The sequence below is a fragment of the Brachycentrus maculatus genome, unplaced genomic scaffold, assembly GCF_059751285.1.
Source record: "Brachycentrus maculatus isolate JH-2025_06_01 unplaced genomic scaffold, ASM5975128v1 h1tg000715l, whole genome shotgun sequence".
NCBI classification, from domain to species: domain Eukaryota; kingdom Metazoa; phylum Arthropoda; class Insecta; order Trichoptera; family Brachycentridae; genus Brachycentrus; species Brachycentrus maculatus.
This window is the reverse complement of record NW_028281446.1, coordinates 46,057-118,145: the sequence shown is the minus strand read 5'-3', so window position 1 is coordinate 118,145 and position 72,089 is coordinate 46,057. Positions and strand designations below refer to the sequence as shown.

General features: G+C 30.7%; 1 protein-coding gene across 1 annotated transcript; it reads right to left on the bottom strand.

Annotated features, from left to right (window-relative positions):
* Nucleotides 1-16,984: 16,984 nt before the first annotated feature.
* Nucleotides 16,985-71,279, bottom strand: LOC148300442 (lachesin-like). Its single transcript, XM_088274803.1, has 6 exons — nt 71,007-71,279; nt 51,532-51,637; nt 38,336-38,457; nt 33,514-33,699; nt 32,191-32,389; nt 16,985-17,139 (listed from the first exon to the last, which is right to left on the bottom strand). The coding sequence occupies exons 2-6, from the start codon at nt 51,587-51,589 to the stop codon at nt 16,985-16,987; spliced, it is 720 nt and encodes a 239-aa protein (XP_088130929.1). The 5' UTR covers nt 51,590-51,637; nt 71,007-71,279.
* Between the last annotated feature and the right edge of the window lie 810 nt (nt 71,280-72,089).

Here is a 72,089-nt window from a genome sequence, read left to right as displayed (position 1 = left end):
GTCAATAATGGGTAGAATTGGTGAATGTTACGCGTGTGTAAAGTGATCACTCAAACCAGCCTATGACGGTCGTAAGCCCCGTAAATGCCCAGACTTCCATTTTCTTCTTCATCTTTGATGAGATGTCAAAAAATAATATGAAAATAACTCCTGTAATTGGAGATAATCCAGATTTTGTAAAAATAATATTGTGACAATTGTTTCACCGAGTTATGGCTTTTCAAACGAATGTGAAGATCAAATGGACTGACGGTCCTTATATAGCTTTACAATTCTAGGTATGTTTAATAAATGTTAAAACTATTACTTAAGTATCTGGAATTGTATAGCTTTATAAGGACCGTCAGTCCATTCAATCTTCATATTCGTTTAAAAATGCCATAACTAGGCGAAACCACTGTCACAATATTAATGTTTATGTGGTTTTTTTAACAATATAATAAAAGTTAGTAAGACTCAAAGAAACTGTGTTTGATTTAACATTTAATACATATAATACTAATATAAGAGTTTCTGCTTAATAAAAAGCTTCTTTACATCTCACCAATAGATGTCTCTAGTGAAGTTCTAGTGATTCAAGAACTAGGTTTCTAAATTGGTTCATATATATATATAGAACTTCCAAGAATTTGAGTAGTATGGTTGTCAATAATGGGTAGAATTGGTGAATGTTACACGTGTGTAAAGTGATCACTTAAACCAGCCTATGACGGTCGTCAGCCCCGTAAATGCCCAGACTTCCATATTCTTCTTCATCTTTGATGAGATGCTAAAAAATAACATATAATGTCTTCTTTGATCCTTCGTTTTCCAACTAGAGTTGAAAGTTGGTACCAGCACTGGTATTTTTTTTTAAACTTTTTTTAAGTATTTTTTTGTTAGTAAATTGAGTTAATCCGTCCAGCCTCTGAGCCCAGAATTAAGTTAATACATTAATGAAATATGTGCGCGTATTTGTAATACAAAAGTCTCCATTTATTCCGAGTAAGTTATGAACTTAATGTACAAGAGCGTTAAGGAATTAATCGTGTGTTACTTTCAGATAACACGCATAATCCCAGTACTCTAATAATACCATACACCCCGAGATACAGTCGTCCTTCTTAACATGTTTCATTCAGTCGCTGTTCTTGACACTAATCATACAAACGCAATGCTTCCTTTTCATTCAACACAAAACTTATGTAAAAACTGTGTTTAGAGAAAATTATTTGAATATGTTTTTTGCAACACTCTCCTTATCATTCATCGTTCACTTTGTGTAATACCACTTTAAAAACAATGATAATGTAATATTGAACAAATATTCGAGTGAAATAATCTTTCAAATATTATTTTTATTTTTGTTTATATATCAGACCGTAACAATTTAATTTTAATAACCTGATGATGGAATAACCATTCCGAACCGGTAGTGACGAATTAGTGTTTTTTTTAAGAATAAGTGTTTTTTTTAACCCCTATCACAAATATTACTGATCTATATTCGCACCTAATGGTGCATAGGGCACTGTATCAATAAAATGCAATGTAAATTTAATGGTTTATTATATGAAATGCAGAATTGTCCGCCTCTGTAGTGTAATGGTCAGCACGCTCGGCTACCGTGCTGGAGGCCTCGGGTTCGTTTCCCAGGGGGGTTCAAATAAATATAAGTGATTTTCTCACTCTAAAATTTATTCAATATTAACCTGAGACCCTTTTCTTCATGTGTTAACGATCAAGATAAAGCTGTGTTTGTATGGAAAATTATGGAAGTCTGGGCATTTTAAATGCCCAGACTTCCAAATTCTTCTTCATCTATGTTGAGTTGTCAAAAAATTATTCAAAATAGCTCCTAAAATTTCTAGATAATCCAGATTTGTAATTGGACACACTCAAAGTGTTGTTTAAATGAATAAATTTATTTTGTAATTACGATGTAACTTTGCTTAAAATCACTATAAAACAAAGTTACATACATTTATATTATAAAGTGGAAAATCACAAAGTTAGCGCTTCCAATATAAATTAAAATTTATTTTGATTTATTTTAATTTATTTTAATTTATTCGGAGGGATGAGACCCCCCAGGAAGACCACCTGAATGATGGAGAGAAAGCTGGTCTTCCACCTCCATGGAGCAGACCGGAGAATGACAACACATAGTCCTAAATAAAGATGAAGAAGAAGAAGAAGAATTTATTTAGTCGCGATGGTGATGTTCGTTTCAATATTTTCGTCTGATATATTTTTTTAAAACATTATACATACATTAGTCATATATACATATATTGTAATATTCCCAATGAGCAATTTCTATTTCTCATTTTGGGACATGGGATTAAGGTTAACAAGACTGGAACACAAATAATAAAGTAACAAAAAAGTTTTTTTTTAATTATCTAATACTAATACACGGCTAAATATAAAAAAAAAAATAAACAGGTATAATAAATAGGCATAAGAAACATATTTAAAATAAATAAATGAGAAAAACATAAGGTAAGAAGCAAATTTAAAATAAACAAATGACAAAATTTAAAAAACATAAGGTAAAAACAAAATTAGAAAATATGACTAATCACTACATTTTTATTATTTTTTGACATCTCATCAAAGACGAAGAAGAATATGGAAGTTTGGGCATTTACGGGGCAGACGACCGTCATAGGCTGGTTTAAGTGATCACTTTACACACGTGTAACATTCACCAATTCTACCCTTTATTGACAACCACACAACTCAAATTCTTGGAAGTTCTATATATATGAACCAATTTAGAAACCTTGTTCTTGAATCACTAGAATTTCACTAGAGACATCTATTGGTGAGATGTAAAGAAGCTTCTTACTAAGCAGAAACTCTTATATTAGTATACACTACATATATATATTTCCATAAAGTACCTTCTCAGATCATTTTTTTGGATCCCCGAATGGGTTTTATTTTATATATGTCAGGCAGCTGGTTAATTTGGGTATTGGCAATGTATTTAAAAAACCTTACTCCAAATTTAGTAGTGTTTATCGGCTCCACATGTATTTTGTTTCCTCGAGTATTATGATTACGAATTTCTTTGTAAAAAATCGGTATGGTGTTGCTGTGAGTCATATATTTATAGATTTACACACAACGAAGGTTTGATAGTCCCAAGAATTAACAATAAATGTGGGAGTCGAACTCTGCAATACATCGTTCCGAACATTTTTAATTTGTTGTCGACGGATGTCAGAGGTCAAAATAAAATATGGAATAAAGGCAAAATAAAGTAACGGGTAAATGATCGAGAGTTCATTTTATGAAAATCGTAAAATATTTATATTCTTAATTTTTTTTCTCTTTTTTGTGTCTATATTAGGTTAAAATCGTTAAAAACGATAGAAAAAGTAAAAAAAAGAACTCCACCGACAAGACACACAAGGTAGCTTGGTGGGTCTCTGCAAAAAAAAGTTCTAAATATGTATGAATTATGATTTAAATAAATGTATTCAAATAAAAAATTAAAAAATATATAAACATATATTGGTTCTTTTATAACATAGAAAAAATAACGCAGACCATTTTCAGACATATTGGTACATAGCAAAGCAAACAATTCCATTTCTTACCGGGATAAAAGTGTCAGGGGAGGAAGAGAAATCGAACCGAGAATTATTGTGAGAACAATGAAGAGAACAGATAACGAGAGAACGAATCGTGGAAACGAGAACGGCGTTACGGAGAGTGAGAGAGGAGAAGGACCGAGGGAGATGGAACACGAACGAGATAAAGAACTGGGAGACCAAATAATGCAGCTTTATTTGAATGTCAGACGTAAATGGTTTGCCTAACAAAGTGGAAAAATTAAGACAAATGTTCCCAGATTGCAGGATCGAGTTTCGCAAAAACGAACCGTATTGCCGTTCGATCTGAATTTTCAGGAGATATTTTTAGGATTGTACAAATGTTGTTACATTTTTACTTATATCTTTATTGACTTAGTATTTTAAATACAAGATTTAAAAAATTTATCAATTAATAAATAATATAAAATAATAAAACCCTTATCCGCACCCAATGGTGCATAGGGCACTGCTTCATATGAACACAGTGTTATCTTGATCGTTTACACACGAAGGAAAGGTGATCAGCCCTCCGCTTCAGGTACCAGTCCAGGATAATATTGAATAAATATTACAGTGCATGAATCACTTATATTTATTTGACCCCCCCTGGGAATTAAACCCGGGACCTCCAGAACGGTAGCCGAGCGTGCTGACCATTACACTACGGAGGCGGAGCTGATAAATTGAGCAATAAATAAAATACCCTCATATTATTTTATCACTCCAGCGCTTCAGAGAAGTTATATAAAATTTCATCAAAAACTAATAATAAAAATTTAATAAATAAATAAAAATAAGATAAACTTCGTACCCCCTCTTCAACCTTCAGCGTCCTAAGGACCCAATCTAAAATTTAGAATGAGTTTCACATACGTGTTTGAAAATGATGCGGAATGCATCAAAACACGTATCACTGTAGATTTTAAGAAATAGTGAGTCTTACTAAAACTTGAAAAAAAATATTAGAGTGTAAAATCACCATTTTCACCCACTACTGGAAATCGAACCCCCAACCTCATGCAAGCATGCTTACCATTACACCACGTTCAGTGTTATATTTAATAAATATTTTTGTGAAAAGGACGATATTTTCTATTATTATTGGTATAAAAAAATCCGCCTCCATAATTTTTCAGTAATTGTGATAAATTGTAAAAAAAGAAAATGGTATTAAAGTATAATATTAAAGTATGGAGGAGATGCATGAACATGGAAGAGGCGAAGAATGTTTGCAAAGACAGAGTGGTGTGGCGTTCTATTCTCTCTGCTTACCCCTGCGGTGAAGCGGTGCGATGGATAGTTAGTTAAGTATAATATTTGGCAAGCCAATCACATTAGTTATTGTAAAAACCTACCCTAAGACTCGAATCCCCGATCTTACGGTGAGGGTTGAGCCAAAACACCCGTCCAAGGAGCACGGAGAGCAGGAACCGTAGGAGGTGATCTAAGAATCCCCTCATGTTCCACGGATCTCTTTCAGCAAACACCAGGGGGGCCGGATATCCACACAGCGTCATACATCCAATCTCCAATGAAGTGGGAAACGTGACTTTTGTGAGCGTAACAAGGACTCGCGCCAACAAAGGCGACGCCGGGATTTTCGCAAGAAAGCCTTCATTCCCCACCCCAAGTCCACTTGTTGCGGTTTTGAATTATGGGATTATTCCGTTTTTTTGTGCTCAAGTTTTCCCATTATAAAGAACGCCCAATTTCTCAAGTTTTGGGATATGAATATTCCGATTATAAGAAGGGTGCGAGTCAAATGGTATGCGCTAACGGAATGTGACGTTTATAATGATTAATCGGTCAAGAAATAAAACACAATAAAGGTGCGTATATATATATATATATATATATATATATATATATATATATATATATATATATATATATATATATATATATATATATATATATATATATATATATATATATATATATATATATATATATATATATATATATATATATATATATATATATATATATATATATATATATATATATATATATATATATATATATATATATATATATATATATATATATATATATATATATATATATATATATATATATATAAATATATTGAATATGGATTGTTAACTGTCTCATTAAATGGAAAAGAAAGAATTAAGAAAACAGGTATTAAAAGTTATTTAATTTACGATGCCTGTGGGTAAACAATATTTTAGCAGCTGTCAAGAAAAGTGCTGTCTGATTTGAGAAATTCTACGATTGTAACAATTTTAATGATTATTTATTCAACATCTTGAATCCCTTAAAGCTTTTTTTGCCGATCTAATTTTATATGAGAGGTGATTTTACAGGTGTGACACAGGTATGATAGTGCCATCTGTTGAAAGTTCCAGCAACATAGGCATATCTAAAAAATTGTCACATTATTCATGTTTTCGAGTATACTTTTTTTATAATGTATTAATATTTTCAGTGATTCACTAGCATTGACATCAATGAACTTAAATTTTGCTTTTCTTTTGCATTTAACAAGACTGAGCCACGGTAGATAATCAATCGATCGGAAGATAATCAATGCTTTTCGTAAACTAAATAAATCAAATAAAACCCTTATCTGCACCCCAATGGTGCATAGGGCACTGCGTCATACAAACGCAGTATTATCTTGATCGTTTACACATGAAGGAAAGGTGATCAGCCCTCCACTTTAGGTACCAGTCCAGGGTAATATTCAATAAATATGACAGTGAAAAAATCACTTATATTTATTTTACCCCCCTTGGGAATCGAACCCGGGACCTCCAGAACGGTAGCCGAGCATGCTGACCATTACACTACGGAGGCGGACAAACTAAACGTGTATATAATAAGAATTTATACTGCTGTCACTCTTGTTTCATAGATTTTTTAAGTTTTCATTCCATTAAAAGCATTCTGAAATTTTATATATGTGAAATGTATTTTCTATTTATTATTCAAAGAACAAGACTGAATGACAGCAACTAGTGGCATGGTAAAGATAGTAAATAAATAAAATAATTACATGTAAAATGGCGGTCAATTCATGTTTTACCAAAATCTTCCATACGACCCATCAAATGATCGAATGGTGAATTAGCAGTCGGAGGTGAATATTGGCAAAGGGGAGACCAGTTAATTATCGGGCATCGAAAAAGCTATTCATCAGAGATCCAAAATGGCTGCCCATGTTACATACAACAAATAAACAGGCAAATAACCAACAGCCCGTATGGAGATATATTACAAACACGGAATATTTAACCAGACCATTGTAATATAACGTATATTGGAAATTTAAAAAGAAACGTTGTTATCGCATTTCAGAATTTTATATATAAATATACAATATATTAATATATAAATATATATATATACATATATATATATATATATATATGTATATATATATATATATATATATATAAATATATATATATATATATATATATATATATATATATATATATATATATATATATATATATATATATATATATATATATATATAAATATGTATAATATGTATATATATATATATATATATATATATATATATATATATATATATATATATATATATATATATATATATATATATATATAGATATATATATATATATATATATTTATATATATATATATATATATATATATATATATATATATATATATATATATATATATATATATATATATATATATATATATAAACACATATATTATTAATCAGTCTGCAACTGGGTTAAACACATATCTATATGTTTTGTTAGAAATGAGCAGAGAAACATCAGACCATTGTAATATAACGTATATTGGAAATTTAAAAAGAATCGTTAAGTTATCGCATTTTAGAATTTTATACATAAATATATATTAATATATAATTATATAAATATATAAATATATATATATATATATATATATATATATATATATATATATATATATATATATATATATATATATATATTTATATATATATATATATAAATATATATATATATATATATATATATATATATATATATATATATATATATATATATATATATATATATATATATATATATATATATATATATATATATATATATATATATATATATATATATATATATATATATATATATATATATATATATATATATATATATATATATATATATATATATATATATATATATATATATATATATATATATATATATATATATATATATATATATATATATATAAACACATATATTATTAATCAGTCTGCAACTGGGTGAAACACATATCTATATGTTTTGTTAGAAATGAGCAGAGAAACATCTTTTCAAATCGGCTGTTCGGAATGGCAACGATAATGAAAAGAGCGCTCCACATACTCGCATTTACTCACGGTGCATACACTGGAGCAATATGAGAGAGCGGTCTGCGGTGGACGTGTCCGACTTACCCCACCGTGTCCGTATTTACCCGGACCTCCCCTTGTAACATGAAAAAGTTGCCGTTACGTATTACAATACGAAAAAGCTATCTCTTACATATTTTTTTTTCAATTATGTATATGATATATGGAAGGGAGATAAATTAAGTTATTAGTGTGACTGAAAAAAAGAACTGTATCAAGTTAGGATTTATTATAAAGTCGATATTTTCATGTTTTAGACATCCCGACAAAGATGAAGAAAAAAGGCTTATGACCTATAAAGGGTTGCAGTATTTACCATTCTACCCATGATTGACAACTACACTACACACATTATTGAACTCCATATATGATCAATCTCATTTTGCAATGCATGTGAGTTCACAAACGCTATTTTCGATGGATTGAGAATTTTTTCATTGACAGACCCTTTTATTTAGATGTGTGCAAGATCTAAACCCTGGATTATTTTTACATACTAGGTGCGTGTGTGTGTATACATATAAACTCATGAAACGCCTGAAAACATGATTTTTTTATAAAGATTATAATTTGACTAGTTATTTTTGTCCTAACATTTTAAGTATTTGATAATATTTTTTTATATTTTTTTTATAAAACATAGATAAATATTTGTGTTTTTATAATTTACAAAAACATTTTAATTTCATACTTTTTATGTAAGCCTTAGCGGCTCATTATTAGAAATAGGTATCAAATTGTGGTAGAGTAAGTTCGAACCGAGAAACTCTGACTTAAGAGTCCGCGACACTAGCCACGGGACCACAACCCGACAAATACCTTTCCCATTTTACGTTTCAAATACTTATATGACAATAAGTATTTAGACACATTCAAAACGTTATTAAGCTGATATTTATTGCTTTTACTTGAAATTTATTTATATTGTTTATAAAATAATATTTTATAAAAAAAATCTAGTATTTCTCTATTTTGAGATATAAGTATACATAAAATACATAAAAATCTAATTTTATAAAATTGGATGAAGCTTATTTTGACTGATCTTTAAAACACATTTATTTTATAATGCAGACTACGTCATTCCACCCCAAGCAAATCGCAATTTACAGCCGAAGTGTAATTAATATCTCGGTAAACCTGCGGTATAAATCGAGTCTTGTAAGAACGGGGCTATTTCAAATTGACACTAACTGCGCCCCTGCACGTCGAAAAGGCTATATTAAAATATTGGGGATGAATTTAAATTTAAGGCATTTACATTAAGTTTCAAACTCAAATCTCAGGGGAGAAAATGAGTTAGCTTTTCATCACTAGTCATAATTTTTTAACCGTCAAATGTACATTTTGAAAATTGGTAAAAAAATACAACTTTTGTATCGAATACCCGAATTGCTTTAAGAGCAGTAAAAGCAAGAGTATAATTGAATTATAATACTACACAGACTAAGCTACTGCTGTTGCAGGGCTTACTTGTTTAGAATGCCATGTGTGAATGCCGTCTTGAAGAGTAGGATCTAGATCACATGTTCTTTGGGTGCCCGTTGAATGACGGCTACCCGAGCTTCCTTTCAGACCTCTCCAGCATAAACGTTCCATTTCCCACCAACATCTTAACCTTACTAACCTCCCCCAACAAACTTGTTTTTAAATTAATTTGTAATCTTAAAATTAATTGTATAAATTTGTAAAGGTGTATGATAACTTACTAAAATAACTCACTAAACAAACTAACATTACTAATAAAACTAACCCCACTAACAGGAATACTAACACTTATAAGTCAAATGTAAAAAGTGTAAATAAAAAATAACTCGACACTGGCGATAACACCCAAGATTGGTGAAAAGCCATCAAAAAGAAGAAGAAGAAGAATAATAATACTACACAAAATTAAATACTTTAATTTAATAATTTAATTAAAACAAAAAATATTTTATTTTATTTTATCGATTGATTAGGCAATAACTTGTTGTCAATAAGTATCCATTTTTAATTTAAGTTTTATGAAATAAAATATTTAAAAAAACACCTTCTATCGCATCATTCAATATTTGAAGGACACAACTCTTAAATTTATACTTTGCTTTATATAAATGTGTTTGAAATGATGCGGAATGCATCGAAACACGAGTCGTAATAGATTTTAATAAACTAGTGGTATTTAATAAGAAAATTTAAAAAAAAATTACCCCTCCTAAACTCTACAAATATTTAATCTACTAACTATTCCAATTATGATCAAGTTTTAAAACATTCACTTGGGATTTATTGGTGAGTATAAAATAAGAAATTGTATGAATCTTTTATTAAAATTAAAAGACAGGTAAATTATTGAGCGATTAACTTAAATCTCTGAATAGCACAAATTATATTGTATTTTATATATTCAATTTGTCCGCCTCGCAGTGTAATGGTCAGCACGCTCGGCTACCGTTCTGGAGGTCCCGGATTCGATTCCCAAGGGGGGGTAAATAAATATAAGTGATTTTTTCACTGTAATATCTATTCAATATTACCCTGGACTGGTACCTGAAGCGGATGGCTGATCACCTTTCCTTCATGTGTAAAATGATCAAGATAACACTGCATTTATATGAAGCAGTGCCCTATGCACCATTGGGGTGCGGAGAAGGATTTTATTATTATTATTATATATTCAAACCATTGTTGACTTTTGTGGTTTGGTAATATAACATATATCATTCCATCATTTGACTTAATTATGGAGTGGTTATTCCAAAACCGTTAGTCGTGAAGTAAATTTTTAAGTGGCAATACACATAATGAACGATGAATGATAAGGCAAGAAGAAATTTCATGTTGTTTCAGATTTTTAATTTATTTTGGGAGTTTAATTTTTTTTTTCTTTTCCGTGATTGTTCGCGGTATACCACATTGAACGCAATAAACGTGTTAATTTGATGGATGCTATAAAGGAAGTAGATGGTTTGGCCTCACAGCCTATACGAATGCAAAGCATGCGATAAGGCGATGCAATCATCTGAACATCTTATATCGGTTTTGATCGCTATCTCCATGAAAATGTGGTCACGTTCTGAGTATGGTAATAGACCCATAAAATGTATGTCTCGCATATTATCAGTGGACATAAAATTTATTGAAGCGAAGGGCTGATCATCTTTCCTTCATGTGTTAACGATCAAGATAACACTGCGTTTATAATGAGTGTTGCACCATCGGATGCGGAAAAGGGTTTAAAAAAATAAAATGTTTAAATTCTTCAATTATCTTCATAAGCCTGTTTTTAATCCTATATTCATAACCAATTAACGAATTCATATTTCGCTCCTTTTAACAACGTCATATATCAAAAATCGTAAATTTTTCAGTTGTGCATGTTGTCGGAATGCGCAGAAAATATACTTTATTCCAGCAAAAGCGGTATATTTTTAACTTAATATTTACCCGCTACAGGGCAGAAGGTGTTGTTTTTGCATTTTGAAGAAAATGTATTGCTTAATTATTTTTTTAAATATACAAAATATTTTTCAAATGGAGAAAAAAACTTTCAGGTTTTACATAAAAAGATCTGTTGCACATTAAAAAGTTCGATAAGCGGCTTAATATTTATTTTTCATATATTTTATTTTATTCTTAAATTTTAAAAACGATCTCCTGAAAAGTCAAGTTTTTGATATAAGACGTTGTTGAAAGTAGTGAGCGATTTATCATAGGTGTCTCAACTTGAGATAAAACATTTTATCATAGATAAAAGAAAGAAGGAAGCTGGATATTAAAAACACTTGCGACCCACCATAGGCTGGTTTAAGTGAACACTTTATACACGTGTAACATTTACCATTCTACTCATAATGAAAACCACACTTTTCGAAATTTGGAAGTTGTATAAATGTATATCCTTCATTTACAAATTATTGTACATGCGAATTTTCGGCACCATCTATGATTAAGTTGAGTAAATTTTATTTTATTTTGTACAGATCTTTATGAATGAATATGTACATTTACCATTACACCAATTTTGGAACTCATAGATTTATATAAATATTATAAAAATATAAATTAATATTTAACGTTACATAAGTGTATAAAGTGTTTACTTAAACCAGCCAATTGATCACTTTTATTTTGAAGAGGCTTTGATTTTTTTTAAATTTACAAGTAATAATTTTCAATTTGTCCGCCTCCGTAGTGTAATGGTCAGCACGCTCAGCTACCGTTCTGGAGGTCCCGGGTTCGATTCCCAGGGGGGGTCAAATAAATATAAGTGATTTTTTCACTCTAATATTTATTTAATAATACCCTGGACTGGTATCTGAATCGGAGGGCTGATTACCTTTCCTTCATATGTAAACGATCAAGATAACACTGCGTTTATATGAAACAGTGCCCTATGCAACATTGGGGTGCAGATAAGGGTTTTTTTTATTAATTTCCAATTGGGTCAGTAATGTAAATATTTTTTTCCGTCTGCCTTTGTAGGGTAGTGACAAGTGCGTTTGGCAACAGTTGTGAACGTGCCAGGCTCAATTCCCAGGAGATCTAATATTTTACAACCTGACACAACACTGATCACTTCGACTTTGTGTAATAAACGACCAAGATAACACTGCATCGATAACTGCACCATCGCTGATTATCAAAAAGCCATTGAGTAATTCCACTATATCCAGCGGCGGATTCGCTATTCACAACGGAAGCCTATTTCTTTCATATTGGCTTTTGAAATATTTTTATATAAATCTCTTCAAAACGTGATGCAATTTTCTACCGCTAGATGGCGCTCGGATCGTATTAGCGATAGGTTAGGTTAGGTTAACCGGCAGAGACATCTGTGATCTCGAAATGAAATAAAATACGCGGGAAATGCAGTTCGCTGGTGGACGATTTTTGATTGCATTTATCTGGCATTGGTTCAAAAGCGATCGTATTCAATGAAATAATGCTTTTAAGTTGAAATTTTATGTTCAGTTGTGCTCGGGAAAATAGATTTATTTTCATCCTTCGCAGCAGCAAAAACAACCTTTTTTTAGTATTTGTAGATTAATTTTATTCGTACAAAAACTTTTTTTAATTAGCTGAGCTATGCATTGCTGTGAGCTGTGACTTAGTATGGTTACGTGGAAAAAAAAGAAACGAGTTTTTAATTTTAGGGTGAGTTTTAAATATTAAAATAAAAATCAATGAAACAACGATACAATTGAATACATTAATAATGCTAAATGACAATAACTGTCAAGAAGCACTATATCTGTCATGAGATATATTAAGTATTGCATGTATTATTTTAACGTTCAACAGACGGCGCAAACATAGCGGTCAAAAATCTATTCATAAAAAACATGTAAATTTTATTTTATAAAGATTAGTTGTACTTAATAATAAAAGAAATAATATCATTACAATGTAATCGTAAAATTTAACGTCTGTCTGAACTTATAAAATTTAAAATAAATTACATATGTTTCGAGAAATTAGTTCATTTTTTTCTTTTAATTTTTTTCAGTTTTATTTCACAAAAAAAAATAAGATTTAACTTTTTATAAACGCTCGTAACGTTTTTTTTTCCTGCACTTTACTTTGACTGACCCCTCACCTAATGGTGCATAGAGCACTGCATGACATTGAAACAATTTAAATTATATTATTTCTGTATTATTTAAATAAACATTTTGTATAATTTATTTTTGTGCACTAGTTAACATGTTTGTTTTCAGTGCTAGAGGTCCCAATTTCGATTCTCAGAGGGGTTATAAATTGTATCAATGTTTTTTTAAACCTTTATATTTATTTGATATTACTCTGGACTGGACACCGATGCGGGAGGTTTACCTTTCCTTTATTTATTTACCTATCAAGATAACACTATCTGATACTATGCAGTGCCCTATGCACCATTTATCGCGCACAACGTTGTAAAGAATATATTACATAATAAAATTTGCTTGTTTACAAAATTTATATACATACATTCTCTAATTGTGGTGAATAATGTTTAAAAAAACAGACTTATAACATTTTGATATTAAAAATTGTCACAAACACTTTTTGGATATCATATTATATATGCATTGTCGCGCTACAAGTCGCTTCTTTCACCCTCTTAGAGAATATTACCAATTTCCCTAATGGATTACAGAATGTACGTAACACCTTGTTATCTTTATATATGAAGTAAATTTGTATTTACGATACCATAGAAGTGGTAAGACCGAATTATTGCTCTCGTACATACCCCTCCTCTTACCACCCTCTCTAATACTTAACTCGGGGGGAGGAAGGCTTTGCAGGAGGTTGTATTAACATACTCAAAGCACTAGATACTCACGTTCGAGTACTCGTTTATCATCCCTTACAAAATTAAGTACACGTGAATTATCCGACTTTTAGTTATCAACTTTTCGTTCATAAGTCTTAAAGTTCACGAGTGTGTCGGAAATAATCTATTGTCAATAAGATTTTGAATATTAGATATTTATTTATTTAGAAATTTAACAGAACATTAACATAAATACGTTTACAATAATGAATAACAAATAAAACAGATAATTGTAACATTCCAACTATAAAATTTGACAAAAGTTAAATGAGTTAGAAGTAAACAGCAAGAATAAAATATAGCAACAGTTAAGAAGATTAATGAGCAGACTTAATTCAGAGTTACAGTAAAAATAATAATAAAAAAGAAGAAAAAAAACAGATAAAACAAAAAACATACGCAACAGATACGTAGCTATTCATATATTGATATAATATAATAAATAATAAAACCCTTATCCGCACCCAATGGTGCATAGGGCACTGCATCATATAAACGCAGTGTTATCTTGATCTTTTACACATGAAGGAAAGGTGATCAGCCCTCCGCTTCAGGTACCAGTCCAGGGTAATATTGAATAAATATTACTGTGAAAAAAAAATCACTTGTATTTATTTTACCCCCCTTGGGAATCGAACCCGGCACCTCCAGAACGGTAGCCGAGCGTGCTGACCATTACACTACGGAGGCGGACATACGTAGTATTAATATATTGATACATAGAATCAATACATATGGTAAATATCTCCTATTTTGATTTATAATGCTTATATTCTTTAAATCATTCACAAATCTTGATTATTATCTGTTATATAATTAAAACAACGTGTCAATTAATTTTCCACAGATTTGTGTGGTGTTATATTGTCTCTGACTACCCCTGTGGAGAAAAGGCGAGATGTTTAGTTAGAAAGGTTTTTTATCTTTAAAACTAGTGTTTATTTTTTTATTTAATTATAAATACATAAACTTTTTATAATAAAGACCAACAAACACTTTTATCAAAGAAGGCATCTTCTGAGTTGCAATTTTATTTAAATTACAAAATGTATTAAAAAAATCTTTAAACTCGCTAACCATTGCAATGCTTCTCCCCAGGGGTAGGCAGAAAAAATATAACGCCACACTACGCTCTCGTTGCGGACATTATTCGCCTCTTCCAAATTTATACATCTCCTTATACATTCCCGCAGATTATTCCGACTCCGGACCCAACCACGCCCAATTATTTTAAATATTTGATCATACCTTATTTTCCTCGGTCTTCCTTTACTCCTATTTCCAACAACTAAGTATAAATTTGTTTTACCGTTTTTTTCACACTCATTCGTTTTATCGATAAATATTATCTCAGTCTTGCACTCTTTCTATATTTCTCCATTCGAATATCTATCGCATATCTTTTTGCCACACATTCTTTTGAGAAACTCTGACTTAAGAGGCCGCGACACTAACCACGGGACAACAACCCGACACTATTTTAACTACATAATTTATATTTGAAGTACTAACTTTCTGATTTTCCATTTTATAATTAAAATGTAACTTTGTTCACTTAATCAATGGTGATTTTAAAACAAAGATACATTTTGAATACATTTAAACTATATTGTTGACGTCAAATATCAATGCAATCACTATTGTCTCGTTATACTCGTAAATATATTTTTGTTTTAAAAATCTGTAGTTCTTTTAATATTAGTTTAATTTTATAAAGTGATTTAAAAAAAGAGCTTGGTCCATATGTCTATATAGAAAATACATTCCTGTCTTTCAAAGGACCCTGGGAGATACAAAGGACTTTTAAAGTAAGAAATGCACTTTACTTCAATCTCCCCTCGGATATTAAAGTGGCTTCCTTTTTGCAATCACCCCTCAAAGCTCACGATACTTCATCCGAAAGTTTGTACTCGACGTCTAACTACCCGAGATAAGATCTTAATAATTATTTCCTTAACACCTTATGTTTTAAAATCACTTCATTAAAGGATTTCAATAATCTGCATTTAACTTTGTTGATATATTTTTTACATTGATTTGCTGATAAATGTTGTTATTTCTTACATTGACTTGCTGATTAAATGTTGTTATTTATGTTAGATTGATTCCCTGATGAATGCTGGCAAGTTCTTTACGTTGATTTGCTAGTGAATGTTGACAAGTTCTTTACATTGCTTTGCTGATAATCGTTGTTATTTTTTACATTAATTTGCTGGTAATTTTAATTATTTCTTTCTTTGATTTGCTAATAAATGTTGTTTTTTTATTTAAGATTGATTTCCTGATGAATGTTGGCATGTTCTTAACATTGATTTGCTGGTGAATGTTGACAAGTTCTTTACATTGCTTTGCTGATAATTGTGTTTTTTTTTACATTGATTTGCTGATGAATGTTGACAAGTTCTTTACATTGATTTGCTGATGAATATTGTTATTAATTTTATATTAACTGGTGACGAATGTTGACAAGTTTTTAAAATTGATTTGCAGATAATTGTTACTATTTTTTATATGGATCAGGGTTGAGAAGTTTTTTACGTTGATTTGCTATTTTTTTACTGATGAATGTTGGTATTCAGTAAAATAAATATACTCATATTTGGATTTCTTTTTAATGATGTGAATATTTCGTAAAATCCCGCTTCGCTTGCAATTTTTATCTGATGCACCGAATACGTGTAACTAACGGATACGTGTTTACTTAAGGGGCTGTCGATATTCCTTTGCGGGTTGCGGAGAAATAATGAGGTTGGGAGACGCGAGGCTGTTCAGCAGCCATCCTTCTCTCGCAGGAAGCGGATCCTTTGAGGAATCAGTCACCCTGAAAGAGGCTTTCATTCCGTCGGACACTTCTAGACATTCAATTTTCATAACCATTGTGGCCGGCCCTTTCGCAATTCCGTCACATTATTTTTGCAACTTTTTCGTTCATCCTCTGGGGCGACAAAGGAGGGGCGGGTTTTTCATCCCCTCGCCGGCCAGAACAATAAAGAGCCGCGACATTTAGAAATTAAAAACGGACAATTCACACATCATAAAAATAATAATCGGGGTGTTTCCTCGGGAGATACGCCATAAATTGTAATTCTTCCTCCTGAAAATATTATTCCACGAACCGAGGGAGAAATTGCCTCTGCTTTTGAGCATTTCTAAATACGAGTATATTTCAGAAATATCAGAATAAAGCCAATTATTTTTTGCGGTTATTCTATTGGAGATGAAATTTTGGAAATTGATTAAGTTTGTGGTAATATCTTTCAAATTTTAATTTAAGTTAAACTTGGGAAATACAAGTATTTCAAAATCTATTGTGACACGTGTTTTGATATGCGGTGTTCAATAAATGATAAGGAATCACAAATCATAATAGAATTTAAGAAATAGTGATATTTCCCAAGTAAAACTTTAATTTATAATGCAAATTATTAAAAAAATTGTTAATTCATTCAGTAGTTACCTCAATTTATATATTTAATTATTACATGGTTAAATTAATATATCCTCAAATGTATTATGACACGTGTTTTGATTCAAACCGGGTTATTTTTATTTGAAATACAGAAATGCATCGAAAAGTTATATGACATAGTAGTATTTACCTAATGAAATTTTAAATAACAATTTTAAAAGTTTTTAGATCATTTTAATTTTTTTTAATCTTTTGGTTTTATAAAAGTAAACCGTATTTCGATGATTAAAAATGGAATATGGTAAAATTGGATGCTTCGAAACAAAAAATGGATTTTGGTAAAATTTTTATTTAAATAAAATAAATAAACAAAATAAAATAAATTAATTAAATTTTTAAACAAAACAAACAAAAAAAATAAATTAATAAAATAAATAAATAAAATTAATAAATAAAATACAAGGAAATAAAAATAAACAAATTTTTAATGGATAACGGTAAAATTGAATGCTTCAAAACACGTGTCACAATATGTATCATTTACAATATGATAAAAAATATTTCAAAATTATTTAACCATAAAATGAAGTAATTTAATATTGACACATTCATAATTCTACCGAGAATTGATAGCTACACTTATCAAATTTCGGAAATTATATTTGTACTTCAATTGAAAAGATATTCCTGGAACTACTTTTTTGTCGATATCTTTGGTTGAAATTAATAATTTTTGAGTGGCGGAAACCTTGATGTGTGTCAGATTTTTCCCGAAATATAGCAACATTCTTCTTTATTATTTATATTTGAAGCACTAACTTTATGATTTTCCGTTTTATAATTAAAAAGTTACTTCCTTTTAAAATCACGCTAAATATTTTATTATAACTTAATTATAATGTCTACCGGTTTTGAAGCTAACCGCTTCTTTATCAAGACTGATTAACGCTTGATAAATTATTAATCAGTCTTGATAAAGGATAATAATAATAAGTCTTGATAAAGAAGCGGTTAGCTTCGAAACCGGTAGACATTATAATTAAGGTATAATAAAATAATTATAGTTATTTTTAAAAAAATCTTATATTTTAATTATTCTTTCTTCTTTATCCATCTAGTTATAAATAACTCCTTCGTAAAGCACAATCTAGAATTTGTGAACAAAATTTTTGACATACTCAAAATTTTATGGGTAACAATAATTAATAATTAATGTAATAAGTGCACATTTTGCTTTGCAATAAAAACATATTCTCAATATTATTCATATTTAAAGCATTTACTTTGTGGTAAGTCATTTTTAATCATTTATTAATGTTAATAATATTAGTATTTAACCACTCACCGAGATTTTTATGTCTAACGGTTTCGAAGATTCGCCAATATCCAATTCAAACCTCGCCCACTCCTTTCATCCTACGAGTATGTAATAATAATAATAAAACCCTTATCCGCATCCCAATGGTGCATAGGGCACTGCTTCATATGAACACAGTGTTATCTTGATCGTTTACACACGAAGGAAAGGTGATCAGCCCTCCGCTTCAGGTACCAGTCCAGGGTAATATTCAATAAATATTACAGTGAAAAAATCACTTTTATTTATTTGACCCCCCTAGGAATCGAACCCGGGACCTCCAGAACGGTAGCCGAGCGTGCTGACCATTACACTACAGTGGCGGACGAGTATGTAAGCTAGATAATTAATATGTTTAATCCTAGTGCAAGTTTAATCTCGGCACGTAACGCATGTTTGTGCTGAAACATTTAGTGCATGTTGGTCTTCGGGTCGACCAAAAATCGCATGTGTAAACACTTTGTGTAGTTTTAAGTGTGTAAATGGTTCTATGGTGGTGAAGGGTGGTATTGTTTGCATGCTGTGGTAGTGATTGTCCTGACGGGTACGTCTCGAAACCGGTAGACATAAAAATCTCGATAAGTGGTTATTCACCAATATTATTAACATTTTTGTAAAAAAAAATCATTATAAAAACACCTTGACAGAAGTTGCATTGAATTATATTGCTTTTCAAAAGAATAACATCGATGATTCAATATCTCACTAACCATAAAAATACCAAGCTTTTGTATGATCTTCGACCATGATAATCCTGACCATTTATCTCAGGCAGTGCTCAATACACCAAAAGGTAAAATAAAGGTAGTGGAATAAAAAAGGATTAAATTTGCGTAGTAAAATAACTCATAAAAAACGCTTAACTGTTCCATGAAAACATGTTTAATGATCCTTTATACCTTTCTAAATCCTTAAAAGAATATTAAAAATGTAACGTTATGGGCCCCAATTTACTTTTATTTAAATTTCTTACAATAACTCATCCTTTCGTATGATTATGAATAAAAATTATACCATTTAGGTTTTTGAAATAAATTATATAATATAACGATATAATATGTAACGTATCATCTTAAATTCAAAAAGTCAAAAAATATTGCGTTTTAAGTCAGTCTATTGCACAGTATGGGATTATTGGTTGGAGTGATACGAGTAATTCACATCAAACAAAACTTAACACCTCTCTTTGCCCGCCTCCGTAGTGTAATGGTCAGCACGCTCGGCTACCGTTCTGGAGGTCCCGGGTTCGATTCCCAATGGGGGTAAAATATATATAAGTGATTTTTTCACTGTCATATTTATTCAATATTACCCTGGACTGGTACCTGAAGCGGAGGGCTGATTACCTTTCCTTCATATGTAAACGATCAAGATAACACTGCGTTTATATGACGCAGTGCCCTATGCACTATTGGGGTGCGGATAAGGGTTTTATTATTATTTATTATTATGCAATAAAGTTGTGCAACCTGCTTCCATTATGCATAAAGGTAAAAACTAAACCAAGTACCTACATTAATTTTTTTACAAACAATCCTTGCCTCTTCCACATTCATACACCTCTGACATAACCCCCAATTATATTATGAATACTTGATTATACCAAATTTCCTCGGTCTTCTGCTTCTATTTCAGGCTACATTCGACTAATTACTTTGTTTTGCTATTTTTTCTTCACACATTTGATTCACATGCCCAAACCATCTCAACACACCTATCTTAATTTTATTGATTATTAAACATCCATATTGAGTTAATTTTTGAAACCTGTATATATGCAATGGTCTCGATTACCTTCCACATGCTGGTTCAATTCGATAGATTTAGAAGTATTGCTGACTGTGGCTCCAACAGTTGAAAAATTTGTAAAGTATTTCTCTCTTATGTTTTTAATATTGAAAGCAATAACTTTGTAGATCATATTGATATATTATTTTGAGAAATAAAAAAAAAGTTTTTTTCCTCAAAACAATATATTTTTCTCTTAAATTACAAGGAAACACTTCCCAAAAAACATTATTAAAATTACCAAAAAATATTATGGCATAACTTTCATCTTCAAAAATCTGCGAGAATTAAAAAATTTACATAATACCTACAAGGTAAGTACTTAAATTAAATGTTTACTTCCCGTAACATGACTGTTATCGAAAAATAAACTTTCAACAATCCTATAGAGATGTCTACCTACAGCGAATTTATATTCATATATTTTTTTATCTTCTCTTTTAAGATTGGTAGATTTCACCATGAGAGACAGGGGCGTACTCGCGATTTATTTTATATTTTTTAATATTTAAAATTAATTCTTTTAACTGTTTCAATATGTATGTAAACTTATATTACACCGTTTAAACATGAACTAATGTAATGCTTGAATTTTCTTTGAGAATTTAATAATGAACATTCCCAGATTGTATGTCTTTAGTATTTGTTTCACACACACATAAACTAAGAGCCAGTTTTAATAATATCTAAGGATCATCTTTTACTGCATCTTACTGCTAGTGTGAGAGCATTTCATACATTTAGAAAGTAAATGAAAGTTCGCCAAATTTCATTTCATTCATAAATAAACCTGTAGTGTCCTTTGCACCACAGTAGTGTTTTGCATATTTGATCACGCTTAACACAAATATTTTATTCACAACATTCGTGGTGAGTCCAAATCCTTGTTCAAAAATCTGGGTTTCTATACTAAGGAGTAATTTTTACATATTTACACTTATTTTGTACGTATTTATGTGATTTATATTGTATAAAAGAGATATCAAAGTATAAATAAATATTTTCTGGTAAACAATTAAGCGCCTCCGTAGTGTAATGGTCAGCACGCTCGGCTACCGTTCTGGAGGTCCCGGGTTCGATTCCCAGGGGGGGCGTCAAATAAATATAAGTGATTTTTTCACTGTAATATTTATTCAATATTACCCTGGACTGGTACCTGAAGCGGAGGGCTGATCACCTTTCCTTCATGTGTAAACGATCAAGATAACACTGCGTTTATATGAAGCTGTGCCCTATGCACCATTGGGGTGCGGATAAGGGTTTTATTATTATTAAACAATTAAGCAATTGCGTACTTTTTTTTCTTTTCCGTCTTATTCCTCTTTACTGAGGGTTGTGACCCTTGTGGAAGCAATGACTTTTCTCCAGGTATCCCTTGACAGCGCCACTATATAAACACAAGACTGTGTACTATATAAACAAAGTAATCAAGTGTTAATCAAAACACAGCCCTATGAATAGAAACACATTATAAGACTACTATGGATTGACATTCAAATGAGTTGATTGACATGTGAAAACATTCAAATGTCAGTCAAAAGATTTTACTTAATACTACTTTTTTTATATCTTTCAACAAAAAAATCCGATAACTGTTATGATACACCCCTGGTATTGAGTAGTACTGTATAACATTTCAGTATATTTTTCTTGAAAAGTAAACCTTCGAGAGTTCATCTCAAATTCACAATCCATCGTCGAGAAAATATTTCACTCATAAATTTGGTCTTCATACTTTTTTATTTCGGAATCAATTTTGATATTGGAAGAATTGAAAGTAAGGAGGGAAGACGACATGAGGGTCGGAACGTAAGTCTCATAAAACTTTTGGCTTCCGGGTGGATGATAAATGTGTAACGAATTAAACGTTTTTTTTTAATTAAAACTTATTGTTAGAAAGTTAATCGAGAAAAAGGGAAAATTCCCAGGTAAGTGATACGTCGGTTCATTAAACTTTTTAAATATATTTATGTATCTTTATATACATATTATATATACATATATATATATATACAATATATATATACAATATATATATATATATATATATATATATATATATATATATATATATATATATATATATATATATATATATATATATATATATATATATATATATATATAATATGTATATATATATATATATATATATATATATATATATATATATATAATAGGTAGTATAGAGTAGGATAGAGAGGTGTTAAATACATCACAACCATCCAAACATATAGCAAAAAAAATTAAATTTATTTTACAATTACTTGTTCATAAATCTGGGGTTTTCCACTTAGGAGTTATTTTATATTTTTGATACCTGAACATAGAGAAAGAATATGGAAACCTGAGTATTTACAGGGCTTTTATAGGTTGGTTATATGATAGTTTGACAAAACTTGAGTTGTGTGGTTATCAATCATGGGTAGAATGGTGAATGTTTCAAAAACTGATCATTTAACCAATGACGGGTCGTATGTCCTGTAAATACCAAGAAGACTTCTATATTTTTTTTCATCTATGTATCTTGAGACGTAAAAAAAAATTGTATTTGTTTGACTAAAATGTTAAATCTCTTAAAGAAATTAACCATTTCTTTTAAAATTTTCTCTACATCTAAATACTCGCGTATGTTTATGGTATTTTAACCCGTGTAGGGTAAAATCATGTGTCTTTCACACACCTTTTTTGACAGCTATAGTAGTGCCATCTGTTGAACTTAACAGCAACACACACAATAATAAACGTTGCTCATCGCGGACAGTATGCTCCTTGACACCTGCTATCACTCAATATTTTTATTCAGATTTCTACGTTGTTCCATGAATTTATTTTTAACATAAGCATGTGTGTTTTGCTTTTCAGGATATTTTAATTTTTCATCAAATTTATGATGCTAATGAAGTTGAAAATATCTCAAGAGTAAGTCCGAGAAAAACTTGATAAAATCCAATATTAGAAATACTTGAAAGGAGTCAGAATAATTGGCGAGCATGTATGTAGATGTTCATGAATGTGAAAGGGGCGATGGTTGATTGCAAAAACAGATTGGTATTGCGTTCTTTTCTTTCTGCCTACGAGGCATGAAACGTCGTGATTATTGGCTAGTTTTTATTTTTTTATTTCATACTGGAAAAAAATTTTAATTTTATAAATTGATGGTTGTATGTAATACATTTTGTAATACAACAAACAAAACAATCCAAAAAACAATTTGAACTAAATTCATGAACACATACTGCTAAAAAAATCATTGAAATTTGACTCAAAAGTCGACTTATGCCTTTGAAAGTTATCAATAAGTATTGTATAAACTCAAACCAATATTTAAATAACGTCAGAATTTTCCTGCCGAAAAAATGAATCTCAAAGATATACATATCCTTATCAAAAACCGAAAAAATATTCAAATAAAATTTACGAAAAAAAAACCTTTTTGCGTCGAAATTCTATTAAGGACATTCGGTACAAAGAGTACTCAGTATATCCATTACCGGCTCTTCATGAAAACGTGAACAGAATAATCCGCACTCAACATGTCCCTTCCATTCAGCAGGATACAATTCCGATGCTGATCCCGGTACGAGGAAAGAATTCCGCGATGAGGGAAGAAAGTGAATTCTTGTTTCAATTTCGCAAAGTAATATTAGATATCATAAAACGACGATGCATTTATGGGATGATTTCGGCAAGCTTCGTTTTCTTAATATTAGCTTTTTTCTGCAACGTTGCAGATAAATTCATCATTAACAAACACTTTTTTATATTTAAAATGTTTTGTATAAAATAATAAAGTTAAGTCATAAGTTGCATAAAATAATTTCAATCATGGTTTCAGGCGTTTTTCAGTACGTAAAAAGAATCCGTATTAAAAATAAAAGCATTCTTAACCCAAAACAGATGGCTGTTGTGAACTCACGTGTACTGTGTCATGAGATCAATGATACATGTAGGAGATCCAAAAAATTTAGTATAGTAGTTGTCAATCATAGGTAGAATAGTGAATGTTGAACGTGTGTAAAGTGATCACATAACCAGTCCATGGCAAATCAAAAGCCCTGTAAATACCCAGATTTCCATGTTATTCTTTATCTTTGCTGAAATGTCAAAAATGTTAAAACAACTCCTAAGTGGGGAAAACACCGATTTTTGAACCAGTATTTGGACTCACTCAAAATGTTATAAATAAAATGAAAATATTTATTTAAAAAATATATATCCTTAACTACCTTGTTTCATGGCTATTTAGGAAAACTGGTTAAGTGATCACTTAACTAACCTGTGACGGGTCATAAGCTCTGCAAATATCTAGATTTACATATTTTAAAAAAATAAAAATATTTTTTTTGTTTTAATTATTTATAAAAATACTTCAATTTCATACTTTTTCTGGGACCTCAAGCGACTCATTATAAAAAATAGGTATCAAATTATGGTTGAGTGGGTTCGAACCCAGAGACTCAAGAGTCCGGGACACTAACCACGGGACCACAACCCGACACGATATTGTTCTTAATCTATGTTGAGACGTCAAAAAATTTTTTTTTCACATTTAATTAATCGTATTTTTTCAAATTTTCCATACATCAAATCAATAAATACATAATGTAATAGTCAATGCAACATGTTTTCACTTCAACCAAGCTCTTATCGTTATATCGTTTTAAAACATTTATACTAAAACGTATTCGTTAAAAGTCCGGGAAACTTTTGACCGCCGAAATGAAGCCTTCTTTTTGCGTCCGACCACTCTACTATTAACCCTAAACTCCTAAAAAGTTTGACGTTAAGTGGTATTTGAGGGATAGGTACTACCTCAACTCTTGAACCGACGAGTCCAGAATCTTGAGACTCACCAAACGTATAACGTGAGACAGGACTTTTCGTATCTAAAGATTACCATCATTTAAACATATCGCTCACTCCTTTCAACAACGTCATATATCAAAAATCGTCAATTTTCAGTTATGCGTGTTTTCGGAATGCCCAGTAAATGTACTATATCCCAGCAAAAGCGGCATATTAACTAACTAACTCAATATTTACCCGCTACAGGGCAGAAAGTGTTGTTATTGCATTTTGAAAAAAAGGTATTATTTTTTTACTTTTTTTAAATATGCTTAATATTTTTCCAATGAAGAAAAAACCTTCAAGTTTTACATAAAAAGATCTATTGCAAAGTAAAAAGTTCAGTAAGTGGCTTACTATTTGTATTTTTTAATACATTTTATAATATTTTTAAACTTTAAAAACGTTCTCCTGAAAAATCAAGTTTTTTGATGAATGACGTTGTTGAAAGGAGAGAGCGATGTATGTTTTAAACAACATTTTGATTCAGTCCAAATACTTCAATCAATAGAATTTTCACTAGAGACATCTATTGGTGAGATGAAGAAGCTTTTTTTCTGAGCAGAAACATTATATTTGTTTTATATAAAGTCCGAATTCTAAAAACATAATAGCATACATGAGGAACGCCAGAAAATATCCTTTTCATTTAATTTTTTTAGCTTATAATTTGACCAGATAATTAAGTAAATTTGGACTGTGTCCAAACACTTTTTTATTATCTCTAATTTGGGGAGTTATTTTTTATATTATTTTTTGACATCTCAACAAAGATGAAGAAATACAGAAGGTGGGCATTTACGGGACTTAATATCATGGGCTGGTTTAAGTAATAGAAAGAAAAAGAAAGTTTCTGCTCAATTACCGTATGTATAGAAGTTCCAAGAACTTAAGTAGTGTGGTTGTCAATTATGGGTAGAATTGGTGAATGTTGCACGTGTGTAAAGCGATCACTTAAGCCAGCCTATGACAGTCGTAAGCCTCGTAAATGCCCCGACATCTACATTTTTTTTATCTATGTTGAGAAATCAAAAAATAATTCCTTTAATTGGAGATAATCCAGATTTGTGAACAAGTATTTGGGCACACTCGAAATGTTGTATTTTATAAATTTAATTACAAAATTAATATTGGATGTACCTACTTATAGTAATGACATTTTGTATGTGTGATCTCAATACACTGTGATATATTAGTAGTATTTAATATGAGATTTAACGCCAACGTCATAAGATATCATTAATCAAACGTTTTATCTTCAAACTGTTGAACGGCGAAGTTAATTAATTAACTTGTTGATATTACTGTCCAAATATAAATACTTGAGCATATTAAAGCGATGTCTTTATTTGCCAAAACTTAATTGGACTTATTTAAGTACTTAAGATATATAGGCTACTGAATCAAATGTACGAATGAATATTTATTTTTAACTTTTTAAGTGTGTCCAAATACATACTTAATAATAATAATAAAACCCTTATCCAAACTCCAATGGTGCATAGGACACTGCGTTATACAAACGCAGTGATATCTTGATCGTTTACACATGAAGGAAAGATGATCAGCCCTCCGCTTCGGGTACCAGTCCAGGGTAATATTGAATAAATATTACAGTGAAAAAATAACTTACATTTATTTTACCCCCCTTGGGAATCGAACCCGGGACCTCCAGAACGGTAGCTGAGCGTGCTGACCATTACACTACGCATATTATATTATTAAAATATTACAAAATATTATATTATTTTTTTTAATCTATGATTTTGTTTTGTGGGGACGAATTTTCCGACACTTTTTTTTAACAATACTTTTTTATTTTTTGTCAGAGTTTTGGAGTTTGAACTCTCACTACCACAATTTAATACATATTTTCAATAATGGGCTGCTGAGGTTTACAGAAATTGTATGAAATTTAAGTATTTTTGTTAATAAATAAAAAAACACTAAAATATTTATATTTCTACCAAAAAAACATTTTTATTTTTAAAGATTAAAAAACACATGAAAGTATATATCGTAGTCATACGGGGAAAGAAACCAAGTGTATTTTTTTTAACGTGATTATTGCCTATTTGATATCTTACTAGCTTAATATTGCCCTGAAAAAATCCTTAAGCGATTTTAAACTTGTAAGTATAATAAATTGACTTGTAAAAAAATACTAACTGTATTGATGTTTATTTTTTTGCCAAACAAAAGTGACTTAAATGGCCCTCATGAACATTTTACATTTTGTTAGTTGGTCACTTTCTCATGTACGACTACGATATAGGAATGTAATAACTGAATGTTTTCCGTGATGACATTTAATAAAAAAGTACAGTATGTGTCCAGTGAATTATATCCTCGGGTACATACAATATATTATGTACCACCACACGTTTTATAATATATCCTATATTATACTTGCGGTCCTGGGTGGTGCGAATAAATCGTAACAAATGGCCTTCCCTGGTAACGCTGACCGCGCTATATATGGGCCACACTGTACCTACCAGGTCTGACCAATGTGGGACTTTTTATTAATACAAATTACCCTAGCTTTTGGTACGATATGTACAACGATAAAACTCACGACTTTTGCGCACAAAAAATTTTTAATTTAAAAATTAAACACGAACGCTCTAGGAAGGACAATAAAGCAATTCAATCCGGTCGGTGGAAAAATCCAACTTTTAATACAATTTTACAATTTTTAATTTAAGTTTTACTTGGTAAATACCACTATTCTTTAAAATCAACTGTGACATGTCACTCACTCTGTTGAAACAACGTCATATATCAAAAAACTTGATTTTTCAGGAGAACGTTTTTAATGGTTAAGAATATAACAAAATGTATTAAAAATAAATATCAAGCCACTTATTGAACTATTTAGTGTGCAACAGATCTTTTTCGGTCAAACCTGAATGTTTATTCTCTATTTGAAAAATATTAGCATATATTAAAAATATAATTAAACAATACCTTTTCTTCAAAATGAAAAAACAATACTTTCTGCCCTGTAGCGGGTAAATATTAAGTTAAAAATATGCCGCTTTTCTTAGGATATGGTACATTTTCTGGGCATTCTGAAAACATGCAAATCTGAAAATTGACGATTTTTGATATATGACGTTGTTGAAATGAGTGAGCGATGTGTTTTGATGCGGAACGCGTCAAAACACGTGTCACAATGGGTTTTAGGAATTAGTGGTACTTACCAAATACATTAAATATGTTTAATATGGATAAATATGTTCAATTTATTAAATATTGATAGATATTACCACAAAGTGAACGCCGAATCAATTCTACAACTCATTAAATCATTGATGATACTTTGCTTATTTTCAGAATCAATTTCCAAGAATCTAAAAGTTAATTGATTGAATAATATAAACATCAGGTAGACGATTTTGTATATTTCAAAGTATGTTTTCTAGGGATAACGAAATTGATAAATATAAAGAAATGAGAGAAAGTGCGGTGAAATAGTTAATGGTGCACTGGAATCAGTTAAAGAAAATGAAAAAAGTTTTGGTTTCAACCCTGATGTTTGCAAGTGAAGCATGGAATAGCCAAAATAAGGATGAAGGTAGAATGAATACAGTCTAAATGCAATCTCTGAAATGAATGTGCGGCAAAACTATGGATGATAGATGTTCGAATTGCGATAAAAGGAATGAATGCAAGGCTGATATAAGCATTATGGACAAAATTAAGAAAGGTATGCTGAGATGATTTGAGCATGCGAATTGAATAAATGAAGAAATAACAGAAAAAATATGAAGCAAATGTAGATGGAAATGGAAGCAGAGGACGACCGAGAAAAACTTGACGTGATCGAGTATTTTAAATGCTTGAATGTGATCTGGTTAGAGGTCAAAATAATCGGTGGTTAGGTATGAGAAAATGCATGAATGTGGAAGAGGCCACAATTATTTTCAAATATAGTTCACTCATTCAAAATCTTAGTTCTTCTAAAGCAATTATCAGTTTGCTTTGAAATTTCGACACAGCGTTACATTCAAATAAATAAACCTATTTTTTTTTATTATTAATTATAATAAGTAAATAAAACCCGTGTCCGCACCCCAATGGTGCATAGGGCACTGTGTCATATAAACGCAGTGTTATCTTGATCGTTTACACATGAAGGAAAGGTGATCAGCCCTCCGCTTCAGGTACCAGTCCAAATATTACAGTGAAAAAATCACTTATATTTATTTTACCCCCCTTGGGAATCGAACTCGGGACCTCCAAAACGGTAGCCGAGCGTGCTGACCATTACACTACGGAGGCGGACATATAATTAATTAATGACCAAAATGTACATGTATAATGTCTTGAACCTAAATAACGCTTCCACCAATTGATTTAGCGGTCACTTTGTGGTAATATCAATTTTTCTTTTTAATTTTACTTGGTAAATATCGATTTTTCTTAAAATCTATCATAACACGTGTTTTGATGAAGTCCGCACCATTATCAAACACCGTATGTGAAGCTTAAAACTAGAAAATGATAATTAAATCTTAAAAGTTTCTCAACATCTTTCGAAATCTTGTTGTGATTGCAGCGCACTGAAAATCTCGACCCACAGTTTAATATTCCTGTCATGAACCAAGCCCTGAAGTACAAACAACCATTACAGGTTTCAAAAATCCATTTTTAGTCTATAAATCAGATGATTTCAGCGAAAGGAAAATTCATTTCCTCCCTGCGACTCAGCACTAGAAGACACACTGCACCATTTTCTACTAAAAACCTATAAAACTTATCCCAAAACTGCGTTAAGAAGTAAAAGTCCATTTTGTTCAGACTAGTTGAATGGACGTGAAAACAGGACCCTTGTTAATTTTGGTTTAACTGCAAACTTCGGTGATTCGGCAGTATTTCTAAGCTATAATCTATCGGTTATTGTTAACTGATCGCAGTTCTTAAATCTAGTTCACTTAATATCTCTTATTTGGTGCTGAGATTTAATACTAAAACATTATCACGAACCACTAGAGCGATTTTTTATTTAGTCAGAAAAAGAATATTTTTCTCTTTTAGTTATGGTCAAATTATTGGAAAAGCAGTCGATATATTACAATATAGTGGCCGAAAATGATGAAAGGTAATGTTCTTTATCAAGAACTTACAGCAGAACTTTATAAACCACTTTTTTCTCTCATTATTACTTAAAGTACTAAAGAATCAATCATTATAATTTTCTATTCATGTAATAAAATAGAAGTTTGAGCGTCTCAAGGTTTACGACCTATTCGTCTGGCTTAATTGATCACTTTATATACTAACGTTATAGTGTAACGATCACTTTTTTCCCATTATTTACCATCCATATTGCTTTTTTTTTAAAACTGATATCTTCGAAAAGGTATTTGATTATTTTCATAAGTGGATAGTAAATCAATAGATTTGCAAGTAGGGCTGATTGTGATCATCATATGACCATCGATTGAGAAATTTGTGAAGTATATAGTTTACTCCAAATGCCCTCTCCTATTTCATATATAAACGATAGATGCTTCATATTAAATTGAGACACCTGTAATATTGATATATTACCCGTATGATGAATAATCCAGAAAAGTTAATAATAATAAATGAGACATATCAGATAACTTTGTATTGATAGGTCGAAGATGAGAATTTCGTTACGTTCAAAGCGGTCGAAACTGTATTCTTTCCTTAATATTTTTTATATCAGACCGTGGCCTTAAGTGCATGTTGTTCTGCAATCTTTATAGTACATGTCGGTCCTTAGGTCGACCAAAAACGCATGTGAATAACATTTTGTGTAGTTGTAAGTGGGTGAATAGTGAAATATGGTTGTGACGTGTATTATAATTTGCATGCTGATGTAGTGCTTGTTCAGACAAAGAAACGGATGCGTACACCGGGAAACAAAAATAAGTGGTTGTAATACTATATCATTTTTGCAAAAAAAAAACCGTATTATCTTTTTGAGTTTTTTCTGAAATTTGACTTAAAGCCCAAGTATTTTTAAACACAGTTTTTATTGAAAAAAAAATAGGTTTTCTTCAAAATAAATATATGGTTATGTAAAAAAAAGTTATGGAAAGGTTGACTTCTTAGAGTTAAAAAAATATATGTAGAAATATTTTTCAATATCCATTTTATGCAACAAAAAAAAACTATTCGGGTAAACCACCCATTTATTGACACCTTGAGTTGAGTTTCCATACTTTGTTACTCAATAACACTATAAAAGTTGCTTGCTTTTAACTATGTCATTACTAAAATGAATTGCTTATATTGTTTATTTCTACAATGATGGTCTATAAGAAAAATATATCCATAAAAAAATTAACGCTAACTGACATCCGGTTCTCAGCGTTACCTGATGCCAACTGAATTATATTATAGGGGATAAGGTCTTAGTCACACGATCTGTATCAATGGTTATCATATACATACACCACCCGTCTCTTTATCCACCCCTCGTCTGATCAACTTAATTAGGATCTAACAATATCAAAGACCTACCTTTCTTCTCTCTGGTAGGATCTCCCCTGAAGATGATGCTCCTTCCTTGCTCCCTCTTCCACAGGACCGTCGGAGGAGGCGCGCCGGTGGCTTCACACCGCAGCCTGACTGCTCCTCCTTCAAGAGCCACTCCACCCCCACCACTGTCATCTTCCGAGTTGAGGATATCCGGAGGGATGACGACCTCGAGGAAACCCATCTAAATTTTTAAAAAATCATTAGCAACTTTGATGAATTCTAGACTATAGTAACATTTGTATTTTTTTTCATCTTTTAACTATATAATAATAAAAACTTGAATAATATTATGACTAGACAAAGTCGTCTTCTTTATAATTCAGCACCATCAAATAACTGTTTTAAAATTAATATAAATAATAAAAATATATAAATTAAAATTCTTTTATATATCGAAGTTGTGGGAAATTCAATGAATATTGTACCCACCTTGACATGTTTTACTCCAATCTTTCTAACTTTGAAGCAAAATTATTCGAAATTTTATAAACCTAAAAGGGTAATTCTATTCCCAGTCCTCTCCTTTTCTTCTTCTCCTATCACTGTCATCTCTTTTTCTCTTTATCCCATCCTTATCTCATATCTTGGTACTGTGTACTAAATTTTTATTTGTATTTTATCACATTCCCCCAAATTGTGGTGCCGTGTACAGACATGTATTGTATTCTTACAACACAATTTATTAATAAAGGCTTATATATTCATATATATATAGATTTTTTCTCTCTTACTTTTCCTATGCATAAATGTGAAAAACTGTAATTGGTATTCATGTTTTTTTTTATATTCTGATTTATCGTGTATTGAAACTGTTGTTTTTCCTTCTAATAAAATAAAATAAAAAAATTAATAAAATAAAATGACTTTCGTAATATAATTTTTTTATCCCATTTTATAACTGATGGAGTATTTTCATGGTTATTTCTTTTTTCACTTACGAATTACTTTTATACGAGTAAAATATGGCTTCCTGACTTCCAACAGAAACAGAAGAACAGAAAACTATATCCACATCTTCCAGATTCATTTATCACCTTATACTTTATACCATCTTCTCATTACTTACTTCGTCCTCATATCTAAACCATCCCAACACACCATTCTTAATTTAATCGATAATACTTAACTCACCTACATATTCTTTGCGTATTTTACCATCCAAACATTATCTTTTTGCCACACAGTCGTATGTAATCGCATATCAACTGTATTCAGTCTATTCTCATTGATCTGTTGTTAACTCATTAACCTTTGGGTTGGTACCAGGACTCTGTGTTTTAAAAATAATAATAAATAATAACGTACCTGGCTTCTCATAGGATCCGTGTTGATCTGACACATGTACGAACCGGAGTCATTCGCTTGGACGTTGGCTATATGAAGCTTCCAAGTGTTGTGTCCATTATAGGTCACAGAGAGACGAGGGTTAATAGCCACCATATGAGTGTGGATGGCCAAGATGGCTTTGGAGTCAGACTTTATCCAGGCAACCTGCAACAAATTCATTATATCAATTTTATTTACTTCCTGTATATATATATGTATATATATATATATATATATATATATATATATATATATATATATATATATATATATATATATATATATATATATATATATATATATATAATATATATATATATATATATATATATATATATATATATATATATATATATATATATATATATATATATATATATATATATATATATATATGTATATATATATATATATATATATATATATATATATATATATATATATATATATATATATATAAATATATGTATATATATATATATATATATATTTATACATATATATATATATATATATATATATATATATATATATATATATATATATATATATATATATATATATATATATATATATATATATATATATATATATATATATATATATATATATTTATATATATATATATATATATATATATATATATATATATATATATATATATATATATATATATATATATATATATATATATATATATATATATATATTTATAAATAATAATATATAAAGAATTTTATCAAAATAAATTAAATTAATGCCACATTTTTTTATTGATAAAATTCGTCTTTGTAAATATAAGTAAATTAGGGGTTTTTTTCTCGTGGGAAATTCTTTTCTAAAATATTTTAACATTCTAAGAAATGCCTTTTATTTTATTTTAATATAATTATTTATTCCAACATAATTTACCTTCTGCGTCTAAATATTCGTCTCAAAATGCTGGATTTTGCTGCACTTTACAAGGTATTGATTTAAAAACTACTCTTCAACAAATAAGGATCCTAACTTGGACCTTAACAGGACACTACAGACTGAAGAAACACATGACAAAAATTGAACTTCGTGACTCCCCAGTATGCAGATTTTGTATGGAGGATAACGAAACGCCAATCCACATTCTCTTAATGTGACGCACTCGCTCGCAAACGAAGTCACATCCTTAGAGGACCTCTACTGGACTCCGAGAAGGTGAAGCTCCTACCACCAAGACAGGTCGTGAGTTACATGACTCATGTAGGTCTTGGCAGTGAGCTGTAATACAGAAGGAGGTCACAATAGACCAAATATGGTCGCAGCGACATAAGGGATGCAAGATCCCTTGCCCTCAAAAAAATTTATATTTTATTATTTTAATGAATTTAAACATCAGAAGTAATACAATGAAAAAAGTCCACAGTCTTTATTTCTGGTCTGAAAATTATTTTAAACTTGCAGAACTGAATAAAATGTAAGCAAAAAGGTGAATTAAAGTGCAAAGGTATGCTCTAGAATAAGGGATGGTAATCAATTCATTTAAGGGTTCTCTCGATCACATTCTACAGTATGAACCAAATGCAATTAAACTGTTTCGACGTTTAAACTGATTTATTTAATTAAAACTCAATGCAGCGGAAAGTCTCTTCATATAACGCTTATTTTATTTCTCAGGTTCGATTGGCAAATTGATCATTAAAATAAAATATGATTTCATCATTCAACAATAATTTTTAAAAAATATGTAAAAGGATCTTTGCTTTTATGTCCACAAATGTACATATTTCTGTATTCATAATTGTATTCATATTAAATTAAAATGAGTGTGTATTATTTTATAGGGTTTCATACAATCTCTTATGATATTCCCTCGGGAGAGTGTACAGCAGTAATTCATCGTATCCACGAGTGTAGTTTACATACCTCGGGGGGCATTAGTATTAGACTCACTTTTTAAGTTATAATTTAAATATTTTTTTATTTAAAAATTTTCTTGATAATAACTTGGCAACACTAGAAAGAGAGAAATTACAATTAAAATGAATTGTAACACTCTCCTTTCAATTCATCGTTCACTTTGTGTAACAGCACTTTTAAAAAAAAACACTAATTCGTGACTATCGGTTTCAGAATAATTATTCCATCATCAGGTCAAATATAGACTCAAGTGAAATTGTTATGATTTGGCATTAATACAAAACCAAAATTTCACTTTAGTCTAAATTTGACCTGACGATGGAATAATTATTCCGAAACCGGTAGTCGCGAAGTAGTGTTTTTTAAAGTGGTGTTACACAAAATGAACAGTTAATGATAAGGAGAGTGTTAAATGGTGTATACAAACAAGAAAAAATCCCTTTCATTTTTATTATTTTGGCTTTTTAATTTGACCAGATAATTTATTAACAACCTTTTGATTGATAATAATAATCCAGATTTGTGAACAAGTATTTGGACGCACTCAAAACGTTGTTAAGTGTTTGAAGCATGAGAGGCGCATGTTTATCAATTGTTTGTGTCAACTTGTACTTTTAGTCTAATTTTGGTACCAACATATTGGACGGGTACTGTAGAAATAATATAAACGTAACACCGTGGAAACGGAGTCTCGTATACGAGTCTTAGAATGTGGGGAGCCGGAAGGAGGTATTACGAGATATCGAGTCGGAAAAGTAAACTTCCCTTTCGAAAACCCATTTTTCATCGTTGCATCGCGTTCTCTCAGATTTATTTCAAATAGCTCTGTTCAGAAAGACCTCGGTGACTAAGCACTTGAATCGATTATATTATACAATATATGGGAACAAATATCGTATTGTTTTAATATTAATTGTAGTTTGAGCTCATGGATTGCTTGTTTCTAGGTACATTAAATTTTATACATTAAAAATCACCATTAAGCATTTGAAACGATTATAAAGTATGGTATTTTTTAAAGATAAATTATATAATGATCTTGTCGCTAATGGGGTTTGAATAAATTGTCATTTATTCAAACCCTTATGCGCACCCGATAGCGCACATTGTCCCTGCTTCGATTCCCCCCTGGGAATCGAAGCAGGGACCTCCGGGTTCGATTCTCCTGATCATGCTATATATAATATTTGAATCCTCCTTAAAGTCAGCAGGCTCAGCTACCGTACTGGAGGTCCCGGGTTCGATTCCCAGGGAGAAGTCAAATATATTTATTTAATTACCCTAGACTGGTACCTGAAACGGAGGGCTGATCACCTTTCCTTCGTGCCTTAACGGTCAAGAAAAAGGTTTGAAAAATAACATAAAACATTATTTTTTGACATCTTATCAAAGATGAGGAAGAATATGGAAGTCTGGGCGTTTACGGGGCTGACGACCGTTAAAGGCTGGTTAAAGTGATCACTTTACACACGTGTAACATTTACCAATTTTATCCATTATTGACAACCACACTACTCAAATTATTGGAAGTTATATTTATATGAACCAATTTTGAAACATTATTCTTGAATCACTAGAACTTCATTAGAGACATCTATTGGTGAGATGAAATAAAAACTTTTTAGTATGTGAGGTCCGAATCTTTGATCATAATCACACACATGAAAAACGCCAGAATATATCATTTTTACTTTTATTAATTAAGCTTTTTATTTTCTTTTTTTTTTAGGCTTATCTGGTTAAGTAATAAGCTTATAACATTTAATTTCCTTTCAAAAAAAATATACAAAGTTTAAAATATTAACAGAAAGAGCATGAATAATAACAAGGGAACTGTGAAGGTGTCGAATTGTTATGTGGTTATTTCTTGACAAGTTTCTCGACAAGTATTTTGACAAGTCAGCGTCTATTTCGGATATTCCGAAGTAAGTACAAGGCGTTTTCGATTTCCCCGTGTCGGAATATTTTGAAATTTCCTGTCTCCCTCCGTAAGATTTCGGGGGAGGAAACAGAATAAATCTTGAGGGGTGTAATCATCCCCTAATGTAAGTTCTGTGGTCGACTATTGACTACCAATTGGATGCCCAATTTCGAGCCATTACCTCATACCTACAAGATCTACCAACAATTGTACAGTAAGGAAAATTGTAAACTCGTGATATGAATTATTTACACAAAAAACTGTTAAAGTTTATTTATTAATTTATTTTTATTTTATTTTCATTTTATTTGTTGGGGAATTGTACAGCTTTACATTTAATATAATAAAAATAATAAAACCCTTATCCGCACCCCAATGGTGCATAGGGCACTGTGTCATAGAAACGCAGTGTTATCTTGATCGTTTACACATGAAGGAAGGGTGATCAGCCCTCCGCTTCAGGTACCAGTCTAGGGTAATATGGAATAAATATTAGAGTGAAAAAATCACTTATATTTATTTGACCCCCCTGGGAATCAAACCCGGGACCTCCAGAACGGTAGCCGAGTGTGTTGACCATTACACTACGGAGGCGGAATAAAATACTTAATTTATAAATGTATTAAAACAACTTTATAAATGTAGTTAAATAAAAACTAAAATTGTTTTTTTTTGCTGACTGAGAATATTAACTGAGAATTAAAAAAAGAATGGAAATAATCATTATTTCAATGAATGATTAAAATATATTGATTTAATGAGATCTTTTTTTTGTGAGTAAATTTTTTAATTAAAATACAAGGAAAATGTTTCCTAAACGTGTTAACGATCAAGATAACGCTGCGTTTTTATGATGCAGTGCCCTATGCACCATTAGGGTGCGGATAACGGTTAAAAAAAAGCATTTATAAAACAGATTGAAATTGTAAGCTGCATTTACAGAATACGCAAAAAGGCTTGAATTTCATACAAGGGGATTATATTTACCTTGTACTCTGATAGATGGTTGACACTACAAGTGAAGTGTACATCTCTTCCTTGTGTTACCGTCAAATTGTCAAGAGGAGCCAGGAATTCAGGTTGTATGTCCGGCTGCACTGCTATTTGACCTGTAAAAAAAATTAACTCATTTTTACAAAATTCGACAATTCCATGATGTCCCTAGTCAACATTTTGAGTGTGTCCAAATACTTGTTCACAAAATTTGGATTATCTCCAATTACAGGAGTTATTTTCAAATTATTTTTTGACATCTCATCAAAGATGAAGAAGAATATGGAAGTCTGGGCATTTACGGGGCTGACGACCGTCGTAGGCTGGGTTAAGTGATCACTTTACACACGTGTAACATTCACCAATTCTACCCATTATTGACAACCACACTACTCAAATTCTTGGAAGTTCTATATATATGAACCAATTTAGAAACTTTGTTCTTGAATCACTAGAACTTCACTAGAGACATCTATTGGTGAGATGTAAAGAATCTTTTTTATTAAGCAGAAACTCTTATATTAGTATGTGAGATCCTATATTAATATGAAAATAACTCCTGTAATTGGAGATAATCCAGATTTTTTGAACAAGTATTTGGACATACTCAAATTTTGTAAATAAATTATCTGGTCAAATTATAAGCTTAATAATAAAAACGAAAATGGTATTTTCTGGCGTTCCTCATGTGTGTGATTATAATCCAGGATTCGGATCTCACATACTAATATAAGAGTTTCTGCTTAGTAAAAAAGCTTCTTTACATCTCACCAATAGATGTCTCTAGTGAAGTTCTAGTGATTCAAGAACAAAGTTTCTAAATTGGTTCATATATATAGAACTTCCGAGAATTTGAGTAGTGTCAATAATGGGTAGAATTGGTGAATGTTACATGTGTGTAAAGTGATCATTTAACCAGCCTATGACGGTCGTCATCCCCGTAAATGCCCAGACTTCCATATTCTTCTTCATCTTTGATGAGATGTCAAAAAATAATATGTCCCTAGTCAATATGTTCACTTTTGAGCATGGATTTGGTAAAAAAATGAAAATATACTAAATCCAGTCGAAATACGATCTCTCGATGCGAACGAATGTGTGGTAAAACTATATATGATGTTCTAATGGTGAAATAAAGAAAGAACGCAAGGCTAAGATAAACGTTATCGATAAAATTATGAAAGGTGTGTTGAGATGGTTTGGGCATGTGGAACAAATGAGTGAAGAAAGAACGTTAAAACAGATTTTCGAGGCGAATTTTGTTGGAAAAGGGAGCAGAATAAAACCGAGAAAAATTCGGCATGATTAAGTTCTATTTTTGGTTGGTTGGAATATATTGCTATTTAGCAATAAACCCACTAATGTACATATTAATTTTGTGTACATTATGTTTAAATAAAAATAATAAAAATTTATTTGAATACGATTTTTATTGCGATAATTTTGAGTTATTTTATATAAATTTTTTTTGACATCTCATCAAAGCTGAAGAATAAAATGGAAGTCTGAGCATTTACGGGGCTGACGACCGTTATAAATTGCTACCTATAATTAAAGAAAAGTAAAGCTTTGACGATTTTCTCGAAATATCTTTAACATTCCCGCCATGTATGGGAGAGCGATCCGTAAAACATTTACGATGTCCGATAGTATGATGGCTTCTCGGGACTTATAGCCCATTTGTTCGGAGGGTCAAAAATATTATATCGTAATATCAAAAGATGGATTTGAGATCCGGAGAATCGTAATCTAGAAATGTACTTGGACGGGAATCATTCACTCATTTTTCTTATAAAAAAAATGGTTAAAAGAAAATCTTGTGAAAAGGCGGAAAAAGAGAAGCTAGCACTATGATATATGAGAAGGTATATTTTGTCCACCTCCGTAGTGTAATGGTCAGCACGCTCGGCTACCGTTCTGGAGGTCTCGGGTTCGATTCCCAAGGGGGGTAAAATAAATCAAAGTGATTTTTCACTGTAATATTTATTCAATATTACCATGGACTGGTACCTGAAGCGGAGGGCTGATCACCTTTCCTTCATGTGTAAACGATCAGGATAACACTGCGTTTATATGACACAGTGCCCTATGCACCATTGGGGTGTGGATAAGGGTTTTATTATTATTATATTAAATGAGTATATGTTGATTGTAATTACAACATTTTAGGTATTTGTTTTAAAAGTGAAATTTAACCTACAAGAAGCTTTACAATTCAAGATTTCTACTGTTACCTTAACAAAAATAAAGACCGTGAGAGTATATTAAAATTTTAATAAAATTTTTCAAAAATAAAGCTCTAGGTTAAATATGAATACTTACCTGCAATGATACAAAATACGTATGACTTATGGTGATGTTTTAAGGATTTTAAAGTTTTTATTAATAATCGTATAAGCTTCAAACCTATATAGATCAACAAAACTTAAGAAAAAACTAACTAACCATCACGCCACTTCCCCGCAGGGGTAGGCAGAGAGAATAGAGCACCACATCACTGTCTTTGCAAACATTCTTCCACGTTTATGCATCTCCTCATACATACCCGCCGATTATTACGACTCCTAACATGGCCACTTTCAAGTGTTTGGCATACCCAATCGTGCTATGTTTTTATCGGTCTTCCTCTGCTTCTTTTCCCAATTACATTCGCCTCATAAATTTGTTTTACCGTCCAAACCAATGGACCAAACCATCTCAACACACCTTTCTTAATTATATGATAACTTCTTTATAGCGCAACGACTAGTTTAAGCAACTTTAAACGAGTGTTCTCGTTTAAATTAAATTATTCGATTTGCACTCTTATCCATGGGGATTTTCACAGCGGAAGGAGAATTTTAATCCGGAAACCGCGCTTTTCTTATTATCATTTTATTGACCGTTCCGCTATCGCTAAACACAGTAAAATATCGATTCGATTTAACTCTGTGATTTATCATCACTTCTGACATAATGGTTTCCACTTTACTGCCACTATTTTCACCAGGGCGGGAATAAGGAATAACGATTCATCTCAACGTAGACTAAAAGTTAAAAGTTAAAGTAAATTGATCATTTTTATTTTATTATTGTCATTTATTTCATAAAACACTGGATTCTCCACCCCGCGGATGATCAATTTTGTTTATTTGTCAGTTGATATTTTGACAAATGTGAAATCTTGACAGATTATACTGTCATCAGTTGAGTTCATATGTAATGCTTTTTTTTCCAATTGAACAAAGGTGAGATAAATGCTGAATTAATTTACGTTTATTTCATAGGAATCCGTTTATGAAAAACTCTCACATATTTCAATAGAAGACCTCCTAGCAAAATACAAGTCATTAATTACACACATTATGGTAACATTTATAGAACTACTAGACCTAAAACACATCTCTTTTGGTTAAAAAAAAAATTTAACCAAAAGAGATGTGTTTTAGGTCCAAGTTACAACACTTTATTGCCATGAATATTTGGCAATAAAGTGTTGTAACTTGCTTTTATTGCATACCTTTGAAATCATCAAACAAAATGCTTTTCTTGAATGTTTTTCGCAGATACTTTGTGGCACATTTTATACAGTTTATAAAACTGAACAACTTTATTTTAACCACTTTTTTATTATTATTACACTTTGGCCTACCGGTTTCGACAAGAACCTTGTTATCATCAGAGTTTATTAAATTTTAAAACCTTTAAAACATTAAAATACTCATAAATTATTACAATCCCTTACCAAAAACTTCTACACACTCGGAATATTTGGATGTTTTTGGTAAGGGAATGTAATTAATTATGAGTAATTCAATGCTTTTAATCTTCGAAAATAAATAAACCCTGATGATGATAAGGTTCTTGTCGAAACCGGTAGGTTAAAGTGTACTTATAATTAAAAAGTGGTTAAAACAAAGTTGTTTAATTTTATAGAGTTTAAACAAAAAGCTATTTATAAATGAGTAATGGATGTAAGTAAAAATTAAAGAGATCGCATCATTCGGCCGTATCATATTTGATTGCATGTTTCAAACAATTTTATAAATAAGTATTGTAAAATATGCTATGTAAAATATACTGGAAAATTCAATTACGGTTCAATATTGTAAATTGCAATTTTGTGTATGAATAATTGAAAAATAAATAATTTCATTAATTCATTCGGTTGTCACTTTATGTTAATATCTATGCATTTTTAGCTGGTGTTTGAAAACGAAGCGAAATGTATCGAATCACGTTTATAAATAGATTTTAAGAAATATTGGTCTTCAACTAGTTAAACCTTAAATAAAATGAAAAATAAATAAAATTACTAAAGTAATACGCGATGCGACAGTGCCCATCAACAAAATAATCCCGACCATACATATATCCCGATTCGTTCCTGACATTTTTACGCGCTCCAGGAGGGAAGAAAGAGGAACCTTGAGGCGAGAAATATATATATAAATATAAAATTAGAGGGTCAACCTATAAAGTAGCGACTTACAGATCCTGCAGACCGTTTTATCGCCTCGGGATAATTTGTTGCGAATTGTCGAGGAAATATTTCAGAGTTATACGGCAACATTTTGACACGGAGTAAATGTCCTCATAAATGTGTTTCGATCTGTAATCACGGAGATTTAACGCCGTCATCTCCCATTAAGGAGGACAATCTCTGAAGGGAGAATTTCATTTAAGGGGGAAATAAATATGTAAGGGAAAAACACATAAGGAAATAAAGAAATAATGCCATATAACAAAAGCTTAACAGGTAATATTCCGATTCCGCGGCTTCGCATGTTAGCATTGGCTAACATGTGAAGCCGCGTTCAAATCATTACTATCAAAAGCATTGGTTTTTGAAAGTTATGATTCATTTAATATATTTTTATCCACCTTGAAGTCTGTACTTTCTCAGCATTTCTTCTCCATGTTATTATGGATAAATTTAAACGTTGTGTTTCACTCTCTTCCGCTGCTCGCTGATAGTGTGTGAAGGAGACGTGTAGCAGTGTTTATAGCTATTTGTTTTTTTTATTTTTTAATTCATGTTCAAGACTTTTTATTTCTCTATTTGTGTGTTCATTAGTGTTTTTTTTATATTAGATACTGTTCAAATATATTATGTTAAAGGCTTTAGCCGTTCAATAAATAAATAAATAAATATACTCTTACAACAAAGGTCCTGCTAACAATTTCAGTGTGTGAAAGTTAAGCGTAAATTTTGCAATAAAGGATGAATGTAGATTAAATTACAGTCATTATGCAATCTCTCAACGATAAATGTGCGGTTCAACGATTTTCATCTTCAGTTATATTTGACGATTCGAAAATATGTAATAAATGTGGAAAGTAATATAAACAGAAAAAAGTAATACATTAGAAATTGACAATTCTTCCTTAATTTATAACACCAACCTAACATTTTCTCATTAAAATGTAACAATATACTATTCCAATTTTACATTCGGCGATCACTTCCCTGTATTATGTGTCCATTTTTAATTTCAACGTATAAGAGGTTTGATAATGATTCTGAATGTATCGAAACACATGTCACAATAGATTTAAAGAAAAATGGTATTTACCAAGTAAAATTTTACAAAACATTTTATATGAGTTCACTGAGGCTATCTATGGTTAAATCGGAAAAGGTTTTATGGAACGGAGACCCTATTATTTGGATGTATGCAAGATTCTATATAGATTATTTTACATAGGTACTGGGAGAAGCCTGAAATATAAATCGTGTGGTTGTCAATCATCGTTAAAAAAGTGAATGTTGCATGTATGTAAAATAATCACTCAATTAGCCTTTGATAGATCAAACATCTATATTCTTCTTCATCTATGTTGAGATGTCAAAATATAACATTATAATATTTAAAAAAAATACTTAATCAGTCTTTTATTTTGATGCCATGCAGTTTTTCCTTAGTAATTTTATACACTTTTTAAAAGCACATACTTATACGAGCTTTTTCAATTACCTAATGAGTAAACTTCATTACCAGCTGTTTGCGTAATATACACTTGTACTCTTTTTAGTTAGCTTATAGCTCCAGCTACTTAACCTGAAAGAAGCAAATGCCAACTTTCAAAGAAGACGCTTCGAAGTGCATACAAACTTTCCTGAAAATGCTAAAAAGGTCCTGTATCATATTATATAAATGGCTGTGCACTAAGGAGCTGATTAAGAACAAATTAATTAATTTTTATGAGCCAAACTTTTAAATATAAATCTCAGTATCAAGTCCTTATACACACGCTTGTTATATTACCACACAATGTTTTATTACCATATCACAAAATTAACATTGCTTATAATACACAAAATAAGAATACATATTTCCGTATCATTCGGGTACATCTTTGATTTTAAGACAGACAAGTTGTATATACAAATATATATATTTTTTTAAGTTACCAATTAAACATAAAATATCGCTCACTCCTTTCAAGAACGTCATAAATCAAAAATCGTCAATTTTCAGTTATGCATGTTTTCGGAATGCCCAGAAAATGTACTATATCCCAGCAAAACAGGCATATTTTTAACTAAATATTTACCCGCTACAAGGCAGAAAGTATTGTTATTGCATTTTGAAGAAAAGGTATTATTTGATTATTTTTTTAAATATACTTAATATTTTTCAAATGGAGAAAATACCTTCAGGTTTTACCTAAAAAGATGTGTTGCACAGTAAAAAGTTCAATAAGTGGCTTGATATTCATTTATAATACAATGTGTTATATTTTTAAACTTTAAAAACGTTCTCCTGAAAAATCAAGTTTTTTGATTTATGACGTTCTTGAAAGGAGTGGGCGATATGCCTTCGGCACGGAAAACTGAGTGAAGACGTAGTATTATTAATTTAAAATGAGCCCATGGCACGAAAAACTCAGGGAGAATATATTATTCAAAATTTTAAACTGGTAGTTTGTATGATAAAATAATAAAAGTTTTCAAAATATTTTCTATTTTATAAAAATCCAATATTTTAAAAATATAAATAAATGATTTTCCTTTCAATTGAGAAGTAAATGAAGATGAAGATTCGACTATCTCTTTCTTATTCAGCAAATCTCCAAAAACCCTCAAATTGACTTAAATGATTGATCACTCCAATTTCGGTTCATAGTGATAATTCATCATTACGAAATTTTACGAAGATCACGTTTTCAGGGCAAAAACGCTACGTCATTAAACAATTGATTTTTATAACTTCCAACCAATGCCAAAATCACAATAATCATTAAATTACATTCTTTAAAAATATCGTTTAGATCACTTATGCCAGCTTAAATGCCTGGTCGTAAGCCCTAATATGCTCAGACTTCTATTTTTTAAATATAAAAATTACAATTTATAAAATAATAATATAATAAATAATAATTTAGTTAATAAAAATAATAACTTTAAAAAAAAAATCATTATTTGATTTGGCTGCCACTTTGTGGTAATCAATATCTTTACATTTTTAGTTTTAAATTTACTCGGTAAATACAATTATTATAATTTTTTAATCAAGATAAATAAATTATTTATACAAATATTTCAATTTCATACTATTTCTGTGAGCCTAAGCAGCTCATTATTAGAAATAGGTATCAAATTGTGGTAGAGTGGATTCGAACCGAGAAATTCTGACTTAAGAGTCCGCGACGCTATCCACGGGACCACAATCCGACAGCTTTTAAATCTATTTTGACACGTGCTTCAATGCGGTATCTGAAAATTATACAAAATGTATCGAAACATGTGTAATAAATTTTAAGAATTTGTTGTATTTACCAGATAAAATTTTAATACAAAAAATGTTATTTGTCGCGAAAGTCACTTAATGGTAATATACACCCTTTTTTTAAAAAGTGGTATTTACCAAGAAAAAGTTTAATGGCGTAATTTTTTTTATTGAAATTGAAAATTTTATTTGTGTTAAAAATGGATAATCAAATCTTATATTAATCATTTTTTGATGCACACACTTTTTTACACCTTCCAATATACTATTTATAGGTATTTTATTAAAATTAAACACTTAAATAAACCACATTAATGAGTTTTATTTTTATTTACGACTAGTTTCGAAAACGACAGATGTTTTCATCTTCTGGTACAAAATAAAAATTGTTTTAATTTGTACCAGAAGATGAAAACATCTGTCGTTTTCGAAACTAGTCGTAAATAAAAATAAAATTCATTAAAGTGGTTTAATCAAGTGTTTAATTTTAATAAAATAATCATGTCATTCCACAAAGTTAATGCCGAATTAATAAATAATAAACTATTAATAGGTATCTATATATTGATATTTTAACCATTCGCTGAATAATCCAGTGTCTGAAAGAAAAGATTTTCTTTTCTCTTCTTTTCATCTCACAAATAAATGTCTCTAGTGAAGTTCTAGTGATTCCAGAACAATGTTTCAAAATTCATACATATAGAACTTCCAAGAATTTGAGTGTGTAAAGTGATCACTTAAACCAGCTTATGACGTTCGTCAGCCACGTAAATGCCCAGACTTCCATATTCTTCTTCATCTTTGATGATCAAAAAATAATATGAAAATAACTCCTGTGATTGGAGATAATCCAGATTTTGTGCACAAGTCTTTGGACACACTCAAAATGTTGAGAACAAATATTATTGAATTGAAATTAAACAGTGTTTGAACCAATATTGTGACCCTTACCAAAGCAATCAACCATGTGGCTTCAAAAGTAAAAGTTTCAGAATATTGTATTCAGTACAGTCGCAGTACCTGCTTAGGGAATTAAAGTTAAATTGTCCATCACCCTATGGCAACTTCTCTAGTACCCAAGTCTTCTAGTGCACAGAATCTAAGGAAAACGTACATAAAATGGTACTAAACGTATCTTGAACGTATCCCTTACAAAGTTTTGGTCTCCTGATATTTAAGTGCAAACTACTAAGTACGTAGAGTAATCCATTTTTATAAGAATTTCCCTTCGGCATTGAAGATGATGAAGTTAGTTCTAGTTTAAAAGCAACCTCGAAAAATTTAGCAACAAATTGTACTTATTTAAAGTTTAAAGATATGATTTTAGAGCGTCCATATCAAAACTTCTTAAAGTAATCATTAATTTTAAAATAATTTTAATATCTCAGCTTAAAAGCTTTTTCCTTATACAAGGTGACGTATTGGTCATCAAAATAATGGAAATACCAAAATTGAAATTTTATATTTTTTACAATTTATTATTATTTATTCCATTAGATATTCGATTTCTTACATCGCATCGATATTATAGGTGTCATAGAGAAGGGACCCAAATTTGTGAACAAGGATTTGAGCACTTTGAAAAAAAATGTGATGAATAAAATAACTGGTGTAATTTTAAACAAAATAAAAATTTAAGTCATGTTTTAGGCGTCTCCTAGTATGTATATACAATAACTCTGGTATTATTATATAATGGACTACTAAATTAAATGTTAACTTAACTCAACTCCGATCAATCAGCCGAGAACACACATATGAAAGAATGTGTCAATTTTCCAACAATTTGATGTGTCGTTGTCAATTATGGGTAGATAGGTGAATGTTACACGTTCGTGAAGATCATAAACCCTGTAAATACTCAGATTTCCATATTCTACTTAATATATTTTGAGATAACGGATAGATCTGACTATAAAGTAAAAATATAAACGTACCCGTCTCTTCGTCAGGACAATCACTAACAAAGCATGCAGACAATACTACCCTTCACCACCATAGCACCATTTACACACTCAAAACTACACAAAATGTCTAACACATGCGATTTTTGGTCGTTTTTGCACGTATTGCACGTTTTTGCACGTTTAACCTCGGCTCGTAACGCATGTCTGTATTGAAAACTATAGTGCATGTTGGTCTTCGGGTCGACCAAAAATCGCATCTGTTAGACATTTTGTGTAGTTTTGAGTGTGTAAATGGTGCTATGGTGGTGAAGGGTAGTATTGTTTGCATGCTGTGTTAGTGATTGTCCTGACGAAGAGACGGGTACGTCTCGAAACCGGTAGACGTAAAAATCTCGGTGAGTGGTTATATACTGATTTTATTAACATTTTTGTAAAAAAATTAATAAGTAAAAATGACTAACCACAAAGTAAATGCTTTAAATATGAATAATATTGAAAATATAAAAATACAGTCTATATATTTCAATTTAGGTATGTCAAAGTCATAATGTACAATGGTTTAAGACTTTGCGTAGGTACCACACCATATTTATGTCATTATTTTCCTTGAGCAAACTAACAGAACTTACGTAAGCAAAAGAGATTGGGCATTCTAATGGTCGTTGTCTCCAACAAAACTTAGCTGTTACTTAGCAATAAATATACGTTATACGTGTCCCTTATCTACCTAATTTTCCAAATACTTACGAAGACAAAACAAATCTCCAGGGCAACTTACAAGATCAATTCGTTAGATATGACAAATTTATGTAAGGCTTTAACTCTAAGGGTGCCATTATCAGCTACTTAAGATGGGAAGATGTTAAACGCTACCGAAAGCTGGTCTTACCTGACAAATAAACAAATAACTTTTATAATTTAAGTTTTACTTGGTATTTACCACTAGTTATTCTAATCAATTGTGACATTTCACTCTCTCCTTTCAAGAACGTCATAAATCAAATATGATTTTTCAGGAGAACGTTTTTGAAGTTAAAAAATAACACAATGTATTAAAAATAAATATCAAGCCATTTATTGAACTTTTTACTGTGCCGCAGATCTTTTTAGGTAAAACCTGAAGGTTTTTTTTCTCCATTTGAAAAATATTTATTGTATTAAAAAATAATAATTAAACAATACCTTTTTTCGAAATGCAAAAACTACATTTTCTGCCCTGAGGCGGGTAAATATTAAGTTGAAAATATGCCTCTTTTGCTGGGATATTGTAAATTTTTTGGGTATTCCGAAAATATGCTCAACTGAAAACTGTCGATTTTTTATTTATGACATTCTTGAAAGGAGTGAGTGATATGTGTCGATGCATTCCGCATAATTTTTAATTAAAATAATACGAAATGCATCTAAAAATGTGTTACGATAGATTTTAAGAAATATGTAGCGGCAAAAGCAAGTAAAAAAAACAAAGCAAGAAGAAATAATAACTTCTAATTGGAGATAATCCAGATCTATGAACAAGTGGACACACTCTTAACCTTATATTTTTATATCACCATTCGAACATCTAACATACATCGTTTACCGCACATTCGTCTGAGAGATCGCATTTCAGATAAATTAAACCAAAAAATTAAATTTTTTGAATATTGAAAGCATTAACTTTGTGGATCATATTGATATATTATTTTGAGAAATAAAAAGACTTTGTTTTTTTATCCACTCACATTGTGTGATGTGATTGATGTGAGTGGATAAAAAAACAAAGTCTTTTTATTTATCAAAATAATATGCGAAAAACTAAAACTTCTACTATCTTGTATTATTAATTTTCTCGGAACAATTTTTCTGTTGCAAAATATTTTCTCTATTAAATAATTTCGTGAAAATGAATGATGTTTCGGACTTGAGTTCATTCGTTTGTGATGCTGAAAATTAATTTGACAAGTGTGTCAAATTAGTTTTCAACATCTAAGACCGTAGTCTGAAAATGCTCGCTAACAGGTACAAATGAATGAAAATAATTTTCAACTACTACTACTACTACCATCACGCCGTTTCCCCGCAGGGGTAGGCAGAGAGGATGGAACGCCACACTCTTCTGTCCTGACATACACTCCTAGCCTCCTTCACATCCATACATCTAGTCATACATGCCCTCCGATTACGCAGACTTTTGACACCGCCAGATTTTAGGTTCTGATTGATCTGATCGTGCCAAGTCTTTTTCGGTCGTCCACGTTCTGTTTTCCCTCTCACATTCGCCACATATATTTTCTTAGTTATTCTCTCGCTATCCATTCGCTCCACATGTCCATACCACCGCAAAGAGCTCTTTCTAATATTTTCAATTATTCCTCGTTCAGCCTTACATTCCTTTCTTATATCATCGTTTTTAATTCTGTCATACAATGATTTTCCACACATTCGTCTGAGGGAGCGCATTTCAACAGCATTCACTCTGCTTTCATCCTTCCTTTGCCAGTTCCATGTTTCGCTTAATATAATTATAATTTTCAAGACTATATTAATAATGTTAATCCACTAAGAGATGTTTTAAAAAGAAATAAGTAAATATTTTTTGATGTATAAATTGAAGAGACAGTAATCAAAAATTACCTGCGAAAAATACATTTTCTAAAAATAAAGTTTACTTTATTAGTACTACTAATTATTCAACTTTTTATTTATAATTTATGTTTGAAGCAAACCTATCAGCGGAAGCTAAACTGGCAGTGCACAACGGAGTCCTGGTTCCAACTCTAATGTATGGAAGTGAAACATGGAGTTGGCAAAAGAAGGATGAAAGTAGACTGAATGCAGTCGAAATGCGATCTCTCAGAAGAATGTGCGACAAAACGATGTATGATAGATGTGCGAATAGTGAAATAAGGAAGGAATGCAAAGCTGAGATAAGCATTATCGATAAAATTAAGAAAGGTGTGTTGAGATGGTTTGGACATGTAGAACGAATGAGTGAGGAAAGAACGGTAAAACAAATTTATGAGGCGAATGTTAGTGGGAAAAGAAGCAGAGGAAGACCGAGAAAAACATGGCACGATCAGGTATGCCAAATACTTGAAAGTGGTCAGGTTAGGAGTCGTAACAATCGGCGGGTGTGTATGAGGAGATGCATGAACGTGGAAGAGGCGAAAAATGTTTGCAAGGACAGAGTGGTGTGGCGCTCTATTCTCTCTGCCTACCCCTGCGGGGATGCGGCGTGATGGTTAGTTAGTTAGTTAGTTATATTTGAAGCACTTATTTTGTGATTTCCCATTCTATAATTAAAATGTTACTTTGATTTAAAATCACTATACTGATTTAAAATAAAGTTACATTTTAATTTTCAAATACAAAATATGAGTATCGAATAATCGTTATCAGTAGTATTACTCTCAGTTTGTTGTACTCAGTAAGTTATATTTTCAAATAAACTGTTAATGTACTCGTAAATAAACACATTTTCCTTTAAATAAAACACATTTTCATTTTCATTTTCATGGACAAAATGAAATTCTTACCCAAAATAAAATGGTTGAACTTTAAGGAGTATAACGATAACGACAGTATTTACCTGTGACCATGATGCAGAAAAAAGCTGTGAGCCAAAAGGCCGTCCCGGGGGGTCCCATGGGCTCCCAGGCAGGCCGGGGTCCTGCCTCTACATTCCTTTTCCTCCCCTAAAAAGAAAAAAATTAAGTATTCAATCAACATATAAAAAATTCATTTTTAATCTAACTTACAGTAAAACTCCAAATATCCGAATCGCTGAAAATCTGAATCCATTTTTGGATTATTTTTTTTTAACGGAAACGTACTGCGATTCACAAAATAATAATTCTGTCTAAGCGCGCTATGTAAATCCATACGCGAAGCCACCTGACGCTGTTAATAATAATAAAAAAAAATAAAAATCCCTTTTTTAACAAACATGTTAACAGTTACTAATTCAATTATTCCCTTTTATAAATACAGTGGAACCTCTCATAACGAGGAATTCGCATAACGAGAAAAAAGGTAAAAATTTGCTCACTTAACGAGCGACATTTCGCATAACGAGTCACAGAGAAAGGACAAGTCCCTTTTTTAACGACGTTCACTTGTGAGCCAGGGCTTCCGCGTAGTCAAAACTAAAAATGTTTCGCTTAACGAGTAAGATTCTGGAATGAATTATACTCGTTATGAGAGGTTCCAATTTATATTGGGTCATCTATAAATAATGCGGTATTTTGGAAGAATTCAACTAAGCCTATTTAAGAATTCAACCAGGTCGTTAGCTCTGTAAATGCCAAGACTGCCTTCATCTATGTTGAGATGTTAAATATGATATGCTTTTATTTGTCTTCCATTGAATGTCGATAAAATCATAACACGACCCTTTTTCTTTTTTAAAATATTCTACTCCCAACTTTACCTCATTACTTCAAAATGAGTGATTAAATTTTATTAATCTTTTCAAAAAAACAGTCTCTTTTTAATTGTTTTTTCGCATTTTAAAACAGGGGAAGTTTATTTTAAATTCTAAAGGCAAATGAATCGCCCGGATGAACAAGTTAATTTCAACCCTAAAAAATGGGTGGAGAATTTCTCAAAAATTGGTAGCAATTTAAAAAATATTTGATTGAATTTTTAATTATCCGACAATAAGGAAATAATTTTAGTAACAACATTTAGGGGTGTCCAAATCCTTGTTCAGAAATCAAAGTTTGTCCACTTCGGAGTTATTTTATATTGACATCTCATCATAATATATGAAGAAGAATATGAATTCGACTTCATCTATTTGAGATGTTAAATGTAAAAATTTTTGACAAGTATTTGGACACACTCAAAGTATTCTTATTTTTTTAAATTATAGCTAACATTTTAATCAATTTATGAACCACACTTATAAACAAAAATCTTAGTCTCGAGTATAAACTTACAACGACATATCGGTAGTGTAAAGGCAAAGGGGTATATCTGTCAAATTTTTCATTATCTAAGTTTGTTCCACAATATGTCTAAAATAGTGTATTCCATAATCTGGCAAAAAGATATAGCTGTAGTTACAATACTTATTTAGTTTTATTAAGATATGTACATATAAAAATACATAAAACAAATGAGTTATTTAATTTCAAAAGTTAAAAGTTAGTCTGAGACAGATATACCCCTTTGCCTTTACACTACTAATATATACATATACATATAAGGGGTAAACGTAGTTGGAAATAAAACAAAAGAAGACCGAGAAGAGCTTGGCATATTCAAGTTTTTCAAATACTTTAAAGTGGTAAGGTCAGAAGCCGAAATAATTGACGGGTATGTATGCAGAGATGGAAGAATATGGAAGAGATGTAGACCGTTCGCAAAGACAAGGTGGTATGGGCTTCTATTTTCTCCGTCTACCCCTGCATGGAAGCAACGTGACGGTTAGTAAGTTAGTTAGATAAATGTTTAAATAGTATAAAGAGGTGAAGATTTTTTACAAAGACAGGGTGGTATGGCGTTCCATTTTCTCTGTTAACCCCAGCGTGATGGTATGTTAGCTATCCATTTTTATTAATCGATTTGGCAGCCACTTTATGGTCAAAACTAACTAACTAACCATCACGCCTTTTCCCCGCAGGGGTAGGGAGAGAGAATAGAACGCCACACCACTCTGTCCTTGCGAACATTATTCGCCTCCTCCACGTTTATGCAACTCCTCATACATACCCGCCGATTGTTTCAACTCCTAACCTGACCAATTTCAAGTATTTGGTATACTTGATCGTGCCAAGTTTTTCTCGGTCTTCCTCTGCCCCTTTTCCAATTATAGTTATATCTATCTTTTTTTAATCATAAAAAAATACTCGGTAAATACCAATATTTAGTTAATAAAGAAAAACCAAAATTTTAAATTGCCAAATTTAATCCATTTTCACAAATGTCATTTCACTCAAATTGATACATTTCAGAGAAATAAAGCCAAATATATGTAATTTTCACAATTTTACAATTTGTCATTTTGTTGACTTGCAACAATGTAAACAAATGTCACATGTAAAATAATTCGGGCGTGAAATATTTTCATCAAGTCCGGGTGAAAAAATTGAACTTCCGGTCGCGGAAATGGACTAATGATGTACTTCCGGATAAACCGGCGCGGGCCCGTTTAGGCGGTGCGACCTTATTGGAAGAACCGAAGGGCGGATTTAATTTTATATAAAGGGACGTAGGCCCTTTTACCAACTTTGCGACACGGACGTATTTTCAAATTTTCAAATGTAGCGAAAGTTTGTTGTGGATTTGGTTTTGAGACTTATATCGGAATATAAATAACAGTGTTTTTTTTACAATAATATTCTTCTAACCCTTATCCGCACCCCAATGATGCATAGAGCACTGCATTGTATGGAAAAATTACTTTTTAATTTAAAATTTACCTTATTTCATTGATGGATTCGAGTACGTCACTTTGTAGTAATATCTATCCATTTTTAATTTAATTTTACGTGGTATATACGAATATTTAAAAAATGGTATTTACTCACAGAAATTTAAATTAAAAATTAAATTAAAAAACATCTTTGGATGGGTTCGGAAAGTTTTTATTAGACCTAGATCTTTTTATTTGGACGTAGACGGATTATTTTATAAATATCATGGGAAAAGCCTAAAAACACGTTTTTCAATTTTTTATGCAGCTTATATTATAGAATGGTAATTGTTAATGTGATAACTTGATCCGGCCAATCACAGACCGTTAGTCTTGTCTTTTTAGATTTTCAAAGAGCCTAACAGTTGAGAGTAATATTATATAAACATTAAATTGAAAAATAACAAAATATTTTTGACCCTATTTAAATAGAACCCGGTACCTCCAGCATAGTAGCCAAACGCGCTTACTATACTACGCAAGCAAACATTTGTTCATACATGCAAAAATTCAAATAATTAATATTTTGTATGGCGTTCTATTCTTTCTGTCTACCCCTGCGGGAAGCGACGTGATGGTTAATTAGTTAATATAACATTGCACTAGAATCACGAAACATCCGAGCGCTAATTACAGTTCCCAAAGCATAATGGTCTTCAATAACGTTAGTCCATTTATCTGCCGATAGATGTCACTAGTGGTCAACAAAGTGCGCAGTGGTTGTTTGTTTAACTTCTCAACAAAGGGTGCTCGGTTCTAGCTTCCTTTGTCGGCTGCACTCAGCACTAAGTGGAAGATATAAACTGCTGCCCTATAGCCACAACCCACGGATAGCGATTATTTCCAGAGCACAAGCAAACAAGTACAAATAAAGCCGTATGACCCGACAAGTACTTATTTTATGGTCACACTGTATCGCTTTTCCCCGCAATAATGCCAACTTTCAAAAACGTAATTGAACAAGAATATGAACTATTTCTTTATTAAAAACACAGAAGTAAAATAAACATTAGTGACTCATTAAGTGATCACTTTAATGAGTCTATGACTTCTTTATTTATATTCTTTTTCATCTTTGATGAGATGTAAAAAATTATATAAAAATACTCCTTTAATTAGAGATAATCCTGATTTGTGAACAAGTATTTGGACACACTAAAAATGTTATATTTAACATTTTAAACAGATGGTTACAAAACTCTTCTCAGTCTAAAATTAAAATGTCGCTGTAAATGAAGAAGTGTTTCATTGTTTTTCATTCAACATTTTTCATTTGGAGACATTCAATATTTGCGTGCGGCCATTAGAATCCTAGCCGACTGAAAGTTTTGTTTCTGAATGTGGCTGAAATGAGTTTCAGTTTTCAGCTTGCACGCTTCTATCCACCGTATATGTTCACACATACTCCATGTTTACATATGCATTTGAACGTGCAGTGATTTATCACTGAAATGCTACAATATCAAAACCCTGTTAGTTCAATACTCGTTTCAATAAGTAAAATAACTTTAGCACTACCCATTTTTTTAATAATTAAGAGTACTTTTTAAATGTTTTTCCATCCACTTTAAATTTAAGTTTAATAAATATTCAAATCCAAAAATATTTTGAATAAAATAATCTGGTTAAATATTCATGTCGGATCGTGCACACATTTCAATAAAGGATGTCTACTTAATAAAAGCTTTCCCAAACCAAATACAGATGGTTCCCGGGAACTCAAACATAAAACATCACGTGATTTATGATTACATTTTGAGTGAGTCCAAATACTTGTTCACAAATCTGGATTATCTCCAATTATAGGAGTTATTTTTCAAAATGTCGTAAATATATTATCTGGTCAAATTATAAGCTAAAATAATAAAAATGAAAGTGATATTTTCTGGCGGTTTTCATGTGTGTGATTATAATCCAGGATTCGGATGTCACATACTAATCAAAGAGTTTCTGCTCAGTCAAAAGCTTCTTTTTTTCATCTCACCAATATGTAGATGTCTCTAGTGAAGTTCTAGTGATTCAAGAACAATTTTTCAAAATTGGTTCATATATTTATAAATATATGTATATATATATATGTATATATATACATATATATATATATATATATATATATATATATATATATATATATATATATATATATATATATATATATATATATATATATATATATATATATATATATATATATATATATATATATATATATATATATATATATATATATATATATACATATATATATTTATATATATATATATATATATATATATATATATATATATATATATATATATATATATATATATATATATATATATATATATATATATATAGAACTTCTAAGAATTTGATTTGTGTGGTTGTCAATAATGGGTAGAATTGGTGAATGTTACACGTGTGTAAAGTAATCACTCAAACCAGCCTATGACGGTCGTCAGCCACGTAAATGCTAAGACTTCCATATTCTTCTTCATCTTTGATGAGATGTCAAAAAATAATATGAAAATTAACTCCTATAATTGGAGATAATCCAGATTTGTGAAAAAGTATTTGGACACACTCAAAATGTTGTAATGTAAATTACACTAAATTTCCACTTTGAATGGTATGTAAACTATTTCAATGTTTAAAAAATGCCAGCAACGGGGTTTTGGATCTAGAAACCCGCGCCACGGCAATATTTGAAATGCATTGCACCAAAAAGTATCGCGTATCGTTTGTCGCTTTCATTTTTCCGAGAGTTCAATTTAGTTTTTCCCATAAAATAGGGAAAATATGGAATGTCACACAAACAAACTGTGATTTTGGCAAATATATTGTGGTACATAGATTTTACGACGTTTATTTTGTATTATTTGTATTTTATCAACAGTGTTTACATGTGAAATTCATGAAATCGACAGAACGTGACAATCCTGGTACTGCGTCAGATATTATTTGATTTTATTGATATATCTGATGGCTAAAAAATATATTCAAACATAAATAAGAAAATAACTAAATATAAAATAAAATAACTAAAAAATGTTTTCTTAAAAATATTTAAAAGGTATTATTTATTGATTCAGCATTAATTTTGTGGAATGATATGATACGTTTCTTTTAACTCTTTTAACTATTTTTTTAACTATTTTTTAAATAGATCAAATGTGTTGAAATAAGGAAATACTTATTTTAAATTTTTTTTTTCAAGGTTGTTATCCCTTGGCTTTAGTTATTTTATTTGTTCGGGAATGGTACAGCTTTAAATTTAAAATGTAAATTATAAAAGATAGTTAGATAACAATAATAAACATAACATAACATTAACCAAAATAGTTAAATTAATAAAAATAAAGCCAATTAAACAATTCCACGCTTATGTTATAATAACTTTTAAAACATTAAGAGATTTAAAAAAATTAAAAAAAATAGTATGAGTAAAAGGGTACAAAAGGGTAAAATAAAATAATAAAAACCCTTATCCGCACCCCAATGGTGCATAGGGCACTGCGTAATACAAACGCAGTGTTATCTTGATCGTTTACACATGAAGGAAAGGTGATCAGCCCTCCGTTTCAGGTACCAGTCCAGGGTAATATCGAATAAATAGTACAGTGAAAAAAATCACTTATATTTATTTTACCTTCCCTGGGAATCGAACCCGGGACCTCCAGAACGGTAGCCGAGCGTGCTGACCATTACACTACGGAGGCATAAAAGGGTATGGTATAAAAAAAACTTAGACTGGTAAAACAAAAGCGTTCATAATAGAGCGCTAGTACCAATCTTTCTTTTGCCATGCATATGGCCGCATTTCATCGACATTTGATTAAATGTGATGCGAATCGTTGTTTGAAGTAATTTATAATAAATATATCAAAAACATTGTAAGATCGAACTTGGGATAATAATTGAAAAGATTAATAAAAGTTCTTTGAGGTGTTTTGAAAACGTGGAGCGAATGAGTAACGAGGGAATGGCAAAGAAAGTTTCTTTGGAAAATGAGAAGTGACACAACATAACGAAGGTAGCCAAATAGAAAGAATGACCAGAGTCTAAAATCTGATGTATGAATGTGAAGAAAGCTAGAAGCGTGTGTCAGGACAGAAGAGTGTGGCTTTCTATTCTCTCTGCCTACTCCACCAGAGAAACGGCGTTGGTAGTAATTTATGGGAGTAATTTAAACCTTCAGTTTTTTTCTCTCTCTCTAACCCTTATCCGCACCCAATGGTGCATAGGGCACTGCATCGTATTGACGCAATGTTATCTTCATCGTTTATTATATGAAGGCAAGGTAATCACTCCTGCACTTCTGGGACCAGCCCGGAGTAATATTAAATAAATATTAGAGAGTAAATTCGCTAATATTTATTCTCACCCCCCCTGGGAATCGAACCTGGGACCTCCAGCACGGTAGCTAAACACGCTGACCATAACACCACGGAGGCGGAGTCCGTTTTGCAAAAGCAACGTTATGGCGTTCTATTCTCTCTGCCTACCCTTGTAGTAAAGCGGTTTTGTGATTAGTTATTTATTTTAAAGTTTTTTTTATGTAAATAATAATATTTTTTCAAATGTCGTGGGTCTTTTGCATCTGGTAGAACTATCCACGTGTATTTCATTATTTTTTTTATTTGTTTGAGGGTGTTATTGCGTTGTGTTATCGCGAAGGAGAAAAAAATCAAGCGTTGATTGTTTTTTAATTGATTTATGATTTTGATTGTGACGCGGAAAATTTCCCACAGGAATATTTTCTGGTTTTTGGTTATAGGTTTTTAATTAACAAATTATTCATGTAAACAAATGTGTCTAGGGCCTGATTCGTGCTTTCATTTAATATCGATGATGGGAAATGTGTATTGCATATTATATTATTACATTTTTACAACATTTTGAGTGCGTCCAAACTGATCAAATTACAAGCTGAATAAAAAACATGTTTTCAGACAACTTCTAGTAAGTAAAATATTCTAGTAAGAAAAAAAAACTTTTTTTTTTTTTAAAGATTAATCTTTGTGTTTTTTATATTAGTATCACAAGTATTTCAATTTCATTCTATTTATGTGAGCCTTAGCGGCTCATTATTAGAAATAGGTATCAAATTGTGTTAGAGTAGGTTCGAACCGAGTAACTCTGAGTCCACGACACTAACCACGGGACCACAACCCGACACACCAAAAAAAAACGGTTTTTGTTAAATAAAAGCTTTCCTAGTCCAACCATAGATGGTTCTTGTGAACTCACATGTACATTATCATAAGATAAATGATTTACGAGTATGTAGGAGAAGTTATTTATACTTTCTTTTATTGATACCTTTATACATATGCGAATAAATTATAAGTTCAAATAAGATAACTACAACTACCATTACGCCGTTTCCCAGCAGGGGTAGGCAGAAAGGATGGAACGCCACACTCTTCTGTCCTGACATACACTCCTCGCATCCTTCACATCCATACATCTAGTCATACATGCCCTCCGATAACGCAAACTTTTGACACCACCAGATTTTAGGTTCTGACTGATTGATCGTGCGAAGTCTTTTTCGGTCTTCGTTCTGTTTTCTCGCTCACATTCGCCTCATATATTTTCTTAGTCATTCTCTTGTTATCCATTCGCTATACATGTCCATACCACCGTAAAGGACTCTTCCTAACCTTTTCAACTATTCCTTGTTCAGCCTTACATTCCTTTCTTAATAAGATAATGTCAAATTATATATTTCAATAAATAAAAATAATGTTTTCACGCGGTTTTATAATGTAAAATAATCCAGAAAAAATCTTATAAACATTTTCATGAAGGTCTCTGCTAAATAAAAACTTATTCAAATCAACAATAGATGACGCCGAAAAATCACCTATAAATGAAGGTTTCAAATAATGATTGTAAATACTTCTAAAATAATTTTAGTAGTGTGGTTGTCAATCATTTGTAGAACGATGGATCTTACACGTGCTAAAGTGATCGATCACTTAAACCAGCCTATGACATGTCATAAGTCCAAAAACATCCAGACTTATATACGCTCCTTCATCTATGTTGAGATATAAATCAAACAAAATCAATTATAACACTCTCCCCATCATTCATTACCATACCATAAAGTTAATAATACTTTAAATATTAATTAAACCATATCCGCTCCTAGGTGGAGCATATGGAATCCACAAACTGTCTCCAGGCTTTTTTGTCGGCGGCCAGATCCCTTACATCCTTTCAAGTCAAATCCGAGTCCCGAAATTCTGACGAGAACTGCCGACAAATTGTCAGCAGTGGTCGTCCTGGGCGGCGCGAACCTGATGCCTTGTAAAAGAGGCAAGCTTGATGGCGGCTCTTAGGAGGCATGCGGAGTACATGGCCAAGCCAACTGAATCGCCATTTCTTGACGACAGTTGTGACCAAGATTTACTGCGTCCTACGCCTTATCTCTTAATTCCTCACAAAGTCAAACCACCGCACGCCTAAAATTCTCCGCAGACACCTATTCTCAAAGCTTAGTACGCGGCTGCTCTGGGCCCTTGTAAGGTGCCATGTTTCACAGCCGTATAAGAGAACAGGAGCAATGCAGGCATTGTATAGGTGGCATTTGGTCTTCACCGAGTATAAATCCGATCTCCAGACAGCCTTCATACTGTTAAATGCGGACCCTGCAAATTCTAATCGTACTCCCAGTTCCTTTTGAAAGCTGCCATTTTCAGTCGCGTATACTCCAAAGTACTTTTTTTTAGTTTTATAAACAAAATATAAAATTTAAAAAAATCAGTTGAACAACAATAAAATTATATTTTTGTCATCAAAATAAATTAAAAAGTATAATTTACGTTTAAAGCACTAACTTTGTGATTTACCATTTTATAATAAAAATGTAACTTTGTTTTAAAATCACTATCAATAAGTGATTTTAAAACAAAGTTATAAAATAAGTGTTCTAATCCTCTCCTTTCCTTCTCCTTCCTGCTAAATCTATTAATTTTTTGTTTAATCTCTGAATGCTTTAATAGTTTTATAACATAAATGTGGAATTGTTTAAATGATTAAAGAAAACACTTCGTTTTTTACCACTTGAGTTTTATTATAGACTACATGTTTCAGAAGTTAAACTTCCATCATTCAGGTCTGTATAATAACTAAAACTCATTTCACTCTCATAAATTAAAATTATTACACCTTGTTCCATATAAAGGACAAATTATGAATTATATTGAAAATTTAGAAATCACAAAAAACCTGAATTCTAATAATAATTTATTCAATAACATATTGTTTAAAAATTCTTCACCATTGCTTTCCATTTTTCCTTTGTTTTCAAACTCCGTCCCTTGACTAACCCCTTCCCCTTACTTTCCCCTCTCCTTATTTATAGAACAATTTTAGATTTTATATTTTAGTTATTATACAGACCTGAATGATGGAAGTTTAACTTCTAAAACATGCAGTCTATAATAAAACTCAAGTGGTAAAAACGAAGTGTTTTCTTGAATCATTGTTACATGTTTTACCACAAAGTTAATGCCGAAACAATAAATAAAATATGGAATTGTTTAATTGACTTTTTTTAACGTAACTATTTTTTGTTAATGTAATGTAATGTTTATTATTGTCAGTGTAACTATTGTTTAATATATCATTTTTTATATGTAAGCTGTACGATTCCCGAATAAATAAAATAAATAAAATAAATTAAAAAAAATCAAAATTAATAAGCTCACAATTACGCAAAGTGTTGTGCTTCTTTACAAAACTCACAGATCATTCTTCCTTCAGAGTCACATGTCTGTCTCCTTCAACACTTTACGAAATTTGTTCAGAATAAACTTAAGGGGAGTTTGCTAAATTTTTACAAAGAGAACTTCCCGTAGATCTGTAAACCCTAAGTGCCTCTAGAGAAGTGATCTCAAACTACAATAATTTTACGACAACTGAAACAACTTTAAATTTACTGTCCTTTGCTTGCTAGAATTTAAATATGAAACAAGTTCTCAAGGCGTAAGACAAAAGAGTATTTTCTTAAAATAATTTTTCGAGATATTTTACATATGAATAACGTAAAAAGAATATATGTCACATCTCATGAATATGGAAGTCTGGGTATTTACAGGGCTTAATACCTGTCATAGATTGGTTATATTAATATTTTATTGGAATACGCTTGTGTTTTTATACAACAATAAACTGTGAGCGTTAAAAACATGCTAATTCTCTGTATGAAAACAGCTTTCAGGCACCGGCACTGCATCATATAAACGCAGTGTTTTTTTTATCGTTAACACATGAAAGATGGGTGATCAGCCCACCGCTTCAGTAACTAGTTCAAAGTAATATTGAATAAATATAAGAGTAAAAATACTTATATTCATTTGACCCCCCTTGGAATCAAACCCGGGACCTCTAGTTCTGTACCCAAGCGTACTGACCATTACACTATGGAGGCGGACACAGATTATCTAGTACCACAAATATGCAAGCAAATAAAACAGTAGAATATATTATATTTTTTGACTTCAATTTAAATAATTATTTTATAGTACTTTATCTCTTTTATTTAACTTTATATTTTTATTTAATATTTGGAAAAAAATATACGGCCGGTATTCAAAAATAGAAGTACCTATAAGGTCCTCCGCCTCCGTAGTGTAATGGTCAGCACGCTCGGCTACCGTTCTGGAGGTTCCGGGTTCGATTCCCAAGGGGGGTAAAATAAATATAAGTGATTTTTTCACTGTCATATTTATTCAATACTACCCTGGACTGGTACCTGAAGCGGAGGGCTGATCACCTTTCCTTCATGTGTACACGATCAAGATAACACTGCGTTTATATGACGCAGTGCCCTATGCACCATTGGGGTGCGGATAAGAGTTTTATTTTTTTATTTTATATATGGTTAAAGAAGCTTGTTGCCAGACAACAGAAAAAAAACTAGGTAAAATAATAAAACACTATCCTTATCATTCATTGTTCATTTTGTGGTATTACACAAAGTGAACGATGAATGATAAGGAAAGTGTTATATTACCATACCACAATGTTAACAATGCTTTTAATATACAAAATGTTACAGGTTATAATGCAAATAATATTCTTAAATCTTGTAAAAAAGAATGTTCATTAACGGTGCTAAAAAAAATCCACGTATACCGGTGATATATTTTATACACCACATAAAAATCTGGATAAAAATCGGGAAAATATAAATAATCCTAAATGTTACTTTTATTGACATTAAGAAAACTTAAAATGAAACAATTTTGTTATTATAGCTCTGGTCTTATCTAAAAAAAGGGGGGGGGGGAAACATTGCAAGTAGCCGCAATACCTAGCGTAACGACACGACCGCCGCATAAGACGATTTGCGCAATACTGGCGGAGTAAACACACACGTTATATATAACGTATAATTACACACACAGAAACGTTTTTGTATTGGCCATTTTATTTCCGATTTTTTAACAAATTATTTACATATATCCGTCGCTGCAAATGAATAACTTTTAATTATAATAATTTAATGTATATTATGAAGGAATACAAAAATTCTAAGTATCTATTACATTTTATATTGATATTCTCATTTGAAAAGTCGAGTTGCAGTAAATATATATCACCGGGAGGAAAAGGTTAATGAATAATCTTGAATAATTTTCGCAGATACTTTGTGGCACATTTTATAAACTTTCTAAAATTAAACAACTTTGTTTTAACCGCTTTTTAATAAACACTTTAACTAACCGGTTTCGACAAGAACCTTGTCATCATCAGGATTTATTGAATTCTAAAACATTAAAAACATTTAAATACTCATAGTTAATTAAATTTTGGTAAGGGAATGTAATTAACCATGAGTATTTCAATGTTTTAGAATTTAATAAGCCCTGATGATGACATGGTTCTTGTCGAAACCGGTTGGTTAAAGTGTACTTATAATAAAAAAGTGGTTAAAACAAAGTTGTTTAGTTTTAAAAAGTTTAATGATATCTGTTTTTTATTATTACAAAGCAGCTACCCAATTATTTTGGTTAGCATAATTTCTAAATTTAGTCGGTAATTTGAACGAACTTCACTCATCTTAACATGCTGGCGTATTTTTAATTAATTTTTTGTATTTTTTAATTAATTTACATAAATGCACAAAGAGTACACTCGCATCTACAATTCGTGTTGTTATAACATGTCATATAGTGTATAGGATAAAATCTTTTGTCCGTGGTACAGAACATACCACGGATAATGGAATACCTACAGTCCCTGACAAAATTATAAGAATCCTCTTTTGTTTATGTTTTAAATGTCAAATCACAATTAATGTTGTATTTTATTGTTTTAAAAAAACATTAAAATTAATTTTGTGACAATTGTTTCGCTAAGGTATGGCAATTTCAAACGAATGTCATTTGTGTACAAAATGATCTTTTAACTAGCCTATGATAGATCATAGATCATGCGAATACAAAGGGATCTTTATTTTTCTTAATTTATGTTGAGACGTCATAAATGTTATAGTTGATGAATATGGACTTTTTTTTTTATTCTAAGTGACTCTGAAATTTAGCTACGGCTTATACAACTCCGCTTATAAACCCTACTCAGGCTGCAATTTTTTTAAGTTTCATAGCATATGCCTACTCGTGAGTGGATTTACTCTTTATGTTTAAGGTAACTATAATGTCATGTAATTCAAGAGTGAAAATTCTAGGCAAAAATACTCGCTTTATATACGTCTAGGTATTTACATGGCTTATGATCTGTCATAGGCTAGTGAAGTGATAACTTTACGTATATACGACATTCACCAAATTCTACCCATGATTGACAACCACACTACTCTAATTTTTGAAACTCCTATATTGATCTCGTGACACAGTACACTTTTTCTTCATCTATGTTGAGATGTCAAAATCTTAAAATGTTAAAATAACTCCTCATTGGAGAAAATCCAAAATAGTGAAAAAATATTCCTTAAAATGTTATATTTATTTTTATATTTATTATTTATCAAAGCTTAAGCGGAGGGCTGATCACCTTTCCTTCGTGTTTTAATGATCAAGATAACACTCCGTTTATATGATGCAGTGCCCTATGCACCATTGGGGTGCGGATAAGGGTTCGAATGAATATTTATTAAGCGAACAATTTGAAATTTAATCAATTTAATATTTAATTAATGCCTAAGTAGAGAAACCCGGATTTTTCCAGACTCGAAATGCGGTGGTTTGTTTGCCCAAGGACTGTACTTGTACAAATTGCACAGTGTCAGTGCAATGTGGAATAACTTTTGTACTCCAAACTCGCGTTGTACTTCTGTTACGATAGAAAGGTACGCGTGGAGCTGCACAGAATCTAATTATGTAGCTCATGCCTCGGGCAAGATCTCCCAGGATCGGTGGAAGTTAGACTTCCATACCTACGCTGCGAGTGTATCGTCCTTGCGCAAGCAAATCTCAATTAGATTAAGCCGGAGAGGAGAGCACAAGCGCGGAGAGATGCACAATTTGGTCTCAAATTTTCAAATTTTGCCATCCGGTCCTAAAACTACTGGCAGTTATAATGTTTATAAAACTCAATTACTTTCAGAAGAAATTTGGTCAATTATCATTTTATTAATTAGTTATTTTTATTACAAACCTTGAGGTGAAGCACGCAACCCTTAAAGGTTTATTTTTTTCTATATACCGCTAACATCATATACAAAGAAAAGCTTGGGTGTTTGTCACTTTTGCACTGTTTAAAATTCAATGTTCTAGTAATGGTATTACTAAAAATTTATATATATATATATATATATATATATATATATATATATATATATATATATATAAATATTTATATATATATATTTATATATATATATATATATATATATATATATATATATATATATATATATATATATATATATATATATATATATATATATATATATATATATATATATATATATATATATATATATATATATATATATATATATATATATATATATATATATATATATATATATATATATATATATATATATATATATATATATATATATATATATATATATATATATATATATATATATATATATATATATATATATATATTTATATGTATATATATATATATATATATATATATATGTATATATATATTGTATATATACATATATATATATATATATATATATATATATATATATATATATATATATATATATATATTTATTTAAATATATATAAATATATACATAAATATGTTTATATATTTTTGCGTGCGCTTGTGTGCGCTACAAACACCAACGCACACGATTGAATAATACGTATACGTATATCATCTAAAATTATAATTAGTGTTTTAGTTTATTTTCCTTTTTTCACGTACGAAGACCAATACTTATACTCTCTTTATTGTTTAGTAGTTAATCGTATGGAATTGCAGAATCAGTTTGCAGTACGCCGGTCGAAAACAATTTAGATAGTAATTTCTTCAACTTAGTATGATGAAAGCGCGACAGTTTTCATCCCTTAAAAATCTTTAAGACAGGGTTTTAATCTTATTATTATTTAAAATAAAAAGAAAAATAATAAATTCAATCATAAAGAACCTAAAAGTTTAAATATTTCATGGAAATTAATCAATATTTAAAAAAATGTAAGTGCTTAAAATCTCAAATCTCCTAATGCAATCCACTGATTGCTTTGATTTTTTTGACAAAATTTTGTTTCGTAATTACGCGTGTGTTTTTATATACATTTAGATGTGACTTTTTACGTGTGATAAGAAAGTTTTATACACAGCTTTTTTTATAGATATAGTTGCGCCATATGTGGAACAAAGCAGCAACACATGAAATTCTAAACATAGCACATTATAGAGAGCGAGCTTCTTAACACTTAAACAATCAGTTTCAATCAGTTGTTTTAAAGTTTTCAAATATTTTCATTTATTCATAAGCTTTAAGAAATAGGCATATTAAAAATGTGTGCTTTATATTATCTTTATTTTCTATTTAACCAGAATGAGACAAAGAAACGCAAAGCTGGGTAAAGCTTCTTATCTTTAGCTAAACACGATGGTACATAGGGTACATATTAATGAATGTATGGCTAGTGTTCATATATTTATCAAACTTGTATAAAAGCAATATTATACGAAATTCCATAAAATAAATGTCACGCAATGAATACTCGAAATGATTTACAAAATGTATTTATGGCGTAAACTTTTCATGGTATTTATTTGTTCATTTAACTTTACTAATTAATTCTCTGGGCTTTGAGGCGTGCAAGAAAATTTTACTGTTATAAAAGGCTAACAGAAAATTATTTCCAAGGGGTGGAAGCCACTTGTTTTTCCAGAAGTTTCAATGTGTTTACTTTTTTGGGCTTTTTAATTGAAAAGCGCTTATCTTTGATCGTTTTTAAAAATTTAATCATCTTTAAAGTCATATCAAAACGTGGCTCATAAATTTCCTAAATCTATAGTTAAATACAAGTATTATTAAATTTAAGGTTTGCAATTACGCTTGCTGACTAACTGACATTACCTGAATCTGCATTTAATATGATAAAAAAAAAACAACTTTGTTCTTTTTTCCACTTATATTTAATTACACCTGTAACCGAGTTTCGTCATTACCGACATCGTCATTCTGGCTAGACAGAATGTTATTTACACAGCAAGGCGCAGAGCCATAATTTTATATAACTTTTCTAACAAAATCAATTTAAACTGAATTTATTTAAGTGGTGTTTTGCATATTATTTTTCACATCTCATCAAAGATTATGAAGAATATGGAAGTCTGGGCATTTACGGGGCTGACGACCGTCTCAAATTCTTGGAAGTTCTATAAATATGAACCAATTTTGAAACATTGTTCTTGAATCACTAGAACTTCATTAGAGACATCTATTGGTGAGATGAAAAGAACCTTTTTATTGAGCAGAAACTCTTTTATTAGTATGTGAGATCCGAATCCTGGATTATAATCACATACATGAGACACGCCAGAAAATATCATTTTCATTTTTATCATTTAAGCTTGTAATTTGACCAGATAATTTATTTTCAACATTTTGAGTGTGTCCAAATACTTGTTCACAAATCTGGATTATCTGCAATTATACGAGTATTAATACTCCAACAATTGGAGATAATCCAGATTGGTTAACAAGTATTTGGACACACTTAAAATGTTGTAAGTGGTGTTTTATTAAAATATTTACAAATTTAAGTAACAAGACTTTAAGCAGGATTTAAATAGTATAAAAACGTTTCTTTTTTGATTGTGTAAAATTCATTGTTTATTTATTTATTTACATATATAAATAGTCATATATTATTTTTTTGTGAAAAATAAAAAATAAAAAAATATGCTATACGGTAAACGAATGGGAGCAATTTTATTATTTATTCCAAGACATATTTTTTTCCATCCGCTTTCTCTCTTAAAATGATAATAGACTTATAATCACCCTAGCAATAATAGTAAAATAATCAGAATATATATTGAGAGACAATACCGTCTAGTTTTTAAGAAATAAGAAGCAAAAAAGGTTTTAAATGGGTATTTTATGCCCGTCGGTGGGTTGATACATAAATAATATAAGATTCGTTTGTCATCTCAACAGAGACGAAGAAGAATATGGAATTCTCGGCATTTACGCGGCTTATGATCGTCCTAGGCTAGTTTAAGGGGTCGTAAGGCCCTTAAATGCCCAGACGTCCATATTCTTCTTCACATATATGTATGTTAAGATGTAAAAATAATATGAAAAATAACACCTATAATTGGAGACAATTTAGATATGTGAACAAGTATTTGGACACACTCAAAATATTATTATAAGATTTTATTACAAATCGTGTTTATTTATACTGTAACCTATAAACATTCACATATTCATAAGTACAATAAAATATTTTTAGGTGTACCTTTGAATACGTAGGTATTCTACATTTCATTATCAACTGTTATAAATATAACTATGTAAAAATAATGCCACAATAAAAAATACACCTAATTTATTTTAGTCATCCAAATTTATTTTCGAACGAAATTGTGTGGTTCGAAGTTAAAACAAATTAATAAAAAGTAAAAGAAATAATAAATGAATTAAAAATAGATTTTCTTTTTAAATATTAACCGTCGTGGTATTAATAACTGTAATAATAACACATCATTGTAGGATAGAAAATTTTCATTTGCAAGAAATAAAGAAATAATGAATAAAATATTAGGTTTTTCTTAATAGCAACTGTCATGTTAATACTATTTAAAAAATGTTATTAAACGAAGTAAGAATTTTTTTTTTCAAAAAAACAGAGAATTAATGGAATGAAATATGAACTGTTGTACTATTTTTCTTAAGCTGTAATAATAACAAATTTATATTATCCACTGACACTTCGTGATGGAATTGCATTTTTAATATATTATTAGATTAAAACCAATATTTTTAGCTTTTCCACTTTATTTTTATTTGACCCACCAGTCTGATGATGTCGGTTACGACGAAACCCGGTCGCTGGTCAAATAAAAATAAAGTGGAAAAGCTAAAAATATTGGTTGTAATCTAATAATTTATTAATAACAAATTGTTGAGCCATGGAAAAAAATATTTTTGAAAAAATAAAGAAATTGAAAAAATGAACTTTATAAAAACAAATTGTTGAACAAAAGAAAAATGATTTTTGTAAAAATATAATTTTTCTTTTTCTTAATAATTTTGTAAACAATATGTCTTTTTTATAATAACCGTCGTGTTTTTACTTAATAATAAAAAACAAATTGTTGAACGATGGACAAAAAATGGAAAAAATAAACTATTCAATGAAACAACATAACACAATTATAACGTATTATAAAAATATATTTATAAGTAAAAAAAAATATATATGAGGATGTGATTTATGAAATCGATATTTCATAAAACACTTTTCAACGATTAAAATAATTAAAACCTTACAAACTTTTTCATGACTCTACACTCTACATGACATTGTAGAGTCTCTTATTTGTTTGACACGTTCTTCACTAAATCACACCTCCTTTTCATGTTAGAACGAACGTTTTAAAATGTCTTTCCATGTATTTATGATAATAACGGATGATTTGTTTTTTTATTTATCTATCCACAAAACATAGTAAGTTATTTTCAATCCAAAAGAAATGGGTCATACGAGTAATTATTTTTTATTAAAAAAAATGATCTGTGTAATATAAATTGATTACCATAGACATTTCCTCCGTAGTGTTACGGTTAGCGTATTCAGCTACCGTGCTGGAGGACGCGGGTTTAACTTCCAAGGGGTTAAAAATAAATATGAATGGGTTTTCACATTAAGAGTTATTTTATATTACTCACATGTTCTGGTGCATGTGAGTAACGAACAATATAAAGCAGCTTCAAAAAGATGCAGTGCCCTATGCACCATTGGGTGCGGATAAGGGTAAGAAGAAAAATTGAAATATAATTTTATTTTTAAAAGATATTAAATTTGTAATTGTTAGTTTTAAATAAAATAAATACAGTTTTTATTCATTAAAAAAAAAAGTCAAATTAATTAATTGTTAATTTATTTTAATTAATAAAAAGTGTTTTAATCACTAATAAATATTTTAATTTATAAAGAATATTTAAAAAAATATATTTTATTGGTACCTACCCAGTTGTTGCGAATTTTGAAAGTAATTGAACAAACCAAATATCAGTGTGTGAATCAGCTTTACGAATCAGAATATCAATTACAAGTATTGAAAAAATATTCGTCTCTCAGCTTTTACAGAGTTCGAGAAAAGTTTATGAAATCAAACTTCGCAAGGGACATCGACGCGCGACGTTGGGGCTGCTCTATTCACCCTCCACGCGACCGCCTAGCTACGCCGACAAGTGACAACTAACTGCTGTCTACGGTTCTACGGGTCTACGAGACTACGTTATCGTAGCATTATCCCGCGCTTTGCCTTCGGCCGGCCGAGGGCGCTAGTGCGCATGTCCTCGCCTGTTAGTTTCAAACTAATCGGTCTCGACAGAAAAAGATGCAAGAGTTTTCACTTAATGGGGTTCAAACGCTGATTATTTATCTTATTATTTAAAAATGCACTACAATCAGTTTTAGCAAATAAAAATCCATCAGCGAAAGCTAAACTGGCAGTACACAACGGAGTTCTGGTTCCAACCCTTATGTATGGAAGCGAAGCATAGAGTTGGCAAAAGAAGGATGAAAGCAGACTGAATGCAGTCGAAATGCGATCCCTCAGATGAATGTGTGGCAAAACGATGTTTTATAGATGTTCGAATGATGAAATAAAGAAAGAATGCAAGGCTGAGATAAGTATCATCGATAAAATTAATTAAGGTGTGTTGAGATGGTTTGGACATGTGGAACGTATGAGTAAGGAAAGAACGGTTAAACAAATTTATGAAGCGAATGTAGTTGGTAAAAGAAGCAGAGGAAGACCGAGGAAAACCTGGCACAATCAGGTATGTCAAATACTTGAAAGCGGCCGGGTCAGGAGTCGTAATAATCGTCGGCTATGTATGAGGAGATGCATGAATGTAGAAGAGGCGAAGAATGTATGCAAAGACAGAGTGGTGTGGCGTTCGATTCTCTCTGTCTACCCCTGCGGGGAAGCGGCGTGATGGTTAGTTTTAGTTTTTATTAAAACAACATTGTTTTTACAACATTTTGAGTATGTCCAAATTAGTTCTTCACAAATCTGGATTATCTCCAATTATGGAAGTAATT

Coding starts and splice junctions, on each gene's coding strand:
- LOC148300442 (XM_088274803.1), bottom strand. CDS start 51,589: ATGGGACCCCCCGGGACGGCCTTTTGGCTCACAGCTTTTTTCTGCATC. Junction 33,700..38,335: donor ACCATCTATCAGAGTACAAG/GTAAATATAATC, acceptor AATTTGTTGCAG/GTTGCCTGGATAAAGTCTGA. Junction 17,140..32,190: donor TCCTACCAGAGAGAAGAAAG/GTAGGTCTTTGA, acceptor TTGAATGTCTAG/AAGTGTCCGACGGAATGAAA.